General features: G+C 41.7%; 1 pseudogene; it reads right to left on the bottom strand.

The window, feature by feature from the left end:
- Positions 1–13,794: 13,794 nt before the first annotated feature.
- LOC142826484 (uncharacterized) lies at positions 13,795–69,949 on the bottom strand (annotated as a pseudogene).
- Positions 69,950–72,089: the final 2,140 nt, after the last annotated feature.

Genomic DNA, 72,089 nt, shown 5'->3' with positions numbered 1-72,089 from the left:
AAGATAATGTTACTGGAAACCAAATTGACTATATCCCTTTTCAGTTAGTACATAGCAAATGATAAAAGTTTATAGGGATGAAGAAAAAAATATACTTGATGTAATTCTTATTCTAAATGCATAAAATTAACTTCACCAAAATAACACTGTATTTTTGAAAAATACAATTGTTTCAATAAAGTATGTACATTTTCCTTTTATTTTAAAAAATATTTAATTTCATTGAACCAGGAATCCAAGCAATACCGTGTTAAATATAAAACAGGAGTCACCAGATGATTATAGATAGAAAGATAGAGGTGCACCCATTACAATAGGTGCTTGTGGCAGCACAACAGTGGCCTAACCAATGTAAAGTATTTTGTGGGCATCATGGCAAAGGAGAGTTTGAATAAGGAGGAAAATAAGGTCGTTTTGAAGGTATTCGTAGGGAGCTTCTCCCAAGTATTAGAACATGGGAGAAAACATGAAGATGGTTGTTTATAAATTTAATAAATGGATGATGAAGGCTGGTAGCAAGGGCTTATTCAATGCAGCATTTGGCAACTTGATAGTAAGTACCTTGAGCATAGGTAGCTTAGGGATAGGGCCTTGAAAATAAAGACAAGTGGCTGATGTGTGACTAGAACTTGACAATTTTAAGTAGATTATTATAGCGGTGGGCAATGAGACCCATCACGATAATCCATTGTGTCAGTTTATTGACATTAAGACCTGCAGGCATAGCCCCTGAAGCTCCCATGGGTTGCAGTTCATCATTCCTGGCCAACAGGAGCTGTGGAAGCAGCAGTCAGCACATCCATGTAGCCTGAACGACTTCCCACTGCTCCCATTGGCTGGGAAGAGTGAACTGAAACCCATGGGAGCTTCAGGGGCTATGCCTCTGGGTGTTCAGTGTCAGCAAGCCGCCATTAGTTTACTTGCTGAAAAATGCATTTTCAGATTGAACAAATCTGTGAATTTGGGTCGAAGTCAGGGAATGCCTTCAGCCAAATATTTAAAAGTTGAAATGGTTCATTTAGACATTTTTTTAAACGAAGTATAGAACACATATTACACATAGAACCCACAGTTCTATGTGTAATGTGTTGGAGAAAGGAGAGCAAGAGGAGGAAGGAAAAAGAGATTAAGGAAAGAAATTAGGAAAATGATCTTTGAACCAGCTTTTTGAATTGATGTGATTGGGGCAAAATTTCATATGTGAAAGCCAAAGAGGATGATCTTAAATAAATCTAGATGAGAAATTATGAGAGCCTTGTCAAAAACAAACAAACAAACAAAACAACAAAATAAAGAAAGCTGTGTTGATGAAGAGAAAAAAGACATGTCTCTGTGATCCTTGGAAATACGAGGATGCAGAGATAAGGCCATGTCAAAGATGACACCCAGATTATGGAGCTGAGTGACAACCAGGATGGTCTCAGAGGGGTAGCCGTGTTAGTCTGTAACTTAAAAAAATGAGTAGTTCTGTAGCACCAGAGGTCATGTCCACACTAGCAAATTATTTTTAAATAACTTATCATATATATAGTATCCCAATATCTGTGACTCTGTAATGCTGAAATGCTGGCTATTCCCTCTGGGCGGCACTGTTGCCTCCCTGGCTGTTCCCTCTGGGTGGTGCTGTTGCCCGAGTCATGTCCTTCGCCTCCCGCCATGGCACTCGGCTGACTTCTGCGCCGCTCAGTGGGGCCGCCATGGGGGAACAAGTGGCACAAACAGCCGTTTGAGCGCCGCGGTCCCCATGTAGCATGAGGGTGCTGCATAGGGAGCGAGGGGCCCAAACGGCTGTTTGTGCTGCTTGCTCCCCCGTGGCGGCCGGGCTGAGCAGCGCAGAAGTCAGCCGAGTGCCATGGCAGAAGGTGAAGGGGGGTGGGGCGGTGACGTACATGGCCAGGGGGTGCGGCCCAGCCATGTACCTCACCGCCCCTCCCCCCTTCACCTCCCACCATGGCACTCAGCTGACTTCTGCACCACTCAGCCAGGCTACCACAGGGTAGCCCAAATGGCCGCTTGCTCCACTTGCTCCCCCGCGGAAACCCAGCTGAGCAGCGCAGAATTCAGCTGAGCCCCATGGTGGGAGGCAAAGAGGGGCGGGGTGGTGATGTGTGGCATGACAGTGGCTCCAGGCACCACCTCCTGGCCCTTTGCCTCCCGCTGTGGCACTCGGCTGACTTCTGCACCGCTCAGCCGGGCCGCCGTGGGGGAGCAAGTGGCGCAAGCAACCATATGGGATCTGTGTTCCCTATGCAGCATGGGAAGTATGGAGCCCAAACAGCCCCCTGAGTGAGAGGCAGGAGGGGGAGGAGAGCTGAGAGAGCGGTGGGGGGGGGGGGGTGAGGCAGTAGGAGGAGGAGAGAGAGAAAGACAAGGAGCAAGAGACCAGAGGTTCAGGAGAGGAGACCAACATGGAGGAGAGACCTGAAAATCCTGTCTTATGACGGGCTAATGGCTAGTTTCAAAATAATAACTCCCGAAATAATTATCTCAAAATAAGCTTATTCCCCAGTAAAGCAGAAGTACAGATTTTGAAATAACCAGCCTGTTATTTCAAGATGTTCCACTTATTTCAAAATAAGGGGGGTTATTTCAAAATAGCTCCCTAGTGTAAACCAGAGGTTAGAGACTATATATATATATATATATATACTATCATGGGCACAACCTTTGTCTTTAAAGAATTGAGTTATTTCAAAATAATGCTGCTGTGTAAACATGCCCTTAGAGACTAACTGACGAACTATATATAGTTATTTTTGAAATTACACAGTGCGTGTCCACACAGGAAGACCATTATTTTGAAATAACAGGCTTCTTACTCTGACTTCTGTAACTCTCATTTCACGAGTAGTAAGGGAAGTCGAAGGAAGAGTGTTCTTCCTTCGACTTCCTGCAGTGTAGACAGTGTCAAAAGCCGAGTTTAAGTACTTCAATTTCCGCTACACAATTAATGTAGCTGAAGTTTTGTATTTAACTCGACTTTAACCTCAATGTAGATGTACCCTAAGGTGCTATAGGACCACTCTTTTTTTTTAAGCCAGGATGGTAGTCTGGTTCACTGTGATAACAAAACTACAGACTAGTGAGAGCTTGTAAGGAAATATTAGAAATTCTGTTTTAGCCATTTGAGCTTAAGCTGATGGCCAGACATCCATGATGAGATGTCAGAAAGATAGGCTGAGACTTCAGTTTAGACAGAATGGGAAAGGTTTGGAGCAAAGAGATATAACTATGGGTCTGTGGACAACACCACCATCCCTTCCTGTCAGTCAGCACTGTATCCTGTGTGTCATCTTCTGAGCAGATGTCATTAAATATGTCATTTAATTGCTGGTTAAATTATACTGCCGGTTTAGTGAGTGACCAATTTACAGAAGCAGGACAGAAAATAGAGTTAAATGAAAGTTCATGCCCAAGCTTTGGCACTCTCTTTAAATATATTGTTACAAAGTTGTTTATTATATGTTGTGTAAACACTTTTGTGCTCTCAGATCAGTTTGTTAACTCAGTTGTTTACGTGAACAAATTGCTGTTCCAAGTTGTTCACCTGATCAGGTTGCTGGTTATGCTTTTTACCAGACAACCAGGCATTTTTTCACTCTCTCAACACCTAAAAGGTATCTTCTACATAATGCTTGTCACAGGACATCCCTGTAAACATCTGGAAAGTTAAATAATTATTCTTCAGATAACTCCTTTAAGTTCTCTTTTGCAATGATAGCTACAAAGAGGATCTATCATGGGCTATGTCTACATTAAACTGTAGTTCGAAATAAGATGCACAATTAGAGCTACACAAATTGCATATCATTTCAATCTTATTTTTAAATAGTTTATTTCGTAATTTGGTGCTGTCTACTCAGCACCAAATTTCAAAATAACCCACTATTCCAAAATATCCCTTACTCCTCGTGGAATGAGGTTTACAGTAATGTCAGAATAGTGAGCCTGGAACAACGAACTTGCTGTTAAGATACAGGATAGCTATTTTGGGATTCTGTGGTATCCTGCAATAGCATTACAGTGTAGACATAGCCATACTGACCAGTTGTGTCTCATTGTTTCCATGTATTCTCCCATCTGCCTGTGTTCATCAGTTATCTTGTCCTCTTAAATTGAAAAATCTTTGGAGCATGGTCAGTCTATTTGTTCTGTGTTTGTACAGTGCATAACAGAATGGGCTCCTAGTCCATAGTAGTTGCTATGATGATGATGATGATGATGATTGATGATGATAATAACAATAATAATAGTATCTGAGTATTTTACAAACATTAATGAATTTATCTTCAAATTCAAATTTATCTTCAATGTATCTTCAACTTACCCTTTGAGAGTAAGTAATACTATTAACTTTATTTTTTAGATGGGGAATAGAAGCACAGAGAAATTAAAACCCACATTTTCAAGTATCAACTAAGTTTTGTTGTCCAGCTTGTGAAACTTGGGGATCGATTTGTAAGAGTATTCACATTTTTTATAGCAAATAGTCTGTACAAAGCATAGCTCCAGTTAACTTTATTTCGAGTTGAGTGCTCAGCAAATGTGACTTCAGGTATTTCAAAGTGCACACCTAGGAATAAACACACAATTAGTGGGTACCTATGAAAAATTTAGTTTAGAAGATATGCCCTACATCCTATAGAAATTCTATGGCCAAAGTAGAATCCCATACCGTTGGGTGGCATTCTTATGAAGAGACTATCCTTTCTCTTCCTTCAATCTCTTGCCTCATTCACTGCACTGTTATTTAACTTTGGCTACAAATGATAGAGGCATTCTGCAGACAACAACCTTATTCACTATAAAATCCTGATTCATCCCCCAAATATCATCCATCCTGTGCACTGAATTAGGCCTGTGTCCTGTGGGAGCAATAGTATATAAGTTTATAATTAAAGATTTGCTGCAAAGATGTATTATGATACAATCTTTTAAGTTAGAACTGTTTTAAAATACCACTCTTGATCCCAGATTTGGTATCCTTTCAAATTCTCAACCCACACCTATAGTACGCCAAGGCATGAATAGCATAGCGTGATGTATAATAAAAAGCTATGCAATTATTGTAGTCATCTGATTTTTAAGTGTACTTTTCTTATCTGTAATTGGTGTCAGGAGACTAGTAACTAGTTGTATGGTAATTTTTTTTCAATGGCAAGTTTATGGTAACTTGTGAGAGGCTGATTCAGGTTATTTCTATTGCTTTACCTTAGGAATTAAGTCTCTCATCAGAAGCAAATAAAAGTCAAAAACTTAAAGCTTATTATGCAAGTTATTTCCTAACATGACTGAATTGAACTAAGGATGGTAAAATGCAGTTAATTGACTAGTCAACTAGTCGATAGATACTACTGCATACAGTCCCACTGACTCCAGGCTGCACGTGACATGCCTGCTTTGAAATGCACAAAAGTCCCCAGTGGGGGCTCTTTAGCATTTCAAAACCATGGAGCCTGGAGTCAGTAGGGGACTCATATTCCCCTTCTGACCTTGGGCTCCATGCTATGCTGCATGCCACTAGGAGTCCGGGGTCAGCTGGAGAGTCCCCAGCTGACCCCGGGCTTCGCAGCTGCCTCTTTCAATCATGCGGAGATGGCATTTTGAAGGGGCAGCCTGCCGCACAGCTGACCCATGGATCAGCTGTGCAGCAGCTGCCTTGGAGTTTCAAAGTGGTAGCGCCACCGTGCAGTGCTGCCACTTTGAAGTACCCTCTTCCCCCACACCCTTTGCTGCCTCCATGTCATAGAAGCAGCAAGGAGGGTTATATTGACTAGTCAACTAGTCAAAAGACTATCAGATAAGCAAATGATTATCGGATAGTTGACTAGTCGACTAGTCTTTAACATCCTTAAATTGAACATTTGGGGGTAGGGAAAGTTCAGGAATTCCTCAGGATTATCCACTTTTCATAAACATCCATCCATACCATATTCCTCAGACAGCATAGTCCTTAGCTGCAAGGGCTGGATTATGCCAAAAATTATGCTGGCATTTATTGTTTCCAGATAGTTCACAGCACTTCTCTCCTTGCCATTTTGCTCTTTCTTTGCTTTTAAATAAGTAAGTGATAGCTGAGGATGTATAGAACTCAGATATTTTTGGATCATTTTATGTGTGTTAACAGTAGGATGGGGAACTTTACATTTGTTCCCTGACCTAAGTACAGTACAAGAGTCCTTGTCATGATCATGTTGAATTCATTCCTGTGTGGTCTTAAAAGAAACTGTCTGAAATATATCCTGAATTGGAATCAAAGATGGACAAAATAAGATGATAATCCTTTTCATCCTTCTTGCCAAATTCTGTAGTAAGTAAGGGTACGTCCAGACTACAGGCTTCTGTCGACAGAAGTTTTGTCGACAGATACTGTCGACAAAACTTCTGTCGACAAAGAGCGTCTAGACTACATTGAGTTCTGTCGACAAAGCAAGCTGCTTTGTCGACATGGTAGTGTAGACGCAAAGGACAGTTTACATGCAATAACACCTTCTGTCGACAGAAACTCTGTCGACAGAAGGCGTTATGCCTCGTAAAATGAGGTTTACCAGCGTCGACAAAACTGCTGAGTTCTGTCGACGTTATGTCGACAGAACTCAGCGGTAATGTGGACGCAGGTATAGTTTTGTCGACAAAAGTGGACTTTTGTCGACAAAACCCTGTAGTCTAGACACACCCTAATAGTCTGCTCTTGTGTCACAAAAGGCCATAATCTGGCCACAAATGTGCAGCAAAAAAATCAGCTAGTACCAGTGGAAACTCTTTGATGGAGGGATCTGTGTTGCTGCTGAGTTTGTGTCTCTGTCTCCACTATTCCCAACGTAGAGGACATGTCAGTGATGGGAGAAGTTCAGCAAAATTTTGGGGAGCAGTGCATGGCGGAGGTCTTCTATGTCACACCATTGTTCCTGAGACATAAGGTCCATTAAGGACCATGTGTCTGTGGCACTACTTAGACCTTCCTAACAGCAGTTCTAAACGGTTTCAGGACCAGGACCAGCTCAGAGATTCAGGTAACCATAACCAGACTACAAAAGCTTCCTTCTCTTTGGCTTGAGCACTACTTTGGTATAAGAGAGAATCTTGCCCTTACTTTCCAGTTTTCTGCTATGCAGTTATGCTAATCTTTTTATACCAAATATACGCTCTATTTAACAGTTCACTGAATATATTGTATTAATCCCAATCAAGTGCAAAGAAACTTCAGCAGGTCAATCAAGTAGAAAAATAACCATGGTAACCTTTCAGACCACATATTATAGTGATTTGTATGGTAGAAAAACAAATATTTTCAGTAAGAGAAGAAAAGTTATAACCTATACTGTTTTCAGTAACAATGTATCTGAAAAAGCACTTAGTTTTCAGCATAATTTAATCCCATTGACTTCCATCTGGTAATTGCTGAAGACAGCAAAAACTCAAACTGATTGTTTCTTCCTGAATGCTGTATTTTAAGCCCATGCACAGGGGTCTGTGTTCTAGAAAGTCTGAATAAGGGGAGGAAAAATGCATTTTAAATAAATATTGTATTTCTGAAAAGGTCTTTGACTTTTTTCATAACTAACATACTTGTTCATTATGTGTTATTTTGGAAGTACATATGAAAAAAGAGTAATAGCTCAGTAGGGAGCATTAGTTTATTAGTGTATTGAAATATTTCTAATAAGCAAAATATTTTAAGTTTGCCTTCTAAAGTAGAAAATCTGCATTGCTTACTAGTCTTTGTTTACATGAAAATCAATTTAAGTTAAGTTTTGGTTAAGTATTTCTTTAATCACTCTGGTCTATTTAAATGTTAACAAATCTTTGGAAGAGGTTAATCAAGCATAAACTACTTGAATGAAACAGATAACTGAAAAAGCCCTGAAGGATCAACTCTTAAAGAACGTTTTTAAAATAAGTGCAATGAAACTTTGTCACAATAATAGTGACAGTCATACTTGCTTAAGCCATTTTGCTGCAATGAATTTTGGTATCTTTGTTTTTCCAGTTATAATTAGGGAGTATTTTTATGATAGGTAAAAGTCACAAATTGCTCATGGACAGTGTTGTTCCCATATAATGGCAGGCAGGAAATTCTTCTGTCAATTACAATTAGAAGAGTTAATATAGTGAGGAAAGGTCACAAATACTTTAGTGGAATGGAATGAGCTGCAGAGACTCTGTTATAACATTAGGTAACATTTAAGTAAAGGCAAAATTAATCTCTGGGGTAATTCCATAGATACCACTGAAGTTATGCTGAGGATAATTTTGGCTCAAACTGTTTAAATGGGATGGATGCTTATTTGGAATGAACTGCAGCTCATTAAGTTGTCATTAGTAAGCAATTTCAGTATTGTATTAGTGCATATTCTCGAAGTTCCTTTTAAAATCTATTTTTCTTATAAGCAAGATCATTTTAGTTCCTTTAATATTTTCATGTTTGATAGTATTCCTTAAATTTTCAGAAATACTTTTGATGATCATAATTAACTATTTCTCTTAAATATAATTTAAGGATGTTCCAATCCCAAGGTTGAATTTTCCTGAATGATTAAAATGAACACTGCTAAAAGTTTAGCAGCACCTTAAAGACTAACAAAACATGTAGATGGTATTATGAGCTTTCGTGGGCACAGTCATCTGAAGAAGTGGGTTGTGCCAATGAAAGCTCATGATACCATCTCCATTTCTGTTAGTCTCTAAGGTGCTGCAAGATTATTCAATGTTTTTTAAAGTTTTTCCAGTTACAGACTAATACAGCTACCCCTTTGAAACTGCTAAAAGTGGTAGGCCAATAACTTAGACCATCTTTCTCTGTCTTAGATGTGTAGGGCAGGTTCGTTATCACATATGACAATGTGTATCTTATTGCAGAATGCTCCTGGATTCATGCCACTGCTACCCTATAACCTAGAATACTCTTTACAATGTTTTGCTGCTAAAGCCTCCAACTTCAGCTATATTAAAACAACCCCATCTGTACTTACTGCACCAGAATGGAGTAAAGGATCAGGGGTGAGGAGTGGTCCAAGGAAGGGGGCATAGGGTCTGGGCAGGATAGAGAGTTTGGAGGTGAGGAGGGCTCAGGGTAGAGGCTTGCTGATGGGGACTGCAGTAAGGTTTCAGGGGTGAAGAGAGTGGGAATGTCTACACTACAAAGTTAATTCAAACTAATGGACGTTAGTTCGAATTAACTTTCATAGGCGCTACACTAGTGCTCCGCTAGTTAGAACTTAATTCGAACTAGCGGAGTGCTTAGTTCAAACTAGAAAAACCTCATTTTAGGAGGATTAAGCCTAGTTCGAACTAGCTAGTTCAAATTAAGGGGTGTGTAGCCCCTTAATTCGAACTAGTGGGAGGCTAGCCCTACCCAAGTTTCCCTGGTGGCCAATCTGGCCAACACCAGGGAAACTCGTCTGCCCCCCACCCGGCCCCGGACCCCTTAAAGGGGCACGAGCTGGCTACGGTGCCAGTGCCAGGTGCAAGCCTGCCAGCACCCAGCAAGCAGACCCTGCACCTGGCACGGCTCAAGCCAGCCACCCGATGCCCCCCAGCCCTCCCCCTCTTCCCGGGACCAGGCTGGCGGCTCCTGGGAGCTTGCCCGGGACCGCAAGAGGCGGGCACCCGCCTAGGCTAGTGCAGACATCGTGGACCTTGTCCACGATCGCCACACTAGGCACAGGAAAGTGGCCGGCTAGGGCAGGAGAGCTGCCAGCCTGGCCACCCAGGAGCTGGTGTGCAAGAGAATCAAGGGGGTCCACTGAGACCCCCGATCCTGAGCCCTGAGCTTACAATGGCCGTACTGGGTCAGACCAAAGGTCCATCTAGCCCAGTAGCCTGTCTGCCGACAGCGGCCAACCCTAGGGACCCTGGAGGGGATGGACCGAAGACAGTGACCAAGCCATTTGTCTCGTGCCATCCCTCTCCAGCCTTCCACAAACCTTGGCCAGGGACACCACTCCTACCCCCTGGCTAATAGCACTCCATGGACCCAACCTCCATGACTTGATCTCACTTCCCTTTAAACTCTGTTCTAGTTGTAGCCTTCACAGCCTCCTGCAGCAAGGAGTTCCACAGGTTGGCTCTTTGCTTTGTGAAGAACAACTTTCTGTTACTAGTTTGAAGCCTGCTACCCATTCCTTTCCTTTGGTGTCCTCTAGTCCTTCTTTATGGGAACTAATGAAGAACTTTTCTGTATGCACCCTCTCCACCCAACTCCTGCTTTTAGAGACCTCTATCCTGTCCCCCCTCCGTCTCCTCTTTTCTAAAGACAGATTCCAGTAAAGACAGATTCCATTTTGGAAGACACGTTGTCTTTATTTTGTACATCAAGAAGAGGGGCCAGGGAAGGGTAAGTGGAAGGAGGTGAGGAAGGAATGGGGTATGAGCCCCCGATGGGGAGGACTGGGCTGGCTCTGCGGGCTTCTGGGGGTGGAAGCTCTCCTGCAGCCCCCCAATTGTCCCCTCTCCCCAGATGGCAGCCTGCGGCAAGTGCAGCCGGGCTGATGGCCGAGTGCTGTGATGTGCCCAGTGTGGGTACTCCGGGCACTCCAAGCCAGGACTGCTTTGCAAGCAGGGCACCCCTGTGAACTGTCTGTCCAGGGTGCAGGTTGGGGCCCTTTAAGCACAGCCCTCGGTTGGCTCAGACAGCATCTCCACGCTCTAAGTCCTCCTCTGATGCCCTGCCGGCACTGCTTCCGGCCATCCTTAAGCCCGGCTCAGGGTCCACCACTTAATGTGGATATGCTAGTTCAAATTATCAAAACGCTAATTCGAAATAGTTTTTTAGTCTGGATCCGTTAGTACGAATTAGCTTAGTTCGAATTAACTAATTCGAACTAAGTTAGTTCGAATTAACGTTGTAGTGTAGACATACCCAGACTGAGGGCATAGGGTGCATGACTGAGGTCATTGGGTAAGGATGTATGATGGGCTCAGGTCAAACACGTGGGGGCTCAGGACTGGGGGTTGGGGGTTTAAGAAAGGAGGTGAGAGTGAAGGAGTCAGGGCAGGGGATTCAGGACACAGGGCTGGGAGTTAGAGGGCTGGGGCCTTACCGGGGTCACCAGTCGTGGTGAGGATGGCACTGCTCTGGTGGAGGTTCTTCCCAGGGGGATGGGGCTGCACTACATAGCCACCAACTCCTCCTCGGAGGCTGGGGTCCTGCTCCCCCACCAGAGACTCCTCTTGCAGGTCCAGGGCTTCACTCAATGAATGGTGGCTCCTCCCAGAAGGGGGTGGAGGAACAGAGCTCCATGGGCTAGCACCAGCCTTCAGCTTGTCCAGTGCATGGGTGGGTGGGGCTCTGCTGGCCACCCCCAGACTGCAGCTGTCCCCCTGCCTTCCAGCTTGTCTGGGGTACGAGGTTCTATAGGCTGGCACCAATATCCAAATGTCCCAGCTGTCTTCAAGCTGGGCAAAAGGGGTGGACTCTAGGGGACATCTATTCTTGGGTTGGGGTTGTAACAGTTCTCAACCTCTCTTCAAGGGGAGTGTCTTGGGGGGGGAGGGGGAGGCTGCATGGCCTGACCCAAGGAGTGGTCTTGGGGAGTGCATGACAGGAGGGATTGATGGGTGGGGAGGTTCTCCCCTCTCCCATACAGCACTGTTTGGTTTAAGGGGGCCACTTTCCCAGCAGTGTATGACTGCTGCCCTCACTATGAGCCCAAAATGGCACCCTTGTTGGCATGTGCAAGAGATAATGGTTTGCTGCTCTTCAGCCTTCACCTTTAATTTAATATTTTTTTTCTTGCCTTTATTGTTTCATTCACACTAATAACTTGTGTGTGTGTCTACACAAACCAGTGCACAAGTATTTCTCAGTCTAAATGGAAGGATAACACCTAGTAACTCATATTCTACTGAATGGTAAATGTTGATAAGTAGCATTTCACGGGGGAGGCCATCAAACTGATTATAAATAGTAATGCAATTTCTAAATCTAGGTTCCTTAACATGTAATGGAGGAAAACTAATTAAGAATTGCCTGATTTTGCGAAGTGCTGAGCATTTCACAATGATTCCACTGGGAATTGTATCTACCCAGTACTTCTGAAGATAAGATAGCTTATACTTTGATGCCTAAATATGCAATAGAAGTTTTCCTTTCAGCATACAGATAACTTTCTAACAGATGTTTTTACCTGATCTTGATTTCTGCTATATTTGGGTGAAAAGAAAAAGTCTCACTTATTTAGGGTCTTTTTGTAAAAACTGATAGTTGTGTGACAGATGATCAGAAGTCTGTCAGGCTAGCAATAGTCCCAGCTGAGACAAATTAGTAGTCAGAATGCAGGTGGAAATGTCAATGGTATCAAACAAAGGCAATTTATTCTATGGTTACAGTAATAAAGAGGTTAATTCTTTTCTAATCCTGCCTATGCAGTATAAACATATTTTATAGTCCACTAGGTAATTTGGGGGGGGGGGTTCCCCTTCAAAAGATGGTAACAACCATGTATTTAAAACAGAGAAAAAGCATCAAAGCAATATTTTGTATCTTTGTGAAATGTAACCCTTTCTTTAATCCACTCACATTGCTGCCATTGCAAGCTGACAAGTACAAAAATAAACAAACAAGGATTACTCAAGATGTGTGTTTCACTTGAAGATTTTGGTTGAGATAAAAATGCATCTTTCAAAAATTTTTCAGAATATTTCTCTAAAACTAGTCCTGGTGGATTTATTCTCGCTCTCATTTAATTAAATTGAAAACAACCTTATTGAAACATTTAGTGTTTGAGTCATACCTAAAATATAATAGCAACTTATATTTTATTATTAATTAATAATCCTTATTAAATTAATAGAAACATTTAGGACTACATGTAGTGACTTATTGCATGAGTTGTTCTGCCGATTTTGATGGAGTTACATCAAAGCAATGAGCTACTTAATATGAACAAGGAGCTCAGAAATCTGGTCCACAAATGGTAAATGGATATTTTTCCATGACTTCATTAGGGCTATGATTTTACCTCTAGTCTCCATCTGAACAGAAAAGCTAACTCCCTTACACAATCAAAATATTTCACAAGGCAGAGAAGAGTAATCATAGGACACATTGAGACTGAACAGATCCTTTCATTTACATTAATATATTATAAAAATTATTTACTCAGTATATTCTTTCCTTAATTAACCCAATCTAGAGTTTGGATTCTTATAATATATTCTAGCCCAGTTAACTCTCTTCCTGGCATAGGTATCTCTTACAGTATGTCAGAGGTCACCGAGCATCTGTACCTTTATTTATAAACCAACTATTGGAACCAAGGAGGCAGATATGGATCTTTTGAAATGCCATCTTTCACATAATTGCAAAGCTGCTTGATTTGTACCAGGGCTATGCTAACGCTAATTGAGCAGGGAGATATTTTCAATATTTCAGCCTAGAGGCAGGCTAAAATAGGAAACATATACAATGTGTTTCCAAAATCTACACTTCTTACAATATTTATGCTTTTTATTACCCATTCTTCTGACCAGCCATGGAATTGACATCTTAGTATTTTATACTGATATTTCCATTTTGTAGACAAATTTGTAACATCCCTTTCTTGTAACTGATTTACTTGAGAGCCACCTTGTGGCTAATCTGATTACATGTTAACCTTAAGGAGTAAATGGCTGCTTTCGTTAAGCTATGTGGCTATGTTTTTGCAGTTACATTACAGAAGATCATTTGCATTCATTATCTGGTTATTAAATAACTTTAATCAGCACTGTACAGTTGGAGCCATTCCTGAAGTTTACATCAATCTTCTTGGCTCCTTCCCAGCCCAAAGGATATCATATTAGTTATTAACATCAATTTGAAATATGCTCTTTGTAATATTTGAAGAATTCCTCTTTTTCCATCAGCAAAGTAAAGAATTCTGCATGGACAGACAGACAGACAGACAGACAGACTGGAAGATCTATGCCATTTTCATCTATAACTTCTGCTGGCACATTCTGTCAATATTCCATAATAGATTAAATCATCCTATTTTGGTTATATTAATATTATCTTTAATTCAGAAGACTGTAGCAATGAGTCCTGGAAAGGATGATGTCACACAGAGCTCTGCCAGTTCAGCTCTGAATTAGATAAGAAAATAGATACTAAAAGAAAGTATGCCAATTTGATCCACATCTACTGTGCTGCAGTGCAGTCCTCTGAGATGTGTATAGTGCTGTGCTTCCACATATTACTGAACACTGAATTAAGAAAAAAGGTATAGTGAGCTATAAATAGCTGAAAAATCACTATGAAAAACTAAAGGAAAGCTTCTTTATGTTATGAAGACATTTCACAATATCACTTCCACTGTAGGAATAGGAAGGAAGTCAACACTAATGGAAAAGAGAATAATCATCTATGAAGGGAGAGATAAATGTGTGACAAACTAAATAAAGAGCAGGAAATAAAAATCAGGGTAATAAATATTGAGAAACCAACTCTTACATGTAGGCCTTTAATCAAATGTGTATTTGTGTTGTTATATAATGCATTTGCTTGCTTTACCCAGGGTATAGGAATAAATATTTATACTTCACATCCAAATGTACGATTTGGATATCTGATTAAGATCCCCATGTTTGAAATCTGGGGACCTGATCTTCCATCTATTAAAGTCACTGATAAAACTCCCTTTAATTTTCAGGATCAAGACCTGCATTTATATAGGCCAAGAAGACAATGAAAAGAAGACTGAAGTGAAAAAACATATGAAAGAAGTGACAAAAAAGTCAAACAAACTTTAAGTAAATCACTATGAGATTATTGAAAAAAGAAGTGGAGAGGGGGAAGACAGAATCCAAACAGAAGTAAATGCTAAATATTATAAACAAAACAAAAGGAATTGAAATGCAGTGAAAGAAAGATCATGATATAGAATGAGCGAGTACTGGAATAAGAAAAAGAACTATTAAATGAACCATAACATTATAGAAGCAACAAACACAAAGATAAATATTATATAAGTCCCAGAGAATTATAAAGTTAAAAAATAATTTCTATAAACAATATCAGTTAATTAACATATCTGATACGTATGAGTTTTTATTTATTGATATGATATGTGATATCTGTCAGAGGTTTAAATTTGTTGGTAACCAATCATCAGAACCACCAACTCTAGGTAGACTTCAAATAAATAATAGTAGGGCATTTTCTAATTTTATACATACACATATTTTAATGAAGCAAGTAATTAAGTTAACATTGTTAGGGGGAAATGGAAATCATGTTATGTGACATGGTGGGAAAATAACAATTAAATAACCTCCTGTCTTGTACAAAACATAGTAGCCTTTCTATTATTCAGTAACATGAAGTAACAGCAACATGCTTTAAAGAAATCCTTGTTTATTTGTTTTTTAGTTAGTGGCCAATTCCAACTGACTCTGTGTGATAGTACATGGATTTTTACAAGAAAGGCTATCCCTAGACTTCCTGTCTGGAAAGCTAATGCACTTAATAGTGCATTTTTCATTGCCAAAGTCTTATGCGCTTGCTCCCTCTTACTGTTCCTTCATGCCTAATAACCCTTATCCTATTAATTCTGTGTACCAGGCTTGTCTGAATTAGGAAAGGGACTTTGCTTTCTATTTGTTTTGTCAGTGCATTCCATGTGGTAGTTACTCTATTTTATCATCATTTATTATAACGTCATAAACCAGAAGGCTAAGCCTGCTAATTGGTGATGAATTACAAATGATTTGGAATTTGGGTTTGGTTTAGTCAAACATCTAAAGTCAAACAGCTTCTGACTTCTCCAAATGATTATGTTTATCTATTATCACCTACCTTCTCTGCTCTGTTCTTGAAGTTTGGGGAAGCTTGCTACGTTCCTTTTTCATCAGGGTCTTAGCTTCATGTATGAAAGGTTACTTGGTAACCCTTAAACATGTGGAATTAACTCAGGGCCCTCATGAAGTTAAAGGGATAATTCCCATTCATTTCACTGGGGACAGGATTTCCTTTTTGGTGTTTTCACAGGTGGCCTGGTAGGACACATCTTGTATGCTTTTTATCATTGAGGATGGTTTATCATTGAGGATGGTTTATCAGTGCCTTCCATACCGCCTAGATCTCATCTTCTGTATGGGACTAAAAAGCCCTCACAGCTGATTCGAAAGGAACGCATCAGACTCCTTTGTATCTTTCTGAACTTTTTTAATTGCAAAACATGCTCTGGATGTTAAATCTCCAATTGCATCATGGTCCTGCATTCCAAGATTGTCCCCTATCTCCTTCAATATCTACAAAACTCCAAATCTATTTCAAGTTTAGCTAAAATTTTGAAGTATGTTGAAAGGCTAGTTATGAATACAAAAAATTTGTGTTATAGTAGCACTTACAGATCCCAACTGAAGTCAGGCCCTCATTGTTTGAAATACCCTCAAGAGTTTGAAACACTTAGCCAAGACAAGACAAAGGAGAAGAAGGGAGACAAAGACAAAGATTAGGACAATGACTGCCCAAGGTCATACAGCTGATCAGCAACTTAGCTGGTTATGGAACCTTGGTCTCCTAGGATTTAGTCCAGCAGCCTCTCCACCAAACAATATTGCCAATCCTTTGAGACACTTACCATCCAAACTCATCTTAAAGAGTTAATAGTCCGTTGCAACAGAGCCCTTCTTTGTTATTTTCTTGATTTAGATTGTTTACCAAGTACTTCTTGGATCATCACAAAAATCAAACGAGTAAGGATTAAAGACTGCTATGCTCACTTCATTTTACCGAGTGTATCCCTTTATTTGTACTCTTATATCTTTCTCTCAACATGTTAACTGTAAGTAGCTGGAAAAGAAAAGCTTCATCCAATCCACAGAACAGACACAAGGTTGTGGGTTTCCGGATATAGAAGCAGTTAGGGAGCAATCTTGGATTTCAAAGTCCCTTGGTGCAGATGGAATTATAAAGTCCAGAGCATATTGTGCAATTAAAAAGAAAAGAACTGCTATGAGAACTCTGCTGGAAGTAAAGCTTACCACTTCAAAGGCATTTAGACACCCAACTTCCATTGAAATGGAGTTAGGTGCTAAAATACCTGAGAATCTGAGCTTAACTTTTTTTGTCTCTACTGTGACAAGGCACAAGAGCATGGAGGTAGGATATTTTAATGTACATGTTTGTTCCATCATTAGTAGCCAATTAAAATGTAAATAATTATGTCAATCAGCTAGTTTTAAAAAGAAACTGTAAAGGAGTGAACAATATTCTCTTCATTACTTTCCAATGGTTCTCTAGATATTCTGAATTTCCAAGGTCATGTGCATGCATTTAGCTTCCTAGTTGCTACAATTATGTAAAAAAAAAAATCTTGATGCTGAAGTGATAAAAAAAATCATTATTTAAAAGGTAAATAAAACAGTTCAAATAGCACAGAATAAATATGTCATAATAAGTCACAATCTATGCCAGACAAATTTAAATGAAAAGCTTGAAGAGATGGTATGCAGATCATGAATCTAAGATGTCAGGCTAATTAATTTTAATATGCTATGTGTATATAAGTATTATGTAAATGTCAGAAATAGTCATACAGTATGGTTTTTAGAAAACTAAAGGGATAAAAGATACAAAAAATATAGTTAGTAACCAAATATAGAAGTAATGTTCTTTTCCTTTACAAGTAATAGAGAGGTAGCTGTGTTAGTCAGATCTTGCAAAAACAAAAGGAAAAACTATGTAGCACTTTAAAGACTAACAAGATGGTTTAATAGGTGAACTTTCAGGTCTGGCCCATGAAAGCTCATCACCTAGTAAACTATCTTGTTAGTCTTTAAAGTACTACATAGTTTTTCGTTTTGCTTTTCCTTTACAATCCTTTTGCCTTTAAAATTTCTATCTGCATATGTATTTATTTCAATTTGTCATTTTTTATGAAAAGTATCTATGAAGTAGGGAATTAAAGTAATAATGGAGACTGAAGTCTCTAAGGGAAAAGCTAAAGAACAACATGAAAAATTCAAATACAGTACTTTCTCAGGACCAGATGGTATTCATCTGAGAGTTCTAATGGCACTAAAATTCAATATTGCAGAGATATTAATGAACATAGGCAATATTTCCTTAACACAGACACACAGACACATCTCCACATTTTCACCTCTCCTTCCGCAGTTTGGAAAGTCACTAACATATTGACTGTTTACAAAAAAAGGAGTGTTGTAAATATTAATAATATTGGAAGGTATTAATATTGATATGGGAAAAAATACCGGACAATAATTTAACCATAAATCCCTTCACTAAGTTTAAAGGCCAAATAGTATTTTATACTATTTTTTATGAACTAAAACCATGGGTGCTTACATCATATTGGTCAACTCTAACTTGATCAGGCAGGTATTACACTATTTATACCCTTTAACAATAAGGTGATGTCATTGCCATACTGACTTCCACTACAAACAAATTTGAGAGAGTTCACCCTTATTTCCAATCTCAATCCAGATAAGGTTTACAATCTCTTTTCTATTGAAGGTCTTTCCTCTCTCCGGGTATGTCTACACTTGCCCCCTAGTTCGAACTAGGGAGGCAAATGTAGCATACCGAGGTCGCTAATGAAGCGCGGGATTTAAATATCCTGCGCTTGATTAGCATATTCACGTCCAGTCGCCATTTTAAAATGCCGGTAGTCCGAATTAACTCACCGCACGTAGACGCGGTAGTCTGATCCGAAATCCTTCCCTCGAATTAACTGTTACTCCTCTTGCAATGAGGAGTAACAGTTAATTGGAGGGAAGGGTTTTGGATCGGACTGCCACTTCTACATGCGGCAAGTTAATTCGAGCTACCGGCAATTTAAAATGGCAACCGGATGCGAATATGCTAATCAAGCGTGGGATATTTAAATCCCACGCTTCATTAGCGACTTTGGTATGCTTCATTTGTCTCCCTAGTTTGAACTAGGGGGCAAGTGTAGACATTCCCTCCCTTCTTGCTGACCAACAGCTTTTCTTCTGCACATGAGTAGGCCCTACATTTTGAAATAATGCTAGAATGTAATTGAAGCAAAATTCAGGACAATGTAGCACTTTAAAGACTAACAAGATGGTTTATTAGATGATGAGCTTTCGTGGGCCAGACCCACTTCCTCAGATCAAATAGTGGAAGAAAGTAGTCACAACCATATATACCAAAGGATACAATTTAAAAAAATGAACAAATATGAAAAGGACAAATCACATTGCAGAACAGAAGGGGGATGCGGGGGGGTGGGAAGGGGGAGGAAGGAAGGTAAGTGTCTGTGAATTGCTGATATTAAAGGTAGGGAGAGTGGGATGTTTGTGAGTTAATGGTATTACAGGTGATAATTGGGGAAACTGTCTTGGTAATGGGTGAGAAAGTTCAAAGATTTGTTAAGTCCTTGTTGGTAAGTGTCGAATTTTAACATGAATGACAGTTCAGAGGATTCCCTTTCAAGTGCAGATGTAAAAGGTCTTTGTAGCAGAATGCAGGTGGCTAAGTCATTTAGAGAGTGTCCTTTCTGGTTAAAGTGGCAAGAAACTGTTTTCTCTTTGTGATCTTGTCTGATATCTGTTTTGTAGATCTTGTCTGATATCTGTTTTGTAGCTAGAATGTAATGGCATAAAAGGCCACACTGGCTCATTTTACAAACAAACTTTTTATCTTATTTTAAAACATCTCTAGCCATCCCTATTAGTCAGAGGCTTTCTTCTCAGAAACTTCCTCTTATCTCATTAGTTATTCTTTTAACTAGGTATCATACCTACTTCATGCCTTCTGGCCCTTTAACTCACTATTTTCAATATCTTCTTTCTATTTGCAAATAACAGCCTTTCTTTACAACACATAGATATTTCCCTGTTTGGATGTAGGAGGGATGGTTATTTGAAATATAGGCTTTTTTTTTTCAGTTTTCTGTACTTTTGGTCACCTCTCTAATGGGTATGCTTCTTTTAATCAACTCTTGAAAACCACTCAGACTGAAACAGTCTTCTTATTTGGCATAGCCACAAAGAACATCATGCTTTTATGCTCATGTCTATGTTCAGGCTCTATTCAATTGGCTGATATTGATCTATAAAGCCCTAAATAGTTTGGGCACTATCTGTGAAGCCATCCTTTCTGTCTCTGCTCTACCAAGGCGATTAATTCAGCTGTGATACTTGAGTTAGGAATCTCCCTTTTAAAATATCTAGGGAGCCAAAAGTCAATCTTTTTTAGTGGAGAGCCCTGGACTTTAGAACTTAACTTGTGCCATTGGGCCAAGAAATCCTGACTCTGATTATTTCAATAGCATGAGGACAATTTTTTTCCAAAAGTATTTGCCTGGAAGATGCTCTTGTCTTAAGTGCAGGTTTAGTGTTCTAGTTATATGCACAGTAATCAACCTCATTTTGATCCTGTTGTTTTTTAATTTCTTTTTCAAGTGAGACCAAAAACATTACAAAGGGCAAATCTTTGTAAACAAATTCAAATGTGAGCACCTCACAAAGTACTCACGTTCTCAGTTTAGATGAGCAGGGCCCTTACATATTGTGAAAAGACTTTTCTTGGAGAGAGAGACAGCCTTCCATCTCTCTGTTATCTGGAAGAAAACCACCCTGACAAAGGAGGGAAAAGTTAAAAATTCCATTGTCCCAGTTTGAAATCGCTTTCTGCATTGTTATTAGCTGATCAAATATCTGGCTAGGTACAGGGGACATAGTTAACCCCTTAGTCCCCAAGTGCTGGCTAGCCCTCATGGTTATGACAACATTGTTAAAGGGTTTCCACCCATGCAACTCTGTTGTCATGAAATGTTTAGCAGGGGAAGCAGGATAAAGGCCTAGCAGGATAATATGCTAGGTCTAGGTCTGGTTAGTGATGTAGGCTGTACTAGCTGCTCCTTTCCCTTAACCTCTCCTCCTCAGCACAGACATTTGAATTATGAGTAGCTCTTGGAAGACAGATAGCTCCTAGTGCACTATCCTCTAGCCAGGCCCATTCACAATTTGCCTCTAAACTCAACATGATTTTCAAAAGTACGGAGTAGCCAACATCTCATAAGAACTTATTTAGATGCCTCTCTCTGGAATTTAGAATTCTAAAAATACTGACAGCTATGAGTGTAATTAAAAATAATAATAAATCCAAAGCCACGTATAACACTTAACAAATCTAACCTAATAGTGTAAGGCCGGCATAGTTTCTGAAAGGGATCAATTTTGTCTCTCTAACCTGTTTCAATTCTTTGTAAAAGTTGAGATCAGACACCCAGTGGACCTAATTTATTTGGATTTTTAAAGTGATTTAGATAAAATTCCTCATAAGATTATCAAAGCCAGATAAGTGAGGGACTTATAGAGACTACTAAATCACTCGTTCACTGTCACAACATTAGCCTGTTAATTTTGGGTTCACAGGAATGTGCAGAGGGACTTGGCCTATTTTTTTAAAACTAGCTTTTAGACAAAAAAAAAAGGAATACTTTAAAATGTATTAGCTCACAAAGGGGGGAAGAAGCAGTTAAAATAGATTGAAAAATCAAAAAGTTTAAATGAACATTCATTTTGAACGGTTCACTTTTCTTTCCTATGCATTTGCATAAAGTGTCCAAATCAGAGATTTCAATTAAAATCCCCTGATAACTAGATGTCATTTTTGGGGGGAGGGGAGGAAGATGAAGAGCCAAAGAAACAAAAAAGAGAATAGAGGAGAATAGAGACTTGGGTGAAATGCAGTGCTACAGTAGGAAATAGATAACAAGCATTAACTCTTACATCTTAGAGATTACTTACAATACAGAAGCCTTTATGGGGAAGACCAGACAGCTTCCCTGGTTCCTATCAAACTTCTGTGGTCCCTCCATCTGAGACCTGCTAGTGATTTCACAAATGAATCAGCTGATCAGAGGAAACATACCGTATATTGGGTTGAGTCATGAAACTATCATCAGATGACTGCTCTAATATCAGTCATCTTAGGTTGAATCCAGAAACATCATGAGATAGGAGGTTTAAAACAAAAATAATTTTTTCTTCCTGCAGCTCTGAGTCAACCTGTGGAACTCCTTGGCAGAGGATGTTGTGAAGACCTGGAATTTAACAGAGTTGAAAAAAGAACTAGATAAAGTCGTGGAGGTTAGGCCCATCAATGGATATTAGCCAGGATTGTAGGAATTGTGTCCCTAGGCTCTCTTTGTCAGAGGCTGGAAATGGATGTCAGGGGACAGATTACATGAGGATTACCTGTTGTATTCCCTCCCTCTGGGACATCTGGCATTGGCCACTGTTTGAAGAAAGGATACTGGGCTAGATGGACCTTTGGCTGACCCAGTACAGCCGTTCTTATGTTTTTATGAGTTTGGCTTTAAAAATGAGATTTTTAAAATTGAGAGCATGGGAGAATCTGAAGCATGGATGACTTCTGCCAAATTTGGTACTCTTATCATGTCATGTTCCTCAAATCTATGGGTCAAATGTTTCAGCTGTAGGTGGCCTTGTCTTTTGGTAAAAGGAGTAATCAATGATCACTCCCCCTTTCAAATGTTCAGCCAAGGATGGCTTTCAATACCCTCAAGGTTGGACACTTCCTTTCTTTCTAAAAAATATCTATTCCATTCCCGTAGCAAAGATTGAGGTCCAGAGAGGTTTCCAATATGATTGGTTTCCTAAACAGTAAGGTTTTGTCTAGACTGGCAAGTTTTTCCAGTGCTTTTGCGGAAAAGCGTCCGTGCCAATCTACACGCTCTTTTCCGCAAATGCTTTTAACGGAAAACTTTTCTGTTAAAAGCATTTGCGGAAAATCATGCCAGTCTAGACGTAGCCTAAGACTACTGCAAAGACCAGGAAATGGTTTAGGAGAAGCTCTACTGAGATAGAAAACAAATCACAATCCATTCCTTTTAGTCTGTTTCAAAACACAAGAGTAAAGCATTTAAAAAGAACTAAAGTACCTATTTTAATATAGTGTATAGCAAAGAGGAATGTATGGTCATCAAGGGCAACTTTTGTCAATGGACTGAAACTATAACAGGATCCTTATTAATATTTGCAGTTGTGCCAGTTAAGATAATGATATGGATAGATAAATAATTTGAGACCTTTGCCTTTCTAAGTGGCCTACTCTGCTAGCTGCAGACTGCTAGAATTCTGTTGCTGTTATTCTGCAAAGTAGAACTTTCTGGTGGCAATGTGGGGAAGTGGCAACAGGACTTCTCAGTGGATTGTTCTTATCTTTATTTGCTCCTGTTGAAGACCTCCCATAGCCAAAGTATGGCAACCTTAAACACAAGATGAAAGCCTTTATTTGGGATGGAAGCTAATGTTGAGTGTTAGGAGTCATATGCCTGGGACTGGCCATTTGTAATGATGTATTTATAAGGGCTTAAGTATACATTATTTTGAATTATCTATAAATTAACATATAACCAAGTAATTACTGATTAAACCTTGTGGTTTGGAACATAAAATGGTCTCCTGAAAGATTTGGGGAGAAATCTCCTATCTTAATATACAACCTGGAACATGTCAACAGGCATTTTGTGTTTTCCATTCATATATTTATTCATCTTTGTTTTCTAAGGGCACATCTAAACTACATTCCTCTTTCAAAATGTAAATGAGGCTGATGGAAAATTCAAATGAAGTGCAGATTTACAAATCTTGCTCTTCATTTGCATAATCACGTGAGAGCGCTTTTTCAAAAAATGGTTTTTCAAAAAAGAAACAATAGTCTAGAAGGGATTCTTTCAAAAAAATTCGAAATAACCCATACACCTTAGTTTTTCAGGAACTCGAAACCCTGTTTCGAAAAAGAGCTCTCACAATTATACAAATGAAGTGCGAGATTTTTAAATCTGCACTTCATTTGAATTTTCCATCAGCCTCATTTACATTCCTCTTTCAAAAGAAGAATGTAGTTTAGACATAGCCTAAGAGAAAAGCCAGATTGTCAGAGAGCTCAGCAGCACCCACATCTAGAATAGTGAGAGATGGGAGTGCTGTGCTTGATAATCTGCCCTCTTAATTTAAGTGCCAAAATGAGCAGTAAATTCTTTTAAATATCTGACCCTCCATTCAGAACACTTTCTGGCTATATCTATCGACAATGGGGTATTTTTAGATACTGGAAGTATCCTGAAATAGCAACACCGCATCTTTAAACCTGCCTGTTATTTTGAAATATATTTTGAAATAATGGGTGCACTATTCTGGCGTCCCTGTAACTCTTGTTCCATGAGGGCTAAGGGGCTTGTTGGAATAGTGCTTTATTTCAAAATTTGGTGCTGTGTAGAGAGCTCCAAATTTCAAAATAAGCTATTTTGAAATTACCTCAAAATATGCTATGTAATTTGCACAACAGAAATTGCATTGCTTATTTTGAGGTAGAGTGCTGTGTAGATGCCCCCTCAGAATTGCAAAGATGATCAGTTTTCCATTTCTTTGCACTAGTGATCTTGAAAGGGTTATACATATACATTTATAAAGCTAGCTATTGTGGCATCTATAAAGTTAGCTATGCCATACAGCCTATCTCTGGAATACTGTGCACTGATGAGTCTAGTTTAAGCTAATGGCATCATTTGGATTCCTTCCAGATAAAGCTATAAAGATTTTCAAAGCTGGAAATTGCTAACCAACTCTATTTTAATGGTTGGCCGCTGCTGAGCTATTACGACGGTGGGAGGAAATGTCTTTTTTGAAATTCTAACTATTTCACATATTAAAATCTCTCCTTCTGCACTTTATGAGTATTCAAACAGTAGGGAAACCCCTCAAGGTAAGTGATGAAGTAAGCCTGGTGAGCTCAAATGAAAGGGCTGAGTTCCTGACCATATTGGGCACCACCTATGCCACCTAATTTCCCTCATATCCCTGACTTTAATTAACTCATAAACATATTGAATTAAAGCAACTACACAGCAGCAGGATGAGGTTTGCATCAGAGATGGTGTGAAAAGTGTTTGTTCTTGTAAGACCTGCTACTCAGGAAGCTTTTTGTTTGTTTCAGATTAATGACATGAACAATATCTTTTAAGCATGTGCTCATGATAACAAAGAATAGATAAAGCCACAAAATTGGGCCTCGCATCTATCATCATCTAATCATGTATGACCCTCTGAATTTGGAGGGGACTACTGTCCCCATCTCTATGTGTACAGTTACAAATTTAATATTACACTAATTTTAAAAGGTTATGATTCACTCAGAACACAGCCACAAATAGATCTATTGGAGTAAACTTGTGGTGTGAAAATGAATTGTAATAAACATAATGTTCTTTTACTATCAAATGTCAATATTCTTTACCAGGGCTTACACCTGCATCTGAAGCTATGGTGAAAAACAAATGAACATTAAACAGAACTACTCGCTAGGAATTATGGTTATAGTGTAAGAGTCTCAAAGGGACTGAATTTCAGTGTGATTTGTGCTCTGGCCTTAAATTACTATGACACTGAGAATGCCATGTTTGGCTGCTGACCATCCCTTGTCTCTGAGCTGCAGTATTCTTAGGGCAAGCCCAGTGGCAGCAATGTTGGAAGGAGGAATTGCATCAGGAATGTGGGAACTAGCAAGCAACCACAATTCAGCTGTAGAAGGACTTCAGATCCAGGCCACTGATTAGATTATATGTGTGTGACAAGAACTCTCATGCTTATTTCCCACTTTGTGCCTCTCTGAGGAGGCTGCTGGAAATGGCTCCATATCTGATAAGAAGATAACCTTAGGCACTCTTAAAATCCTCCTCACTAGTTGCTACAGCAACTATACTTTGTTGCTAAAGCATAATGTGTAAATACACTCATCAAACATCCAGTAAAGCACAGTAGTAGCCTTTTACACTTTTTAATAGTAGCCATGCTTTCCTCCTTGTATTCACATGAATACATCATATATTAGGTATAGCAAGTACCCACTCTCTTTCTTTAAGTAATATTTTTTCTTAATGGAAAAAAATCCTATACAGTATATGTGATGGGGCACATCCCTTGCACACACGTGTCTACATGTGCATGCACACACACACACACATTGTGAAGGTTAACAGGTGTCTGAGAGATCAGTTAATGCACCTGCTGATGCCTAGAGGGGTGTTAAATAGGTCAATTAGTATGTCCACTTGGAAAGATGTCCTTAAAAAAATTGAAAGAGCTCACTTAGGGCACATCTACACTACATGGAAGATCACCGCTGCAGCAGCTAATCTTCCAGGGTTCGATTTAGCAGGTATTATATACACCAGCTAGATCGAACTCAAAGAGCACCCCCACTGACACTGGATTCCTGCTCCTCACAAGGACTATGGGAAGCTGATGGGAGCATTTACTCCTGTTAACCTCCCCCTGTGTGGACAGCACAGAAATGCAATGTAAGATACATCAACTCCAGCTACATATGTCACATAGCTGAAATTGCATAGCTTACTTCAACCTTCCCATTTAGTGTAGACCAGACCTAAGTCTAGAATAAGTGATGAAGCTGGAGGATGTTCCTGTGTCTTATAAGAGTGTGACAGAACTTAGGACAGAAGAGAACTGGGAAAAGCTACAGGAGAGCAGTTAGTTCTTGTATGTCTGAAAATGTGGGCCAGACTTGAGGACTGCCTGTCTCAAGCACTGAGAAGTAGAATATTAGGGAATGCTAAACCTCAAGCTTGAAAGGTAGTATGACATAAATTTATCTTTTTGGCTTGGGATCTGTTGGAAACCTCCCAGTCAGAATCCTGTGAACCCCAGGCCTAAAGAAAACCTGAGACTTCAGCCCGAGTGGTAGGAATCAAGGTGTACAATGGAACCACCATGGAAAGGGGTTGTGGAAAAAGGTTTGGAGAGACAAGATGGGAACAAACCCAATGAGCAAATAGGGGACGTGAAACCCAGAAAATGGGTAGGACTGTATTGCAGCCAGAAAAAAAATTGATACTAGGGGTGGAAAGACTAATGATTTGGGATTCAATCTGAAGCCACAGGACTCTTATTTGACTATTGATTATGTAGCCTATCAAGTTACTTGCCTATCATGCTAATAATATGGCTCTGTTGATTTAGATTAATTCATTAATATATTAATGAGTAGATTCAGTATAAAGAGCTGTAATGCAAGAAATCTGCTAAAGGCTGTAACAGGTCATTTGCAAGATTAGCAGAAACTAAGGTTAGCAGATACAGGTCATAGCTTATTTATTGTTTCCTGGGACTGAAAAGAGGAATTTATGTTTGAGAACTGTCACCCACAAAGAATGGTAAGAAAAATACCATCAGAGGTAGCTTGTACATCATTATATAAATGTCCCAAAATAATTGAAAAAAAAAAACCCAAATGATCTGGTAGCACTTTATAGACTAACAAAACATGCGGATGATATCATGAGCTTTCCTGAGAATAGCACACTTCTTCAGATGATCGGAGTTTTGAGTTCAGGATGTGCAGACCCAAAATAAATAAGGAAGTCGGGGCGGGGGGGGGGGGGGGAAGGAAAAAAAAGAGGGGGAGTGGGAAACAAGGAGCAAAGGATATGGAAATATCAAAGGGAAAAACAGGAAGGCAGAACTGGGAATCAGTGAGCACCTGAAGATTGAGTAGTTAAAACGAAGCAGATAAGAATCAAAGTCAATAGATAGTACCCTTCTTAATAACCAAATAACTGGTTCAGGCAGTTGAGTAATCAGGATACAGGATGTGATAGATGACCACAAAGGCCCATGGTAACAAATTGATGTACATGATAATAAGTTGAGAGCAATGATACATTGACCTATAGGAAAAGGACAATTCAACATTAGAAACATCCCCTATTGAATATGAATTGAACATGTCAGTGTCAGCATCACATAGTACAAAAGTGGGACCCCAGCCTAGGGGCGATAGGGAGAAGAAGATGTAGTCTTTGGAAGGTCAAGAATGATGGCCCCTGGTGATGGGGAAGGTGAAGATAATGAGAAAGATGATAGACTAACACCTAAGATTGTTCTAGAAGTAATGATGTAAGAATATGGTATGGAAATATGGATATATCCCCTGTTTTATGAAATTGGGGTTTTTGTGACTGTGCTAACTGTATTAATAAACTGTATATATTGTAAATATACAAGAGTATCTATAGTGTGAGTGTTGCAACTGTGCACATTAGAGTTCCCAATCATAGAATAATTGAATACTGGGCCTGATCTTGGGACACAGAACCTGTCAACTCTAAAGGTGGGTAATTAGAAACTTATATGTAATCTTAGATCAGGCAACAGTTATCATAGCAGGACAGAGATTTGCAAATTATATAGCTGGAAGATAATTACCCAAGAAATGGCAAGCTTTTCAGGACTAATGTTACCCACAGTGCCAATGGGCTTAAATGTATTTAACACTCCTAAAATTCAGGCTAAAATTCAGATATTTAGAGATCAAAAATAGATATGCATGCTTAACTTTAGCCACCCAGGTTTGAAATATTTGGCTGTACACCTTTACAGATGAAATGTTCAACAGAGATAGATTCTCTGCTATATTACATTTTCCACAGCTGGGCAAAATACATACAAATTAGCTGTAAAGTGCTATTGCTCTGATCTGATAACTTTTTGTGTTCTCTTTTCTCTGACCTCATACAAATGACTGAAGAAGGCCAGAGACTACAAACTGTGCTGTAGATAGTAAGACTGTGAATGTTTTGTGCTCAGCTGCCTCTAGTCACACAAACCAACTAGCACAGATTGTCTTCTAGAATTGTGCTGATACCAAAATAGATGAAAATGTCTCTAAAGACCTATGTTTCACAGGAGAAAAAGTAAACAATCATTTTCCTAATGGAAAAAGGCAAAATCACAAAAAAATGTTATTTTAAGACTGTAGCATTAAAAAAGCTGTATACTGTACTAATAAAGAAACTGTTTCAACTCTTTCCCCCTCCATTTAAAAGGTACAGACTCCCTCACTATGCAATAGTAGCATGAGTTGATTTTCAGTATGTTAGGCAAAGGTCTCTTTGTTGACCATATTGGGCTTCCTCTGAAAATGTTGTGTCACCTTGATCATAATAATTCCCAAATGCAATTCTGATAGGATTTAGTATTTTTCTTTCACATATTTGGTGGTCATTATTGGCACTTAAAACAAAATAAAGCTAGATACATTACTGTGTTACCAGAAGCATGTAATATACCAGCTGGAAAATATCATCCCATAAAAAGATAAATAAAAACAAAGATATTCCTAGAGCGATAGGGGACAATTAATTTTGCCTTTCAGAAGTGGTAGTAAATACTCTTTGAAAAGCAGAAGAAAGTATGTGTGTGTACATGTTTGCATGTGCACATGCACTTTAAGACTTGTGACCAAAGCTTGGACAAATACATAGGCAGCTTTAAAGTCTAAGGCTATGTCTATACAGCAGCTTTCTTTTGGAATAACTGATGTTATTCTGAAAAAAACAAAAAGTGAGTCTACACTGCAAGCAATTATTTCAAAGTAATAGTGAGCTGGAATACTTCTAACTCCAACTCCTGTAACCCTAATTTTATGAGGAGTAAGGGAAGTTGAAGGAAGAGTGTTTTTCCTTTGACTTCTGCTGTGTAGACAGAGCCAAAAGCCAAATTAAACTATTTTGACTTCAGCTACACAATTGGCATAGCTCATATTGCTTATCTTAATTCAACTTTTGCCCTGCTGTATAGACATGCCCTCAGAGAAATTCTCTTTCTTCTATTATTTTGAAGAAAGCCTCCTTGGCGCCACAGGTCACTGGATAAAAAAATACAGATATGTTTTTAAGGGTTTTTTAATTTAACAAATTATAGCAACAAATGTTCCCTATAAAATTTCTCCATTTTTAAAAAAAATTTAAATTATATTTTTAAAAAAGCTATAACAAATTAAAGGTTAGTTTAAAATCTAAACTTTGCCCTTTTCTTATGTTCTTAACTAAAATGATTTTATCTTTTGTTATTGAAAATAAAAATAATGATTAATACATTAATAATTCAGACTGATCAAAATGAAACATTTTAAATGTCAACCAAAATTGGTATTTAATTTTGAAAAGTGAAATTGAAATATTTTAAAATATTTTCAGAATTTTTGTTTAAAAATGTTCAGCTGATTTTCTTAGAAATTCATTTCAACATTTTTAAAATTTTGTTTTCAGTTTTTAGGCTGCAACTATTTACTGAGTTTGATCTGAATTCTTCAATAGTGTATGTTCCCAAACCAATTTTTTAGCCAAACGTATTATCCATTTCCCCCCAAATCTAAGCATAAATTATAATAATACCGTATTCGACTATCATCCCTGAACCACTAAGACGAACTTGAATCAAAGAGATACTGACAACAAGGAAAGTTAGATACATGTTCAAACATCTGTCTAAGAAGGTAGTATAGTCATAGAAAAGACACTCCACCAAGAGTTAGTCAAGTGACATAAATGTGTATATTATCACATATCATGTGTATATTACAATTGTATATCATGACATTTTAAAATAGAATCCTCTTTGAAAAATAAAAATTTTAAACTTTTATAGTTCATCATTTTTAAAGCAAGATGCCTAAAATTAAGTTCCTAAATCTATATTTAGATGAACAGGTGACAATGGCATGACAATATTGCTGAACTGTTTTCAGTTCCCACTAATATCAATGTCCCTCTGAAAAGCAAGTCATGCTTTTGTATGTGCTTATATATGGCTGGAAATGCTTAAGTTTAGTTCCAGGTTAGTAAATTGTGGCATAGACTTCTAAAATTAAATAGCACCTGACCTTTATTAATGCATCAATGTTATGAAGGGATGACAGTTCCTTACAATATCACCAAGACATCTTTTCTCTTCCCCTGCAAATGCTGCTGGGCTTTCACAAGGCGCAGCATTTGAAATGTCTGAGTTTATAACATTCATTACCTACTTGTTAGGAAGAATCCTGGATCCAGCAAACCTCAGTCCATGGATAAATCTGCAAGATTCCCTCACTATTCTTGATTTCAGGAAATGTGCAGATTAATGTGATTTAATGTTTAATTAATTAATAAAATAAAATAAAATTTTGAAATGAAGAATTTATAATCTGTATAAATACTTGTCATTAAAAAGAAATATCTCATTGAAAACATGGACTAGGAGCAATATATTAAAATGTTGGGAATATATTTAAGGATTTTCTACGGTAATATAAAATTACTTCACTCATGCTTTGTCTTGAAAAGTCATTAAATATGCACATTAATGTAATAGTTATTAAAGTTATAAATCTTCCAAAAATATAGATGCTTTTATAAATTACAATAATGCCACTGTTTGGTATTGCTAGTGTCAGCATAAATGTATATCACTTTCAAAAATTGTAATGCGTATTGATATACATTTTCAAACTTTTGCTGTTTGTAGAAATGACTGCAAAATATACATATTAAAATTCTGTTCTCCAGACCAAAACAGAAAATACAATACATAGTTTACAAAATTGGAATAAAATGTTTTTATTTAAAATAAAATTGGATCCATTGTAACTGCTTAATCACAGAACAAAGTGAAATCATTCAGCTAAGTACTAAAAGCCAGATTTTTTAAGTATTTAGGGGCCTTGTGGGATTTTAAAAAATATCTATTTTACTAACTCCTAATACACTCCTTTGGTATTTTCAAAAATCCCACCTAATGCTAATCTGAATCGTTAGATGCCCAACTACTTTTAAAAAATTCCCATCCCCCATTGCCTGATTTAAAGCTCACTTACAATATGGCAATGTTATCTTGCTAGAGCTATGTCTATCCTGCCGGCTTTACTGGCAGAGAGTATGCTAATGAAGTGCTCATTATTAGCATTTGTCACGCTGTCATTAGCACATTCTCTGCCTGAGTCTTTTTGCGCAAGAGGTTTTTGCACAAAAACAAGCAGTGTAGATAGATCCATTTTGCGCAAAAACTCCCTTTTGTGCAAAATCTGCATACCTCCTTTTTTGAGGCACAAGGATCTTGAACAAAAGGGAGTTTTTGTGCAAAATGGATCTGTCTACACAGTTTGTTTTTTGCACTAAAACCTCTTGCGCAAAAAGCCTTGGGCAGAGAATTTGCTAACGACAGTGTGGCAAATGCTAATGAGTGCTTGATTAGCATACTCTTTGCCGGCAAAAGCACAAAGGCTAGCAGTATAAAGAATCCCATAATGAGTGTAAATATTATTTCCTCCCACTTCAGAGGTTCAATAAAGTGGCTGTAATATAAACAAGTTAGTCCAATGAAAAAACTTTCCATTGATTGCAAAGGGCTTTGGGCTATGACCCAAGCCTTATGGACTATTATCTTTAGTGGCAGTTTTTCATGAGAGAGGATTTCATCATTTGCTTAAATGCTGCCAGCAACTATTTCAGAGTAAATTATAGATTCACATATAAAGGCTTTGTTTCTATATTATGCACGCTTAATCCCCCTTTGAGAAAAAGGGAGACAGACACTCTAGCTGGTGTAACTTCAATACTGCCAAGTATTCAACAACTATGTTAGTCATGTTTTTAGTGTCTGCTAAAATGGGCCCGGGGTTTGTAGCTACTGTCATAAGAAAAATATTAACAAAAAGAGAAGGAAAGAGAGAGAGAGAGAGAGAGAGAGAGAGAGAGAGAGAGAGAGAGAGAGAGAATGCCTGATAGCCTACCCTCTTCTGCTTGAGTAGCTATTTATTTCTATGCCAAGCAAGCACAAAAGGGATATAAAAAGATACCATTCTGATCTGTAAACCCCTTGGGACAGGTCCAAAAGTTAGTAAGGAACACTATACATGAAATAATCACAATTAATCATGCTTGATGTTTACTATCATTTTAACATTCTGCCAATTCAACACAGAATACAAAGTGTTCAGTGATTCTAATTATTTTTATTATAAATGTTTGCAATGCAAAAGTAACCTTAATTGACTTCATCTAAGTACTGTAGAGCAACCCTTTTATCATGAAAGTTGAACTTAGAAATTTAGAATAAGGAAAAGAAAATAACTGCAGTTAACAATGAAAATATGTAATCCTTTAATGCCTATAAGTATATTAAGTCCTACATCTTGTTCAGCCGATCACCGGGCATGTCTACTCTAAGAAATTATTTCAAAATAACTAAATTTTATGTAATAACTCCTGATTTTACAAAATAGAAATAGTTTGTCCCCCGTACAGGGAAGAGTCAAACTTAGTCTGAGGCAAGCTCTGTTGATGTAGAAGTGCCACCTCAACTTAGAGCCCAAGGAACACTGGTGAGTAATCAGATTGAATGATTTTGGGGAGTAGTTCGAAATAGCGGTTATTCAAAATTACTGTTATTCCCTAAGGAAATAGGGGTACAGATTTTGAAATAAATGGCACGTTATTTCAAAATATCAGGTTTGGTGGTGTGGATGCTCCACTTATAAATTCAATGTTGGGGAATGTGGAGTTCCATCTGATTGAAATATCTTGTACAAGAGGTTCTTGTTACTGTCCATTTGCAGCTTATTACATTTCCAGCATTGCACTATAAGCTGGACTGTGTTTGACATTATTTCTAAATAATGCCTGAGTGTAGACCAGGGCATTCAGGTTATGTCTAGACTACAGGCTTTTTTCGGAAGCCATGTAGACATACCCTCAGACAAAGAAGGTTGTTTATATTTGTGGGAGATAATGTTGTCCACTTCTTGATTACAATTTCACCTGAAAGTGAAAAAAAAGGGAATTCACATGCCCCTATTGTAGGTGTCACAAGATAGTTACATGTCAAATGTACCAAATATTTTTATATGCCTCTTTGCTGTGACCAGTCTTCCAAAGGATGCTGATGTCAGTTGCTGCTTAATGTCAATCCAAAGCAATATGGACCGACAGTTCATTTTCCTCATCTGAGTTTGATGCTGTGATGGATAGGAGGAGTGCTGATCACTAAAGGGTACTTAGGTAGCTAGCAAGGGTGTTGGCAGGGGCCAGAAGAAGCAATGGGGAACAGTGCTGAAATGTGAATTGTATGTAGATACCTTGCTTGCTCTTTTTGTGTCAAAAATTCTAACTTAAGGCCTGGAGGGAGCAAATGCAGTAATCAGAATTGCCATACCTATACAAAATATTGGACATGGGAGTGAACTGGGCCTTGAAATACAGATCAGTACGGATCATGAATAGAGGGAAAATGTATATTTAGTCATGATTGGGTTATTTTTTCTTTATTTTGCTGTTTGGTAAAATTTCTCTGTGTAAAATCCATTGCTCTTTCCTCCCCCCCAGCATTCACTATTTAAGCTGTGCCCAGAGATATCATTTTTTGCTCTGTGTTTTAATCTGCTCTTTTCTTAGATGCTCTGTAACAACTAGTAACCAAGTATGCTTTATCAAGTATCTTTTTGTTTTGTTATTAAAATCACCTTTTTTAAGTCAATTATTTGATTCTTGTGTCCTGGAAGGAAACAGGAGGTCTGTGCCTGTGTATGCCTGCCTAAGACTGAGATGTCAGCTACCATAGATTGCAGTTTATTTTCTCTTTTTTCCAAGCTCTCTTGTGGTAAAAGATCTTGGGAATACCCCTCTGGAAGAAGTCCAAGTGCTTCCTTCCTGGGTTCAAGAAGAAAGGGGTCTGGACGCGATGCCCCGACAAAGAAGCCTTTCTTCATCGACACAGGTAAGCCTCGTGAAACCAGGTTTACCTTTGTCGATGAAGAAAGGCTTCTTTGTCGGGGCATCGCGTCCAGACTCCCCCGATCTGCCGACAAACAGCTGATCGGCAGATCGGGGCAGCCATTTAAATTTAAATGAAGCCGCGATTATTTTAATCGCGGCTTCATTTCCCTCTTCCGATGTGGCTAATCTACATGCCTCCGTCGAAGGAGGCATGTAGTCTAGACACACCCTTGGTGACGGCAGCTACCTCCCAAAACCAGGGAATCTGTGGTCTTAGGAAGCTTTTAAATAGAAGCCTATGGAGACAGGGGTTATTTTAGGGTCTCTTGTGAGCCCCCACCTTCTGCATTTGGAGTGCCAAAGTGGGGAACAACCATGACAGATGCCATGAGCAGAAGATTGATTTTCTTTTTTGGTGGTTTGGGATCTGTAGTTTCTGCATCAAAGTGTAGCTCTTTAAAGACATTTGACAGCATGTTCCACATCTCCTCCCTCTCACATTCTAAACCATGTTCTAGTGCTGTATCTATTTTTAGAAATCTCAGATAGGTGCCAACTTTGCATTTTGTGAAATCTGTCATGAAAATGGTCTTAAATCATACAACACGTGCTGGATCAATATCAGAGACTGCCATAACATGAAATATATGGCACAATGCTGGAAAAAACCAAGGAGCAGGAGACATACATTTCCCCCTGAAGGAGTTCAGTCACAAACCTGCAGGACTCAAGTATTATTTCTAGCTTTTGCAGTTTTTCAAAATCCTTATCTGTCGGCACTGACAGATGGTGCTTTTGAAGAGCTAATGTGGATGTGACAGCGGCTTTATTGCAAAGGAGGCACTGAATAATAGCCAATGTGGAGTTCCATCTGGTTGAAATATCTTATACAAGAGGTTCTTGTTACTGTGCATTTTCAGTTTATTGCATTCCCAGCATTGTACTGTAAGCTGGACTGTGTTTGACATGGTCCACAAGTTCTCTACATTTTTCCAGCACATATTCAAAACCAACATCCCTGAGCACTACTTTGATGGATCTCTGTAGACTGTGGCTACTACCATGTTATGTTTACTATCAGTGCTAACTATTGTTACTTTTTCTTGAGTATATTCTTCTGCAATATTCATGAAATGCCCTATATATGTTTCAACATAATGTCTCTCTTCAGTATGAGTTTCACAGCAAATGACTGCCGCATCCATGCAGTCCCAATAATGTGTGCCACGACACCACGATAGCTATGATTGCTCAAGGAAACCCAGTGGTTACTAGTCAAAGCAACAGCCAGTGAATTTTTGAGAAGTTCCAACTGATTAGTTCTCTTGATGTCCTATAGGTCATTTATTTGTGAGGTTGTGTTTCCTTGGGAAGGCACAATGTATGACTGATTAGAATATGTAATTTGGATATCTATTTTAGCTTTCTGTCATTTACAGAACTGAATAGCTTGCAGCCCATAGTTATCTACTTAAAAATGTCATTGGTAAAGGTGTTGCACTTTGTTTGATCCATGGGCTTTTAATGATCCTGACATTCTGTAATTGTTCTCTGTCATGGCTGGCTGGATTCATTTGCTGATAGTGGGATATTTGAAGTACAAGATATGGAGGCAAAAGCAGGCTTAGCATGTAGGTGGTACATGAAGTGCTTCTATGGTATTGGAACTCAGCCCTGAAATAGCTACAGATAACTATCTTTGTAGCCAGAACACCATCTGGAAGTATTTTAAACATAAACTTCTCATTTAAAAGATATGAACTGTGGCTGCTTTGCTCCACTAATTTTTTCTCATATTTAATCACTGTAGATCATGAAAACACAGGTAGAACTGTATCAATGTCTGGAATAATTCAATCAATTCTTCTGTATAATCAATATAATTGTATCTTGTTCAAAGGAGTTCTTGCTATGGATATGGAAAGGTTTTATTTCAGCTGAACCAGCTGATTGCAAGGGAGGGTGGTTTTAACCTCAGTGACTCATCTTGGTGCAGAGGAGGAGAGGCTGGTTCAGGGAGGGTGAGTTTGCTATGTTCTCTGTAGGGTATTCCTGGAGTGAGCAGCTGGTTATGGGAAATAGGACACAATACAAGGGAGGGGATTTGTTCCAGTAGTAAAGAGCTGGCTGGAAACAATACAGTACAGAAGCAAAGTGTGGTGTGGAATGAAGGAGTAAAGGGCAGCCAGTAGCTGGTGGAGCCACAGTCTCTGGGCATCTGAGGTGACTAGTGGTGGGGGTAAGGTAGGCTGACACCAGTAGCAGGCGCCAATCTCCCCCTTTACTCACTGGCAGCAGTCGAAGAAGCAGATCAGTGTGGCCCAACTTGCTTTTCTCCCCTAGGGCTTTTCCTGAGGGAGGGTGTGGGACTGTCCTCATCCTCACCGTCAGGGAGTGGAGCAATGTAGCCAGAGGAGCAGAGTGAGGTGTGGCAACAGTGCTCCACTTTCCCTGCCACTGATGGTGAGTGTGAGGGGGGCAGACCCCTGATGCTGGTACCAGATCCCCACCTCCGCTAGTCCCCAAGGCTGTATCGCTGAGGGCAGGTGGATGGGGGAAGAGGCGTGGTGGGGTGGAGGAAGGGTGAGGCAAAGGCAGGAAGAGAACAGAGCAGGAATAAGGGGTGGTGGAAGATGAGCAGTGAGAGGTGGTGCCTGGCATGGAAGGAGGTTGTCCCAATTCTTCTCTGGCAAGGGTGGGCACATGGTGAGTGGCCCCCTGTGTACTTCCTCACCAGTTGCCCCTGAATGAGCATGAGCTGTCTAGGGTGATGATATGTCCAGCTTTAGCCTTGACAGTCCCTCTTTGAGCTCTGTCCCAACTCTCCCTACTTTTTTGAACAAATAGGCCAATTGTCCTGGCTGCAGTGCAGAGCAGAGAGTGGTGGCTGCTGCCCAGGAGTCAGCTCAAGACAGCACTACCTGACAGCAAGAAAGTGGGGAAATTTTCTGCAGGCAGGGAGTGTTGGCTTCATAGCTGTCCTCTGGGCAGTGCAGAGCTTGGGGGTGGGAGAAGGATCAGCTGCAGCCAGGGGAGGCATGCAGCTCAGCGGGAGGATCTGCTCCAGCTGTGGGCAACACAGAACCGGGGGGATGAACCCCAGACATGAGCATTGTAGTGCTGAGGAGGAGATTTCGCCCCTTCTGTGTGCTACATGGGGCTCCGGACATCATGGGGCTTAGGAGTGTGAGGATCAGCCCCCTGATCTAATTAGGGTCAGCCCTAGCCCCACGCAGCACGAGTCTCAGGAATGGATTCCAGGGTGGTTGCAGACAGCATAGGATTGGGGAGGCAGCACCAACCTCAGAAGGCATGGGGAGGGTTTCTTGGCTGAGCGCTGGAAGTGAGGGACAGGATGCGGGGAGGGCTCAAGTGAACCTCTGGACATTCTGTTTTTACAGTAAAAACATGGTCTACCTGTGTTTCAAGATCTCTGCTTTGGAACTGGGATGAGAACCACATCTTTCTCTAGCCTCTTCTTTTCCCATCTCCTGTGGTGGCTAGCATTATTCCAGACAGTTTCTCTGCAGCAGCTGCTTCTGCCCTCCCACCAATAGGGTCTTTGATGAATGCACACTAAAAAAAACCATTAATTATGCTATATAATTAATGGTGATTAATTGACAGCCCTAATATGTGTGTGTCTATGAGACATTTCCTAATTCAGAAGTTTGTGTTCCAAGACCCCCACAATTTTCAGATGAGAGGAATATGCTTATGAAGATACAATAAATATCCAGGCAATAGGAAATTAGAAAATGACATATACCCCAAATAACATAAAATGTTAATGGAAATGATAATGCCAAATTAACATTTCAGACAATTAATGAAATTCATTAGGGGTAATTTGTGGGTGATTTATAGCCATTAGCAGAGTGTGGATCAAAATGGAAACTCTTGACAAGAGTTGATACAGGAAATATTGTGATGTTTTCTATCTGTTTTTGTACTTTATATACTAAGCCAGTGTGCATTCTCTACCTTGCTTACAGGTTTATTATTGAACAGTATCAGTCTTTAAATGTTGACTACTTCAAATATTCTACACTATCTTTTGTTCCAAAATATGAGGCAATTTTAAATTCCAGAGTAATAGAAGTTGTCTAAAAGCATATAAAATACATCTTTAAGGTTTGGTCAGGGCTGATACACACAATGGCTGCAGCTACACTATGGCTGCATCTAGACTGGCAAGTTTTTCAGCAAAAGCAATTGCTTTTGCTGAAAAACTTGCTAGCTGTCTACACTGGCCGCTTGAATTTCCGCAAGAACACTGACGATCTCATGTAAGATTGTCAGTGTTCTTGCGGAAATGCTATGCTGCTCCCGTTCGGGCAAAAGCCCTCTTGCGCAAATGCTTTTGAGCAAGAGGGCCAGTGTAGACAACACAGTATTGTTTTGCGCAAAAAAGCCCCAATCATGAAAATGGCGATTGGGGCTTTCTTGCGCAAAACCGCATCTAGATTGGCATGGATGCTTTTCTGCAAAAAGTGCTTTTGCGGAAAAGCATCAGTGCCAATCTAGACGCTCTTTTCCGCAAATGCTTTTAACAGAAAAACTTTTCCGTTAAAAGCATTTGTGGAAAATCATGCCAGTCTAGACGTAGCCTATGAGTTTTGCTGAAAGAGGCAATGCAAATGAAGTGCGGATTAGCATTTTCTTGTGCTTCCTTTGCATAATCTCTTTCGGTCCATTTTTGTGCAAGGGGTTTTTGCACAAAAACAAGCAGTGTGAATGTTTCCTTTTTGCGCAAAAATCTCTTTTGGCAAAACCCGTAGTGTAGCTGTAGACAATGAATGCTTCCTCTGCCTTTAATATTGCTGCTAAATTCAATAATGCACAGCTATCTAAGGCTAGTAGTAGAACATAAAAAGTCTAGATTTTGTAATTAATTTAATTTAATGGCTAAGGCTACCATATACTCAGGATCAGCATCTTAAGACACTTTCTTTGTTAGGATATCAAGCCTTGTAGATAAGGGAGAATCAGTGGACATGGTATACCTAGACTTTAGTAAGTCATTTGACACAGTCTTGCATAACATTGTAATAAATGTACTAGGGAAATACAACCTAGAGGGGGCTAGTATAAGGTTGGTGCATAATTAGCTGGATAGCAATGCTCAGAGAGTGTGGCTAGACTACAGGGTTTTGTTGACAAAAGTGGCCTTTTGTCAACAAAACTATATCTGCGTCTACACTACCGCCACATTCTGTCGACAGTAAGTTGACAGAACATGGCAGTTTTGTCGACAGCAGTAAACCTCCTTTTACGAGGAAGAATACCTTTGTCGACAGAGATCTGTCGACAAAAGGTGTGTGTGGACACAGGGAGCCAGTTCTGTTGACAAAAAGGCCTCCAAGAAGAAGCCCTGGTGGACAGTCTAGCCTTTACAGGCACAGCACCTCTGTGGTTCCTGGCCACAGCCTCCTAAAGGCACAGGCACCCAAATAGGCCTTGCTGTCCGGCAGCTAGACAAAGCACCCATGCCAGCCGTGTCAGCCATGTCCCAGCCTCAAGGCCCCCCTCGCTCTTCTCAGGACAGAGATGAGGACTGACCCAGGGGCACCAAAAGGCGGTCACCAGCCTGGTCAGGGCCAGAAATCCAAAACCTCCTGGAGCTCTGGTACCAGGAAGAAGCCTTACAGGCCCTGCTGACACGCCACAGGAATGAGGACATCTATGAGCACACAGCCCAGGGACTGGCTACCAAAGAACATCACCCCTGCACCATGGCACAAGTCAGGGCCAAGGTAAAGGAGCTGCGGCAGGGATATGCCATGGCCCGGGACCAGAGCTCCCACTCTGGGGCAGCCCCTGAGACCTGTCCTTACTATGAGGAAGCCCAGACTCTACTGCGTGTGGTGGAGTCCGGGTTACCCCACCACATCATGGACAGACCCCTCCTGAGGGAGGAAGACCAGGCAGGAGAGGCGGGAGAGCTGCACCAGGAGGAGGAGGAGGAAGAGGAGGCAGCAGGGATCCAGACTCCAGAGGCTTCCCAGGCGGGTGTGGAGGGAACATCAGGTGAGATCTTTGAGAGGTCACCACACACAGGCAGGTTGGCAGTGTAGGGGGGCAGCTAGCCCCATTGTTACTGTGGGGCCCCTGTGAGGCTTTTAGGCTGCTGCCCAACTCACACACGGTGTCATGTGTAACACTTCTGACTCTCCTGTCCAAAGGAGAGCCCGTGACAGCCACGGCATGCCCTTGGGGATAGCAGGGGTGTACACAGACAGTGATTGTCTCCTCTTTTCCTCCACAGCCGGACCCTCTACCCAACAGGGGAGCACCACACCCACCCCACCACCATCCCAGACCCGTGGCGCCTGCAGGCACTGGCGTGTGTACACGGACCTGCTGAGGGATCATGTTGTGCCCCTGCAGGACCTCAACAGGAGCCTCCAGCAGAGGATGCAGGCAGAGGCTGAGAGGCGCACCAGGCTGCTGGATGAGCTGGTCCAGCAGCACACTGACATCTGTGCCATGAGGGAAGTCTTTGCCTTGCCTTCCCCTGTCACAGGCACTGCTCCTCCTGCATGCAAGGCCCCTGCTCCCTTGCTCCTCCAGCCCTCCTTTCCCCCGTCCAGCTCCCACTTCCCCCCAAGGCAACAAAATGGCAAATGAAATTTAATGTGGATAAGTGTAAAGTAATGCACACTGGGAAAAATAACCCCAACTATACGTACAGTATGATGGGGGTTAATTTGGCTACGACAAATCAGGAAAGAGATCTTGGAGTTATCGTGGACAGTTCTCTGAAAACTTCCACACAGTGTGCAGCAGCAGTCAAAAAGGCAAATAGGATGCTAGGAATTATTAAGAAAGGGATAGAAAATAAGACACAGAATATCTTACTGCCCCTGTATAAAACTATGGTACGCTCACATCTTCAGTACTGTGTACAGATGTGGTCTCCTCACCTCAAAAAAGATATTTGGGCCTTGGAAAGGGTTCAGAAAAGGCCAACTAAAATGATTAGGGGGTTGGAACAGGTCCCATATGAGGAGAGGTTAAAGAGACTGGGACTTTTTAGTTTAGAAAAGAGGAGACTGAGAGGGGATATGATAGAGGTCTATAAAATCATGAGTGGTGTGGAGAGGGCCAATAAAGAAAAGTTATTTATTAGTTCCCTAAATAGAAGAACTAGAGGACACCAAATGAAATTAATGGGTAGCAGGTTTAAAACTAACAAAAGAAAGTTCTTCTTCACACAAAATACGGGACTATGTAGCACTTTAAAGACTAACAAGGTGGTTTATTAGATTATGAGCTCTCGTGGGCCAGACCCACTTCCTCAGATCAAGAGAAGCTAGATAATTTCATGGAGGTTAGGTCCATAAAAGGCTATTAGCCAGGGGATACAATGGTGTCCTTGGCCTTTGTTTGTTAGAGGCTGGAGAGGGATGGCAGGAGACAAATCACTTGATCATTGTCTTCAGTCCACCCTTTCTGGGGTACCTGGTGCTGGCCACTGTTGGCAGACAGGATACTGGGCTAGATGGACCTTTGGTCTGACCCAGTACGGCCGTTCTTATGTTCTTATGTTAGCCCTCCCAGACCCTCCTGCTCCCGATCCCTCAGAGGCCCAACAGTTGCTCCCCCTCCTGCCCAGGCCAGAACTAGGTCTCGCTCCACCCCTATCCTAAGGTCATGGTGTTGCTAGGACACAGGAAGGTGGCAGGCCCCTGTGATCAGGAAAGCAGTGGCCCACTTGAGCCCCCCTCCCCTGTCCAGGTTTTTCAGTCCCCTACCATGCCAGTTAAAGGTCATTTCAGTTATATAACAAAATCTTTATTTTTGAGTGAAAGATTTACCTTTACACATTTGAACAGTGCACAGATAATTTTTTAAACAGTTAGCACATTTTCTTTCCTGATAGTGTTTCTAATTAAAAACTAATGTCTGTGTACAAAGAAAACGGGGTGTGTATGTATTCTTTTTGGGAAGAGGGTGAAGGTAGTGGATGGACAGGTAGGGATGGGCCAGGCCAATCCCCCCCAGGGGGGAGGCCCTGGGGAGAGTCAGTGGGATCCTTCTGAGAATCTCTTCCTCAGGACTTCTCAGACACAAGCCGGCTGAGTCTGGCGGATGTCAGCCCTCCCGGGCTGCTGAAATGGCCTCTCCTCACCATCAGCACCTGTCCCTGACCCCGGCAGGAAAGCCTCCCCTTTCCTCTCCATTAGGTTATGCGGCCACCGTCTCCGGGATGTTGCATTCGCCCATCTCCAACCATGTGAGGAGGCAATGGAACCACCCTTTCAGCTGGCCGAAGGCGCATTCCACCTGGATGCGAGCCTGGCTAAGATGGATGTTGAAAAGCTCCTTGCTCGCATCCAGGTGTCCGGTGTAGAGCTTCATGAGCCACAGTATTAGGGGGTAGGCTGCATCAGCCACTATGTACACCGGCATCTGCACGTCCCCAAGAGGGAGGTGCTCTAGGGGAAAAATGTTCCTGCCTGCAACCTGCGGTACAGGCAGGAGTTCCGGAATATGCCAGCATCATTTGCCTGCCCCGACCACCCGGTGGTCGACCAGGGCCTGCAGTACCATCAAATAGTAGCCCTTCTGGTTTATAAATTGGGTTCCATGAGGGGTAATGGTAGTTCGAATTAGAAAGCCTAATTCGAACTACCTACTCCATGCCGCGTGTAGCCGCGGGCACGAAGTCCGCACTAACGGGGACTTAAAAATGGCGGCGCCTGGCAAGATGCAACTTCGAATGACTACATTAACCACCCTAGTTCGAACTATGGTGGTAGTGTAGACATACCCTAAATGTATTGTTTCATGATGTTCTATCATTTGTTTATTATCTTGGGAAAACTTTTGTTATGAGAGGGGGGTTCCTTTAACAGCCTGTAATATTTGGAGAGTGTCTGGATATTACTTCATACCAGAGCCATATCCTTATACATAAATTTCTGTCTGAAAGCAGGGAGGAAGAATTATTCTTGTTTATAGAATAAAATTAATGTCACTCTTCCTATAATATTTTGTGGTGCTCACAATTAAGGTAAGGCACTTCACAGGAAACAACAAAACATCTAGAAGCAAACTTCAGCAACAAGCCAGCTGAGCCAGTCAGGACAGGAACTAATGTTGCCAATAAGCCAGATGACATCTCCTTAAGGCAGGGATGGGAAAGATACAGCCTGTGGGCCAGAGCTGGATCACCAAGCCCTTTCATCTGGCCTGTGGCATGCCCTCCTGTGTACCTGCCCCCATGCCAATCGAGACCCGGGGGCAGGGAAGCACACAAAGTGTTCTCCCTCTCCCAGGGATACAGGGCACCAGAAAGAACTGCCAGCTGTTTAAAAAGGCTAGTGGTTCCCTCTGAACATCGTCTGCCCTGGCTGGGTGATGCAGCTGCAGTTGGGTAGAGACCTGGCATACTTCCCCACCCATAGGCCAATCAAAGCCTGGGGGCAGGTGTGCATGAGACGTCTCCTCCTCCCACCAGGGGAAAATAGCATCAGATGGTTCCCACTGGGCACTGGGCACTCCTGGCAGTGGCAAGGGCAGGACCTCCCATGCTCCTCTGCCCCACAGGGGAACACACAAAGTCTCTTCTCCTCAGCACGCGGTGCCTAGAGGGAGCTGCCCTTTCTGGCTGAGGCTCCTCTCCTTCCGGGACTGGCCTGCAACCACTATCAACAGTGGTAGAGTGGCCCCTCTACAAAAATTATTGCCCACTCCTGCCTTAAGGCAATAGAAGATACAATGAGAACGGATCCTGGGCTTATTGTGACTCTTGCCACATGTTATTTGTAGCAGATCTTTCACACACAGAGAGAGAGAGAGAGAGAGAGGGTATGTCTACACTACCCCACTAGTTCAAACTAGCGGGGTAATGTAGGCATACCGCACTTGCAAATGAAGCCCGGGATTTGAATTTCCCGGGCTTCATTTGCATAAGCGGGGAGCCACCATTTTTAAAACCCCGCTGGTTCGAACCCCGTGCAGCGCGGCTACACGGGGCTCGAACTAGTTAGTTCGGACTAGGATTCCTATTCCGAACTACCGGTACACCTCGTGGAACATAAGTGCCTAGTGACTATGGGCACTGGGGGACATGAGTCTGGTAAGGGGGGCAATGGAAGGGGAGGGACCGGGGCGAGCCACTCCTGCTTGCTGCACTGCCTGGCCATCAGGCTGGCTCCTCTTGGCAAGGCTATCCCAACCATGCTCCCCAGTGGGAGCTCAGTGGCCACACTGGAGAGTCTGACAGGATAAATGTGTCCCACAAGCTATGGTTTGTGCCCCTCTCTCCTAAATCTTTACTCAAAATAAACAGTATGCTCAGTAAGAACTTAGGATTTCTAAAATATTGACCCTGGTCATTGGACAAGCAGACTTTAACTCTCTCAGGGAACTGATGGGGAGGATCCCTGGGAGTCCAATATGAGAGAGAAAGAAGTTCAGGAGATCTAGCTATTTTTTTTAAAAGCCTTATTGGGGGTGCAGGAACAAACCATCCTGATGCGTAGAAACAATAGGAAGTATGTCAGGGGACCAGTTTGGTTTAACAGAGAAATCTCTGGTGAGCTTAAACCTAAAAAGTGGAAACTTGGACAGATGACTACCCAAAAATAGTGTCTGAGCATGTATGGGTGTACTTGGGAATTGTTGCAGTTAGCAAAGAATTTAAATGGTAAGAAAAGAGTTTTTACAGGTATATTAGCAACAATGAGAAGGTCAGGTAAAGTGCTTGACTCTTTACTGAGTGGGGAGTGGACATTTCATGACTTCTGATAAGGAAAAGCTGAGATACCCAAGCTTTTTTACCTTGGCCTTGGTCTTCATAGACAAGGTCAGCTACCAGACTACTGCACTGTGCAGCACAGTATAGGGCAAAGAGAAGCAGCCCTACATAGGTTAAGGACTATTTAGAAAAGCTGGGCATGCACAAGTCCATGCAATGAATACAAGGGTGCTGAGGGAGTTGGCTGATGTTACTGCAAAGCCATTGGCCATTATCTTTGAAAACTCATGGGCCACGTCTAGACTGGCATGATTTTTTGGAAATGCTTTTAATGGAAAAGTTTTTCTGTTAAAAGCATTTTCGGAACAGAGCATCTAGATTGACATGGATGCTTTTCCACAAAAGCACTTTTTGCGGAAAAGCGTCCATGCCAATCTAGAAGTGCTTTTCCGCAAAAAAGCCCCAATCGCCATTTTCACAATCGGGGCTTTTTTGCAGAAAACAAATCTGAGCTGTCGACACTGGCCCTTTTGCGCAAAAGTTTTGCGCAAAAGGACTTTTGCCCGAACGGGAGCAGCATAGTATTTCTGCAAGAACACTTACAATCTTACATGAGATTGTCAGTGCTTTTGCGGAAATTCAAGCGGCCAGTGTAGACAGCTGGCAAGTTTTTCTGGAAAAATGGCTGATTTTCCGGAAAATCATGCCAGTCTAGACATAGCCATGGTGATTGGGTGAGGTCCTGGATGATTGAAAAAAGGCATCTTTAAAAAGTAAAGGATCTGGGAAACAACAGACCGATCAGCCTCACCTCAGTCCCTGCAAAAATCACAGAGCAGGTTCTCAAGGAATTTATTATGAACCACTTGCCAGAGAGGAAGATGATATGGAACAGTTAACAAGGATTCACCAAAGGTAAGTTATGCCTGACCAACCTAATTGCTTCCTATGGTGAGATAACTGGCTCTGTGCATATGGGGATGTGAACATGATATATCTTGACTTCAGAAAAGCTTTTGATACAATCTCCCACAGTATTCTTGCCAGCAAGTTAAAGAAGTATGTACTGGATGAATGGACAATAAAAGCAAATTAAATCCCATATGGAAGTGATTCTGACCTTTGTCTCTAATTAAGTATCTCCAAATTGTTGTAATCATTAGCAAAGGATTATGCCAACCTTACTCACATAGGATAGCACTAGACACACTTAGGGCTCGTCTACACTGGCCCCTTTTCCGAAAGGGGCATGTTAATTTGACAGGTCGTAATAGGGAAATCCGCGGGGGATTTAAATATCCCCCGTGGCATTTAAATAAAAATGTCCGCCGCTTTTTTCCGGCTTTTAGAAAAGCCGGAAAAGAGCGTCTACACTGGCCCCGATCCTCCGGAAAAAAAGCCCTTTTCCGGAGGATCTTATTCCTACTTCATATAAGATCCTCCAGAAAAGGGCTTTTTTTTCCGGAGGATCGGGGCCAGTGTAGATGCTCTTTTCCGGCTTTTCTAAAAGCCGGAAAAAAGTGGCGGACATTTTTATTTAAATGCCACGGGGGATATTTAAATCCCCCGCGGATTTCCCTATTACAACCTGTCAAATTAACATGCCCCTTTCGGAAAAGGGGCCAGTGTAGACGTAGCCTTAAAGTTTAACTGACTTCTGTGAGTCTTCGGTCATAGAATGCTACTAGCCAATCAGAGTAAGGGCATCAAAATCTGACCTTTATATTCTAGTCACTATTTGGGGATTAATAACACATTTAAGTAGTTTGCAAGAATGTACTCCATCAGTGACAACAAAACAGTATGTTTTGCATTGCAGTTTTTAAAAATGAACAGAAGTATTATGTCAATTTAATGTCACTCTGAAATGTACATTAGTGCTCATTTTTTACCTCTATCATCACTTCACACACACACACGCACGCACACAAATATTGATTGCCTATAAGAGATACGATGTGAACTGCATTTAGACTAGTTAGGATAAAAATTACAAGAGCTTTCGTGCTTTAAGGCATAATTAGGGTCAAGAGCACATTTCTTGCATTGCACAGTACTGCAATGGTTCACTATGAGGGTTACGATGAGGGTTACGTTCCTTCAGCTATAAGATACAGCTGAGGGCAGGACATGAAACACAATGGTCTCTGATCCTATTTCCATCAGTGGTTAGTCCTGCTGACTTCAGTGGGGGTTCAGGACGGCTACGTCTACACTGGCCCCTTTTCCGGAAGGGGCATGTAAATTTCACTAGTCGTCGTAGGGAAATCCGCGGGGGATATTTAAATATCCCCCGCGGCATTTAAATAAAAATGTCCGCCGCTTTTTTCCGGCTTTTAAAAAAGCCGGAAAAGAGCGTCTACACTGGCCCCGATCCTCCGGAAAAAGTGCCCTTTTCCGGAGGGTCTTATTCCTACTTCGAAGTAGGAATAAGACCCTCCGGAAAAGGGCACTTTTTCCGGAGGATCGGGGCCAGTGTAGACGCTCTTTTCCGGCTTTTCTAAAAGCCGGAAAAAAGCGGCGGACATTTTTATTTAAATGCCGCGGGGGATATTTAAATATCCCCCGCGGATTTCCCTACGACGACTAGTGAAATTTACATGCCCCTTCCGGAAAAGGGGCCAGTGTAGACGTAGCCGACATGTTTAAGTTCTTTGCTGAATTGAAGTGTAATACTGACAGTCCTGGGTGGGATGTTATAATGTCCAATGCTGGCCCTTTGAGTGAATGATCAACAAATGGGATTGAATTTAGGTCCCAGGCACCTTAATATATGAGTGTCAAATATCTAAGCTAAAGATTTCCCCCTTTTTAGCCAATAGTAGGGGAAAGAGCACCACACACAGAGCTTAAAGAGCAGATAAGTATGGTATTCTTGGGCTCAAAGAGTTAAATACAACTCTTGTTAAAACATGCTGTTTGAAAATTAAAAAATTCGTTATAAAAATATTTTGGTTTGCAAAACTCAAAATACAACTAGACTTTCTGATATCTCCCCCCAGTATCTGACAGTCACTCAGTTCTAAAACTTGTCATATACTCAGCCCTCCCCACATGTACACATGTGGCTATGTGTACGGAAATATATATATTAAATACAAATGATAGTATTAGAAAAATTATTAATCATACTAAGTGAGTTCCCTGCCAGTACGTTCCTCAGGCTCCTGGTTCAGACTCTCATCAACTCCCCTCCCCAAGCATCTCCTCGTCCCTGCTGCCTGGGCATAGGTATAGAGGTTATTGAGAGTACAAGTAAGAGAGTCTCCCTGTTCTCATTTTCTGTACTTGTCACTATTAAAGCCCCTAGGAGCCTGCAGGAGCAATTTAGGAAGGGTATGTCTACACTTGCCCCCTAGTTCAAACTAGGGAGACAAATGAAGCATACCGAAGTTGCTAATGAAGTGCAAATATCCCACGCTTGATTAGCATATATGTGGCCAGTTGCCATTTTAAAAAGCCGGTAGCCCGAATTAACTTGCCACGTGTAGACGCGGTAGTCCGATCCAAAACTCTTCCCTCGAATTAACTGTTATTCCTCGTGCAATGTTACTCCTCGTGCACTCCACAATCAGATGGTGTGTTGGGGCTGTGTGGGGCTAGAACATGATAGCTGCCAATTTCTGAGGGTGTGTCTATGTAACCACCACCAGGCGGATTTGAACCTGGGACTTCTGAAGCAGCGTATAGGAGCCTCTACCCTCTGAGCTAAAAGTCAACTAGCTCCCAGCCCATGCTGTAGAGGTCTTTTGGGCTTAACTGTTGCTGTGGTCTAGGTACCACTTGCATTGCTCTGTAACCACACTAGGTTACATCTACACATCAGGGCTTAACTCAAAATAAGCTACGTAAATTGAGCTACACCAATTGTGTAGCTCATTTTGAAATTGTGAGCATTTACACAGCACTTATTTCGAAATAGAGCACTCTTTCTCCACCTTCCCTTACTCCTTCTACAATGAGGTTTACAAAAGTCGGAGTAAGAAGTCCTCCAGCTTGACAGTATTTCAACATTATTTTGAAATAACTGCTTTCTGTGTAGACATGGACTAAAGTTATCTTGAAATAATACTAGTTATTTTGAAATATTGTTGCTCTGTAGACATACCTTTAGTGGCTAAAAAGTATAAGTGAACTTTAATTTTGAGAGGTTTACAGTTTGGATAAATTTGGACAGGATTTTATTGGAACAACACATCTTAGGACCAAAGCACCCTCTCCCATTATTACATGTTAAATCCTTGCTCCAAAATAGGGAAGCACTAGAACTTTTCAGTGAAATGTTTGTATGGATTTTTGTACGTGGTCAAAGCAAAATGTTTTATTCTCTAATTTTGTCCTTGAAAATGACTGAACCATTTTTGCTGCTACTTTCCAAAAAAGTTCATTCTAAGGCAAACACTAAACGTGAAAACTTTCAGCCTAATCTGTTACAATTTGGGGAAAAATATAAGCAGGAGAAAACAGGAGCTGGTAACGTACTGTGTTAAGTAGCACTGTGTAGGTGACTCTGCCATGTGTCTTTGATGTTGAAGAAGTCCCAGTCCAGCTTCCACTTACATTAACAGAGCCATACTGTTTCCAGAAGTCATTGACATAGTCCTTAAGTTCTTAATTTTTCCTCTCAAGGCAATTCTCCTACTCCGTTAATCACTTTGGATACTCATCTCTGAACTCCCTCCACTATCAATGTCTGTGTAGATAGAGGTAATCAAAGCAGAATTTAGTATTCTAGGTGCAGTCTCACATGACAGTTTTACTTAGTAGTATATAGGGTTACTCTGCCATTTCTTTCTCTCTCTCTCTCTCTCTCTCTTTGTATGTGTGGGTGTATATATACATACATACATATAGATAGATATTACATGTACTGTCTCAGTGATTTCCACTCCAGTTCATCTATCAAGTGGATCTTAACCATGAAAGCTTATGCCCTACTAAATCTGTTGGGGTACATCTGCACAGCAACATTATTTCGAAATAACTAGCGTTATTTCAAAATAACTTAATCTGCGTCTACACAGCAGGCAGTTATTCCAAAATAATGTTAAAAACCCATCAAGCTGCAGGACTTCTTACTTTGAATCTTGTAACACTCATTGTCTGAGGAGTAAGGTAAGGCGGTGTTCTATTTCAAAATAAGTGTTGTGTAGACGCTACCAATTTCTAAATAAGTTACTCTGAAATAAGCTACACAATTGGCGAAGCTCAATTGGCATAGCTTATTCTGAGTTAAGCCCTGCTGTGTAGATGCACCCTCAGTTGCTTCCACATGACTCCTAGAAAATATTGACACCCTGCCTCAAAATGCATTCAAATAAGCCAAGATCAATGTAAAACTAACTTGCTTCTGCGATGTAGATTGGTCAATGCAAGTCCACCTTGTCTCTTGCCAGTAAACATTCTATTTCCAAAATAGATCCTGTCATTACCAGTATTGAGCATTTATTCCCTTTTGTGTTTTTTAATCAATAATATCATTCTCAGTCTCTTACAAATATTGGGAAACAATGTGTACATAGGTTTCTATACTTGAATAAATACTTTACTTGCCTTGTTGGCATATTAGGCTAGATTAATCCTGAAAGGTCTATGGAGGTCAGTATGTCCACTTTTCCCTAACTTTAATGATGGATAGATAATCAAATAACAAGGAGGTAATCTTTCTGCAAGCAAGGAGGTATATATAGATTATATAATAGCATACTGATTAGTCTTTAAGAGGTGAAACATTTCTTTTTCTATAAACTGAAAAAGTATGTCTGTCCTCTATCACATCATGTTGTTATGGAGGGCATGTCACACTGTAGTAGTAGACTACACATCTAGACAGAGCATGTCATGGGACCATACCAGGATGGGGAGATGCTGTTCCTCAGAACCTGAAGGGTATTTTCCAGATGAAGGGAACATTTGAAAGGCTATTGTCTTCTTGGAGAAAGTGGCTGCAACAAGAGTGAAGGCTGATGCCGAATGCTTTGGGGAACACAGCCCATGGCACAGATAAGGTCACGCTGAAAGCAGCAATCTCTTTTTCCCCTCCCTTTGCTTTTCTAGCTGGGGGAAGCTAAAGGAGGTCCCAAAGAACCCCCTCTTCAGCCCAGGGGAAAGTGACCAAAGGAAGAGTATGAGTTGGAGTGGACTGATGAGTGGCCTGGATGCTGTACACACTTTTAGGTCCCTAAGTCAGAGCCCAGTGGAATGGGAGTGCCCAAGTACCTCTAACTGCTGTCATAACAGAATCTTATGGGGGAGAAGAGGAGACACATAGGTTGAGCTATGGCAAGGCCCTCAGGGACAGAAAAATTGAAAAAAGCTGTGATATCAGGACTTGATCATTAGTCTAGCTGGCTTCAGGACTGGCCTGCTACACAATGCCAAACCCAGGTGAACAGGCCAGTATACAGTACTTATAATTGAACAAAGCAGCAACAGAAGGGCCAAGATCTGGTATACTACAATTATGATGTTGGAGGCTGACTAACGCTTAATAGAGAGTCCCTAAAGAGATCTTGATGGGCCGGGGCACCTGCTATTTATTTGTTTGTTTATTTAATTATAGCACAAATACAGTAAAGGTATCTATCATTCCATGAACAAAAAAGTCCCCACCAAAATCAGTAGCTAACCACCCACCAAAATAACTCCACCCTCCAACAAGAATTACACTTTCAGAAAATTGAATACCATTCTTTCTCCAAAGATTTTAAAAAATCTTACAGTGCACCCTGAGCATCAAGAAATCTGTGCTTTTGAGGCATGGGGCTACAAAGACGTTCCAAAGCTCAAAGGACCCCCTTATAAAATGTTCTACCACCGGTCACTTTTCTTAAAATCAATGTATTTCCACATCAGATAATTGTACTTATGGCAAGATGATGTTAAGATGTTGTGAACCAAGTTTGCAGTCCTGGAGTGTTAGAAGATCAGCCATTTTAGTCTGGTTAAAAGCCTGTGATCTTTTTTTTCTATTGTAGGAACTTGCCACAGTCACTGATGCCTTTGATTCAACTGATGTAATATAATATACATGCATATAGACAGTAGCACTAGTCAGAAGCATAGGCAAGTGTGGAATGTGGCATATAACAAATGTCTCACAGAGGGAAATGCTAAGAATCATAGAATCATAGAATCATAGAATAATAGGACTGGAAGGGACCTCAAGAGGTCATCGAGTCCAGCCCCCCGCCCTCAAGGCAGGACCAAGCTCCACCTACACCATCCCTGACAGATGTCTATCTAACCTGTTCTTAAATATCTCCAGAGAGGGAGATTCCACCACCTCCCTTAGCAATTTATTCCAATATTTGACCACCCTGACAGTTAGGAATTTTTTCCTAATGTCCAATCTAAACCTCCCTTGCTGCACTTTAAGCCCATTACTCCTTGTCCTGTCCTCAGAAACCAAGAGGAACAAATTTTCGCCTTCCTCCTTGTGACACCCTTTTAGATATTTGAAAACCGCTATCATGTCCCCCCTTAATCTTCTTTTTTCCAAACTAAACAAGCCCAGTTCATGAAGCCTGGCTTCATAGGTCATGTTCTCTAGACCTTTAATCATTCTTGTCGCTCTTCTCTGTACCCTTTCCAATTTCTCCACATCTTTCTTGAAATGTGGCGCCCAGAACTGGACACAGTACTCCAGCTGAGGCCTAACTAGTGCAGAGTAGAGCGGCAGAATGACTTCACGAGTTTTGCTTACAACACACCTGTTGATACAACCTAGAATCATATTTGCTTTTTTGGCAACAGCATCACACTGTTGACTCATATTCAACTTGTGGTCCACTATGACCCCTAGATCCCTTTCTGCCATGCTCCTTCCTAGACAGTCGCTTCCCATCTTGTATGTATGGAACTGATTGTTCCTTCCTAAGTGGAGCACTTTGCATTTCTCTTTATTAAACCTCATCCTGTTTACCTCTGACCATTTCTCTAACTTGCAAAGGTCATTTTGAATTATGTCCCTATCCTCCAAAGAAGTTGCAACCCCACCCAGTTTGGTATCATCCGCAAACTTAATAAGCGTACTTTCTATCCCAATATCTACATCATTGATGAAGATATTGAACAGTACGGGTCCCAAAACAGACCCTTGGGGAACTCCACTTGTTATCCCTTTCCAGCAGGATTTAGAACCGTTAACAACAACTCTCTGACTACGGTTATCCAGCCAATTATGCACCCACCTTATCGTGGCCCTATCTAAGTTATATTTGCCTAGTTTATCAATAAGAATATCATGCGAGACCGTATCAAATGCCTTACTAAAGTCTAGGTATATGACATCCACCGCTTCTCCCTTATCCACAAGGCTCGTTATCTTATCAAAGAAAGCTATCAGATTAGTTTGGCATGACTTGTTCTTCACAAACCCATGCTGGCTATTCCCTATCACTTTATTACCTTCCAAGTGTTTGCATAGGATTTCCTTAATTACCTGCTCCATTATCTTCCCTGGGACAGACGTTAACCTGACCGGTCTGTAGTTTCCTGGGTTGTTCTTATTCCCCTTTTTATAGATGGGCACAATATTTGCCCTTTTCCAGTCTTCTGGAATCTCCCCTGTCTGCCATGATTTTTCAAAGATCATAGCTAAAGGCTCAGATACCTCCTCTATCAGCTCCTTGAGTATCCTGGGATGCATTTCATCAGGACCTGGTGACTTGCTGACATCTAACTTTCCTAAGTGATTTTTAACTTGTTCTTTGTGTATCCTATCTTCTAAACCTACCCTCTCTCTGCTTGTATTCACTACGTTAGGCACACCTCCAGACTTCTCGGTGAAGACCGAAACAAAGAAGTCATTGAGCATCTCCGCCATTTCCAAGTTTCCTGTTACTGCTTCTCCCTCCTCACTAAGCAGTGGGCCTACCCTGTCCTTGGTCTTCCTCTTGCTTTTAATGTATTTATAAAAAGTCTTCTTGTTTCCCTTTATGCCTGTAGCTAGTTTGATCTCATTTTGTGCCTTTGCCTTTCTAATCTTGCCCCTGCATTCCCGTGTTGCTTGCCTATATTCATCCTTTGTTAGTTGTCCTAGTTTCCATTTTTTATATGACTCCTTTTTTATTTTGAGATCGTGCAAGATCTCCTTGTTAAGCCAAGCTGGTCTTTTGCCATATTTTCTATATTTCCTACACAGCGGAATTGTTTGCTTTTGGGCCCTTAACAACGTCCCTTTGAAATACTTCCAACTCTCCTCAGTTGTTTTTCCCTTCAGTCTTGCTTCCCATGGGACCTTACCTACAAGTTCTCTGAGCTTATCAAAATCTGCCTTCCTGAAATCCATTACCTCAATTGTGCTGGTCTCCCTTCTACCTTTCCTTAAGATCATGAACTCTATTATTTCGTGATCACTGTCCCCTATACTGTCTTCCACTTTCAAGTTCTCAACTAGTTCCTCCCTATTTGTTAAAACCAAATCCAGAACAGCTTCTCCTCTGGTAGCTTTTTCAACCTTCTGAAACAGAAAGTTGTCTCCAATGCAGTCCAGAAACTTATTGGATAGCCTGTGCCTCGCTGTGTTAGTTTCCCAACATATGTCTGGATAGTTGAAGTCCCCCATCACCACCAAATCTTGGGCTTTGGATAGTTTTGTTAATTGTTTAAAAAAGGCCTCATCCACCTCTTCCACCTGGCTAGGTGGCCTGTAGTAGACTCCTAGCATGATATCACCCTCGTTTTTTACCCCTTTTAGCTTAACCCAGAGACTCTCTACACAGCTATCTCCTACGTTCATCTCCACTTCAGTCCAAGTGTGTACATTTTTAATATACAAGGCAACCCCTCCTCCCTTTTTTCCCTGTCTGTCCTTCCTGAGCAAGCCGTACCCTTCCATACCAACATTCCAATCGTGCGTCCCATCCCACCAGGTTTCTGTAATACCAATGATATCATAGTTGTATTTATTGGTTAGCAATTCCAGTTCTTCCTGCTTATTACCCATACTTCTCGCATTTGTATATAGGCATCTAAGATACTGATTTGATCTTGCCTCCCTGTTGTGCCCTGACCCTCCTTTCTCCTTGCCATTATAGGCCGTAGTCCCCCCCATTTCCAACCCATCTCCCAGTCCCACACATGCAGCACTTACCTGTGGGCTTTGCTCACCTGCCCCCAACAAACCTAGTTTAAAGCCCTCCTCACAAGGTTAGCCAGTCTGTGTCCAAACAAGGCCTTCCCGCTCCTAGAAAGGTGAACTCCATCTCCGCCAAGCAGTCCTTCCTGGAAGAGCACCCCGTGATCAAGGAAGGCGAATCCCTCCTGGCGACACCATCGTCGCAGCCAGGCATTCACCTCCAGGATGCACCTCTCTCTGCCCGGGCCCCTACCTTTGACAGGAAGGATAGAAGAGAATACCACCTGCGCTCCAAACTCCTTCACCCGTACTCCCAAAGCCCTGTAGTCACACTTGATCCGCTCAGTGTCACACCTGGCAGTATCATTTGTGCCCACGTGGATGAGTAGCATGGGGTAGTAGTCAGAGGGCCGGATAATCCTCGACAATGCCTCTGTAACATCTCGGATATGGGCCCCTGGCAGACAGCATACCTCTCGAGATGAGCTGTCAGGACGACAGATGGGTGCCTCCGTTACCCTCAGAAGAGAGTCTCCAACCACCACTACCCTACGTTTCCTCCTCGCAGTGGTGGCAGGAGACTGCTCAACCTTGGTGGTGCAAGGCCTGGTCTCCTCCACTGTGGGGAGTGACTCCTTGTCTCCTGCTGAAAGTAAAGTGTAACGGTTATGTAACACAGTGGGAGGGTTAGGAGCAGGGGTGGAACACTGTCTGCTGCCGGAAGTAACCAGCTGCCAGTTCTCACCCTGCACCACTGCCTCCTCCATAAGTGGCTGGTCAACAGTCCCACATCCTAGGACAGTGACCTCCGTGGACTCCACAGGAATACTGTCCAGGAATTCCTCATGGCTTCAAATGCTCCTCAGCCTGGCCACCTCCTCCTGTAGCTCTCCCACCTGCTGCCTGAGAGATTCCACCAGCAGGCACCTTTCACAATGGTTGTCTCCCCCAGCCTGATTCCCAAATCACTCAGTGGGAATTGCAAGTCACAAATACAGCAAGACCACACCAGGACCTGGGTAGAGGCATCCATGCTCAGGTTCTCTGTCTGGATACAGGCACAGGTGGAGGAGACAGGAGAAGTACTGGCACAAGCGCTACGGGTCTTCATCACCATCAGTCACTCCCTCTTCAACTCCCCTGTCTGCAGTCCCCTGTCCGCTTCGCTCCCCTGGTCGCACTGCTCTGGCTTTTTAAAGCCTGCTTGCCTAGGTCAGGCCTGCCCCCTTCTGAGTCACACAGGGGAAGGCTGAGCCTGAGGCTAATCAGAGGCAATCAAGGGAACAATGGCAGGCTCTCAGTCCCAACTGCCACAGAAGCTGAAACTGAAACTGCTAGCACTCACCTGGAATCAGACTCTCAATTCACACCACTTCAAACTGTAAAATTCAAACAGTCAGGCACAGGCACACACTCACACCACAGCTTGTACTCTCACCGGGTAGCCTCTTCGGCGGTGGGGTCGCTTTGCTCTCCCTCTTCAACTCTCCTGTCTGCAGTCCCCTGTCCGCTTCGCTCCCCTGGTCGCACTGCTCTGGCTTTTTAAAGCCTGCTTGCCTAGATCAGGCCTGCCCCCTTCTGAGTCACACAGGGGAAGGCTGAGCCTGAGGCTAATCAGAGGCAATCAAGGGAACAATGGCAGGCTCTCAGTCCCAACTGCCACAGAAGCTGAAACTGAAACTGCTAGCACTCACCTGGAATCAGACTCTCAATTCACACCACTTCAAACTGTAAAATTCAAACAGTCAGGCACAGGCACACACTCACACCACAGCTTGTACTCTCACTGGGTAGCCTCTTCGGTGGTGGGGTAGCTTTGCTCTCCCTCTTCAACTCTCCTGTCTGCAGTCCCCTGTCCGCTTCGCTCCCCTGGTCGCACTGCTCTGGCTTTTTAAAGCCTGCTTGCCTAGGTCAGGCCTGCCCCCTTCTGAGTCACACAGGGGAAGGCTGAGCCTGAGGCTAATCAGAGGCAATCAAGGGAACAATGGCAGGCTCTCAGTCCCAACTGCCACAGAAGCTGAAACTGAAACTGCTAGCACTCACCTGGAATCAGACTCTCAATTCACACCACTTCAAACTGTAAAATTCAAACAGTCAGGCACAGGCACACACTCACACCACAGCTTGTACTCTCACCGGGTAGCCTCTTCGGCGGTGGGGTCGCTTTGCTCTCCCTCTTCAACTCCCCTGTCTGCAGTCCCCTGTCCGCTTCGCTCCCCTGGTCGCACTGCTCTGGCTTTTTAAAGCCTGCTTGCCTAGGTCAGGCCTGCCCCCTTCTGAGTCACACAGGGGAAGGCTGAGCCTGAGGCTAATCAGAGGCAATCAAGGGAACAATGGCAGGCTCTCAGTCCCAACTGCCACAGAAGCTGAAACTGAAACTGCTAGCACTCACCTGGAATCAGACTCTCAATTCACACCACTTCAAACTGTAAAATTCAAACAGTCAGGCACAGGCACACACTCACACCACAGCTTGTACTCTCACCGGGTAGCCTCTTCGGCGGTGGGGTCGCTTTGCTCTCCCTCTTCAACTCCCCTGTCTGCAGTCCCCTGTCCGCTTCCTCAATACTCTAAGATCTAAAGTGTCTTTCAATTAATTTTTTGGTGAGTTTCATTATGCTATTCTGAACCTACCAAGACTTACGGCATTTGTGATGTGTCTCTCAAGGGGTTCCTTTTCTACCATCTCTTACTGAGATCAGCAGAGTTTTTAAGTTGTGTCTTTCTCAATATAAATGAATAAGTATGTGGACAAATATGACCCAGTGAATACAGTACCTTGACTTTCAAAGACTCTTAAGCAAATAGGCTGCCATGGGATAAGAGGGAAGGTCCTGTCATGGATCAGAAACTGTTTAAAAGATAGGAAACAAAGAGCAGGAATAAATGGTCATTTATCAGAATGGGAAGAGGTAAATAGCAATGCCCCCCAGGGATCTGGGCTGAGATGAGTGCTGTTCAATATATTAATAAACTAGAAGACTTTCCCAATGTTGCCTTGGTCTGGCCTGAGGAAGGTGTGGGGTTGCACACCCTAGTTGCTACCTTCTCCCTGGTTTAGCCTGTATTGGGGGGGGGGGGTGTACCCCAGCCATTGGATTTGCCCTAGGACCAGCCAGGAGGGATGGCAGGGGTGACCACACCTGTCGGCTTCTGACAGGGGTGCTTGCCTGCCCCCTTGTGGTCATTCCACAGTATAACTGTTTCTTCTGCCAGACACCTCCTTTTCCATGTTAGGAGAAACAATTACATTTGAGTCGCATCCCATTATTCTGGTACAACCAATCCTGACCGTACTTTAATTTAGGATAATAGGAAGCTGCATACCACATTTGGTGGTCCTAGTTCTTACTGTTTAGGAGGAATTATTGAACAAACAGACTCACAGATGGACATACATACAGACAGACACATATTTCTGAAATATATGGATAGATAATTCCGGAGTTCACCCCCCCATTTGGAGGCACCAGAATCTCAAATTTGCCTGACTTCTGTATATGCTGAAAACCCTATCTTTCCTTGCAAGTTTTTAGTAATGATGTGGATTGATAGGTGGAGGTACTGAAAGTAGAACAGAAAAGGATGCTTCAATGTAGTCTCTTATGTTTTTCAAATTGTGATCATAATAGCTTCAGATCACCTTACAGTGATTAATTAAACATCTGGCTACTATCTGACATAGCAGGTTTTTTTCCCCTCATTCTCTCCCCAGGGATAGAAAATAGAATATAGCACTAGAAGGAACCTTTTGGGTTATCAAACCCGGTCCCCTGCTATCATAGGCAATGGTGTCATACCCTCCCATTCATAACTCCATCAACATACAGCACAATTGAGAACAATTTACATTGTACTAATGTATCATGACATTCTTTTATATTGGACCCCAGTCCCTTGAAGAAGTCAATAGCAGTTTCAGTAGAGCTATTGTAACCTACACACATCCCACACCTTCCTCGAGAAACATTCATCTTATCCTTTCTGATCCCTAACTTCTTCTATGTGTCTTATGTTCAATACGTGTGTGCTCTGACTTTAAATTACACAGCTATGAAGCCATTTCTGAAGACACTTGCATCCCTGGTAGCAGCAGCAACACTGTGCATTTGAGGGCCTTGTTTGGCAGGGTTTTCTTTTTGTGTTACATAAGACAAGGACAAAGAAATGGGCCTAGAATTTGGAGCTAAAGTCACAAAAAGGTAAGGGTGCTGAGCATCATCCTTTCAGGTGCATTAAATTGCATTGGGATTCACAAATCCTGAGTTATTGATACAGTAAACATAGGTGCCACAGAATGGGATTTACAGAAGTCAGTATGGTAAGTGACTCATGCACTAATGGAAGATGCCAAAGTGCGGAGTGTCTTTCGAGCCCCAGAACTCTCTTCATAGGCACTGACTTTTATTTTTTTCCCCAGGGTGCTCCACCCCTTCTCTGCCTCAAGGCCCTGCCATCTTCCTGATGCCCTGCCCTTACTGTATCTCTTCCTGCACCGGTCTCCTGTTTGCTGCTCTCTACTTTCCCCCAGATGCAGAACAGCTGTGGCTAGTGAGCGCTGAGCAGCAATTTTTTCCCCCAGGGGTACCTGAGTCCCAGAACACTCACGGAGTTGGCACGTATGTTTCTGAGGAAGTTCAGAATCTAAGTCTGGGTTCCAGTGAGACTTTTCCTTCTGCTTGGGATTCTCAGCTGCAAACCTTCTCTTTGAGTTAGGCACTGACTTCATTTTAGCAAAAAACAAGGAAGAGGGAATGAAAGGACCTCCTCTCTCATAACATTTACCCTACTGGTTTGGGTAGTCCCCGGAAATGTGGGAGAATTGAAAAAGTTCCCTGGCTACCTGAGGGAGTGAAGGGATTGAAACAGGAATCTGTCATCTCTCATGTTATTGCCCTTACTATGGATAGTCTGATGTGGTCTGCCTTTTGTCTCCCCTGTTGAACTGTCTATAAAAAAAGTCACTGGAACAGGAGGACTGGGTGCTACATCTCCCACCTCCTAGGTAGGCATTCTAACTATCAGACAATCACCTGAGAGGTGATGGATTCCTTCTGAGATCCCTTGTTGAGATTTGAACCCCAGGATCTCCCCCATTCCAACTGACTGTCGAAACCCTGGGAGTAAAAAACATGCTGGAGGCAGCCCTCTGCCAGTTTGCAAGCTCACTTATAGGAGTTGATTCTGAAGATGGGATTTGCATATGCTTACCACACCAGGCTTCACAGGCAAGTTAGAAAGAGGAATGCCCACCATACTACAGTTTTTGCATCACTCTGAGTCTTGGGCATTTCAATACCTGGTGTGGGGCTGCTTTGCTAATGCCCAAAGTCAGTAACATAGGGTATGTCTACACTATAGCACTAATTCGAACTACTTAATTCGAACTAGGCGTTAGTCCTCGTAGAATGAGGTTTACCTAGTTCGAATTAAGCGCTCCGCTAGTTCGGATTAAGTTCGAACTAGCGGTTTGTATGTGTAGCGCCTATTAAAGTTAATTCGAACTAACGTCCGTTAGTTCAAATTAACTTTGTAGTGTAGACATACCCATAGACACACAAGAATCTTCTAGGGTCCAAAAAAAAATTAGGGCAGTTGAGTAGGGCTTTTGCAAATCCACTGGAGTGTGGCTCTGGATTTAGGCATTTAAATTAGCAATCACATACTGAAGTCTTTTTTTAATGTGACATTTAAAGCAGAAGATGATAAGGTTGCTATCAGCTCTTCCTTCCTGTGACAGTACATTCCAGTGGTTGATGCTTTTCACTGTGGAGCTATTCTGCGTTGCTGGACTTCAAACCCTTGAGAAAAATAGATTGGATTATCACTCTATCACTTTACATACTCAGCCACCTCACCTTCTAAGTGATTAGTTGGTCTCATGAGATGTCTGAGTAAATTGTCTTTGCATTTTCTTTTATAAAATAATTAGTAACGTTGTATTTGTGTAACAGGAAATGTGAATTAAAATGTCTTGCTTTTTTTTTATGTGTTTAAATTTTAGTAGAGGCCCAGAGCTGTGATTAAAAAGTGGACAAAACAGGAAAAATAAATTTAAATGAATATTAAACAAACAAAAAACTTTCTCCTCAATGAAGTTACTTTTTGGCCAATAGGATTTTTCCTAGTGCAACCCTCAACAGTACAACTGCGGGAAACATAGGTATCCAAGTGACATATGGTCAATGAGTTCAAGTCTGACTTATTATGATCAATGAATCCTGTGCTTCAAGAAGTTGAATTAGCTGGTTATTCAGTGGTGTCATTTGAAAACAGACTGAATAATTCTCTAATCAGTTTAACAGCCAAATCTGTTTTCAAGCATTTCCAAACTTCTTTGGTCCAGATTGTTTGCCAGTATTTGAATTTATGGCAAATAGCTTTTTACAGTGCTAGTGTAAATTGCACAGCTAAGAATTAAAAAGAAGGCAATGTTATTAAAGAAGAAAATTGGGTTTTATGTATTTATATATTATTTTACTAATGGAAAAACTCTTTCAGAAACAATCATCCTATTTCATGGAAGTCCTGTGAGAAATGTGTGAGCAATGGTAAAATACAAATAAACTTCAGCTACCTTTACATAGCTGTTTTTTTTTCCTTTTTTTGAAAAATTAAACCACAAACCCAAGTATTCTGCAAGGCACCTTCAAATCTTATAGCCATACAATGAACACTATATAATGGCACTGGAATTACTTGCATAGTTATACTAGAAATTACTCAGCAATTACCATGCAATGTTAAGCTTTCAGATCTTATTATAATTTTCTAGTTTACATAATAAAAATAATTACACTATGCTTGGCATTCTGTTCTCTCCTATATCTGTGTAAAACACATTAACGCTAATGGTGTTTATGCAAGTCTATGGAGGTGCACACAAATCCATAGTTCTCTTTCCATTCTGTTAGTATTTGTCTTTGTCTTGTTTCCACTATTAGTAGTATTATTTCATCCAAATGTACATTAAGGGAAAATTGCATCTGAAAGTTTAGCACTTAAAAGTTAGGAAATGCCAAAGCTAAGTTTGTGAGTGCATTGTATAAATACATACAAACAAAGTAGCATTGAAGTAGCATATGTTGACTTGGGCAACTCCTGTTGTTTAAGGCCTTGACTTTACAGTCTTAAAATTCTCTTAATATGGCTTTTTTCAAAAGAAAAAAAACATAGAACAATTAAATTGAATTATGTGTATGTATTTATGAGATGGCATGAGTGCACAGATCCTGTGCTAAGACAGTTGTTGTTCCAGGAAGGTATGGGTCTTTCCCCCCAACCCCGGACACGTTAGTGTGCCTCTTTTCCTGTGGGACTCTTTTGGAATAAGGCCTTGTCTACACACACACCAATTGTACCATGTTCACTGTAGAGCTATAGTTTAATTGAGAAAATGTTCCTATAGCATAGATACAATCTTATGAATATAGCAATGTCTTATACCTGTGTAGCAGAGAAGGACAATTAAGTATTCTGCTATAAGGTACCTCTGATGGCATATATAAACCACACATTGGGCCATAATAGGCTAAAGGATGGTCTTGGGACCAGCTTGACTGCCCCTTCAGCTCTGCAGAAAATACTCTAATTGGAGATAGGGTTACAAGGGAGCAACCCAGTTCAGAAGGAGAAGCTGAGGAGCAAGATATGTCTACCCTAAAAACTTCTGACAAAGGGGTTAGAGGAGTGTTATTGAGGGAATAGGACCATATGCTAAATCAGGTTGGGCTGATTGCTGGTTTCTTCTCCATTTCTCTTAGCTGGAACTGGAAGCTAAGTAAGGAAACCAGATGGTACAAAGTGACACGGGGAGGGTATCTCAACCCTGATCTACACTAGGGAGTTATTTCGAAATAACTAGTGGAACGTCCACACTACCAAGCCTGTTATTTCAAAATAAGGGGCTGGTTATTTCAAAATAAAAACTCCTGCTTTCCACAAGGAATAACACTTATTTCAAAATAGTTATTTTAAAATAACAGTGTGGATACTTCACTGATGCAATTTTAAAATAACTACTTCCCAGAGTCATTCAAAATAATTACTCCCCAGTGTTTCCTGAGGCTCTAAGTTGAGAAGCATGTCCACATTAAAGGTGTGTCTAAACTACACCCCTCTGCTGACAGAGGGATGTAGATTAGGCACTTCGAAAGTGCAAATGAGCCCAGGATTTAACTATCCCGGGCTTCATTTGCATACTCACGTTCAGATGCTGTGCCCATCACGTGCCCTTTCAAAAGTGAAAGTGAAGTCTAGCCCTGGCTCTGCCGACAGCAGAGCGCTTTTTTTTGGCAGATCCTGTACTCTTCAAAAAATGAGGGCTCATTTGTACTTTCGAAGTGCTTGATTTGCATCCTTCTGCTGACAGAGGAATGCAGTCTGGAGGTAGCCTAAGGAAGCCTGTCTTGGATTAATTCAAGGCTCCCCTGTAGTATGGACACACTATTTCAAAACTGATATTTCAGGAGTTATTATTTCAAAATAAGTCATTTTGAAATAATTTTCTAGTGTTGACATGTCCTCAGAATTCCCTCTTGAAGGCCGGACATTACTGACGTTCCTACTGTCCTGGGTTGGAGCCTGGTGGAATGAGTGGGCCCATGCTTCCCTACCTTTGTCTTCACTGTTGGGTGGACACTAATCACTTGACCTCCCTTGTGGAGAGGGCCGATAAAGAAAAGTTATTTATTAGTTCCCTAAATAGAAGAACTAGAGGACACCAAATGAAATTAATGGGTAGCAGGTTTAAAATGAATATAAGAAAGTTCTTCTTCACACAGCGCGTAGTCAACCTGTGGAACTCCTTGCCAGAGGAGGCTGTGAAGGCTAGGACTATAATAGAGTTTAAAGAGATGCTAGATAATTTCATGGAGGTTAGGTCCATAAAAGGCTATTAGCCAGGGGATAAAATGGTGTCCTTGGCCTCTGTTTTTCAGAGGCTGGAGAGAGATGGCAGGAGACAAATCGCTCGATCATTGTCTTCGGTCCACCCTCTCTGGGGCACCTGGTGCTGGCCACTGTCGGTAGACAGGATACTGGGCTAGAAGGACCTTTGGTCTGACCCAGTACGGCCGTTCTTATGTTCTTATGTTCCAAGCCCACAACAGATCCTGTTGCAATACCTTTATACTGATATTAATTGCAGCCACATTGAGGATTGTACTATTATATCTATTTTGGTAGAAAAGTCATACCACTAACTGAAATATTAACACTGGTATGTATCTAGACAAGATCTAAGAGTCTGTGAAAGGCTTTTAGCACTATAAGGCCCCCTGCTAACAACCAGATCTAGTTGAGTTATTCTTTACCAGCCATGCTATGTAGGGAATTTTCACATTCTCCAGGGTCTCTCAGGAGGTGTAGATACTGTATTATTTTCAGATTCAGTCCTCGGATTTAATCTGTATGTCTGAGCATTTGCAAACTTTTAAAAATAAAATACAGAGAATACATTTTGCAGTTCTAGATGTAAGCTGTCATAAACCCTGACCCTGTTAACACCTATGCATGTTAATAATCTGTTGAGTTTAATGGGATTAGTTACAAGTATATACATCTGCAGAATTAAAGCCTTACTGCCCTTAATGGAATTATGTGATCACTAGCCTATTGGTCCAATGCCCTGAGTACTTTACAAATCCAATGCAACTATCTCTATAACTTGTGATGTAGAGCGAAACACAAAGAATGACATATAATATGCTAATCAGAAAGTTACAGTTGAATTGAGAAGGGTGTGGAAATAAGTAAGCAAGTATGTAAAATAAATAAATAAATAAATACATAAATAAACGATCAATAATTAAATTAAATTTCACAAGCCAAGTTTTCCATTTTAAAAATGATTGTATTTCATTAAATCTCACGTGCTTTTTCTTTTCTTTTCTTTTCTTTTCTTTTCTTTTCTTTTCTTTTCTTTTCTTTTCTTTTCTTTTCTTTTCTTTTCTTTTCTTTTCTTTTTCAAACACAAGATAATTTCTGAGTTCAAATTAACTAAACACAGAAAAGGTCCTTTTTTCAGGAAAAAAACACTGCTATAGTGAGAAGCACTATTCAACTAAATCATTTAGTATGAAAATTGTGATTAATTGAAAATCCCATACAATTTCATTTTTCTATATTTTTTTAATGTGGAAATGGCCATTTTGTGGAAATTTTATGTAGGGTCAGATTCACAAATGTATTTAGGCACCATGTCTCATGTTTAAGCTTCACTGAATTTCCACTAAACCCTGTAGGAAGCTAAACCCATTTAGTGCCTAAATTTTCAAGGAAAAATAATCTCTGCATCTAAATTACTGCCTCTCAGTATGCACACTGGTGCCTTGCTCTAGGCATGTTCTGTCTAAGTCCCAAAGGGATCCACTAGCCTGAGGAAAACAGCTATTCAGCTTCTTAAGTTGTGTGTGGATCCTAGTTCAGTAAGTGTGCTCAGAGGCACGTCCTCCTACTTTGGCTACTTTGTGTGCAGCAATGTAGGCAGCTAACTCATTCTTAAAAGCAGTTATTTATGTACACAGTGTAGCTGAGCCATGTCAGTCCCAGAATATTAAAAGGATAAGATGGGTGAGCTTTTCCATCAATTTCTGTTGTTGACAGGCACAAGTTTTCAAACCATACACAGATCTTCTTCAAACTTGTTGCTCGCACTAATAGAAAAACCAAAATAAGTTATTAGAGCACCCATCTTGTCTCAGAACATGTCTACACTACAGGGTTAAGTTTACTTATTTTTCACAAGTCCAGCTAGAAGAATAACATAGCTCAAGTTAATGTAGCTTAGGCTGACTTACTGTGGTGTCTACACTCTACTGGGACAACGGGAGAAGCTCTTCCATTAACTTACTTTATTCTTCTTGTTCCATATTCATCAGGAGAGCAATCTGATGTTGATTTAACAGGTCCTCATTAGCAGGGCTCGACAAACCGCTGAATCTACTCGCCCGGGGTGAGTAGATTTCAGCCAGTTGCTCTGTGCCCCATTTGCCAGCACTTCTGGCGCATGCATGGTGTGGGGCTGGTGAGTAGCTCTCTCCAGGGTTTGTCAAGCCCTGCTCATTAGACCTTTCCCTTCCATTTCCTTCTCTTCCCCATCAAGGCTGTACCTCACTCTGGCATGATGAATGCAGGAGTTGAGGACCTGCAAGAGCACTCTAAAATCTTGCCTCTACAAGCTCTGGTACAAAAACTTCCCCCCAGAATCCTAATACCCAGATTTTGGGGTATCCATTGCCACCATCAAGTGCTTTTGAATCCACAATCAGGGGTGGACACTTGAAACTAACCCCAGGGTACTCCAAACTACCCCAAAAGAGCTTGAAAAAGAAATGATGCAGTCTGTGGTAGTTGACTTCTCAGTCAGGCATGGAAATATACACAGACAGACCTTCCAGGTTACAAAAATCAACCAATACCGGCTAATTAGAAAAAAGAAACAATAGTTTATTATCAAAACCAAACTATAGTTGCAAGCATAGTAAATTGGCTAGATAGAAAGAGCCACCATTTCATATAGATACTCAGGGAAAGTCTCTGGGCTGAAGACTTAAAGTAAGTCTAGACTACATGCCTCTGACGACAGAGGCATGTAGATTAGGCTACCCGGCATAGGAAAATGAAGCAGCGATTTAAATAATAGCCACTTCATTTAAATTTAAATGGCTGTCTCGCTGAGCCGATCAGCTGTTTGTCGGCTCAGCGCGGTAGTCTGGACGCTCCGTGGTCGACATCAAAGGTATTTGTCGACCTCCCAGGTAAACCTCATCCCAGGAGGCATACCTGGGAGGTCGACAAATGCCTTTGATGTCGAACGCAGAGCGTCCAGACTACCGCCCTGAGCCGACAAACAGCTGATCGGCTCAGCACGGCAGCCATTTAAATTTAAATGAAGCGGTGATTATTTAAATCACTGCTTCATTTTCCTATGCCGGGTAGCCTAATCTACATGCTTCTGTCACCAGAGGCATGTAGTCTAGACGTACCCTTAGTTACAAAAGGAAAACAAAAAACACTTAACAAGCTCAGACATTATTTCCAAATCCCCAAACAAGGAAAACAATAAACTCTGATGGACTATCTAAACTTTTCCCTACTTACATATTGTAAGAAGTCCGTTCTTCGTGAGAGAAGTGTCTCCCATCTGCCTCAATAATTGGGAGAAACTGCTCTGCCTCTCAAGCAAAGAACAGAGAGAGAAAACCCCTCTCTTCTAGTTTGAAATTCCTACCTGCATTGTTATTGGCTGATAGCCTGATACCTGGCTAGGTACAGGAGACATTAGTTAACCCCATAGTCAATGAGTGTTGGTCAGCACTCCTGGTTATGACACTCCCAACCCCCTATTTATTTTGGAACTGGACCTTTAATAACTCCATTCCTCTGAAGAAGTGGGTTGTGCCCACGAAAGCTCATGATACCATCTACATGTTTTGCTAGTCTTATGGTGCTGCAAGACTGTTCTTTATTTTTTAAGTTTTTTAAGCAGAGATAGTCAGTCCACAACTAGACACTTTTCTCTGCGATGGGTGTGAGGCTTTTCAAACACCTCTTCTCCTCGCACCTCCCATTCATTAGCTTAGATGACTCTATGCCTAGCATTCTGACTTTGGTGGATGGCATTCTAAGTTGCCTGTCTCTCCTCATTCTTCATTACAAACCTAAATCTCTTTGTGGCTCCCTTCCAAAATGTCTATGAATTTGCTTGAATAAAATGAAAAATTTCACTTTTTTAATTTAAGCACTTCTGGCAAGGCTGTGATTGATATGCTGTTGTAATACAAAAAGCAGTTTCCATTTGAAAAGGTTTAAAATTAACTATGATTTGTCAGGTGCTATAAATGGAAGGCGTTTTCTAAAGAAAGCTTTCATTAATGTTCTGCAATACATTTTAGGGGATTTCAAAATTTTATTATGTATTTAATGTACATTGAAAAAGTCAGAATTCTCTTTTATATCCGGGAAAATCACAGGGTAATTACTGGAAACAGGCAATGTGATTTTACTTACTACTCCTAAGCAGAAATGGTTTGTATGCTTGATCTTTTCTGACAGCAGGGAGCTGCAAATGAAAAGCTTAGTACTTCAATCCATATTCAGATGTGTAACCCTTAAAGCCAATGTCATTTCTCACATGAGTAAAGTCTGCAGGAATCCATTTCTGACCAATTTACTGAAAGATGCCGAAGGGAGACTTGGTGTGAAAAGATTAAAAATAAGGTTTTTTTTAAAAAACACTTGTCTCACCATCCTTTAGTTCTTTAAACTTGAAGCAGTGATGGACTATTTCACCAATAGCCATTCTGCCTTGTTCCCATTCACTTCAATTCTGTTCCCATTTGAGCTGTAATCCTCTCCTAAGCCACTCAGATTTTCATCCAGGGCATGTCTACACTAGGAAATTATTTTGAAATTACTAACATTGACTTAATAACTCTCGATTTAACAAAATCGAAATGGCATGCCCCCACTATTCTAAATTAGTTATAATTATTCCAAAATAGCATGTCCACATTGATTGGAGTCTGCCTTAGACTTAGAGCCTCTGGGGAGGGCATGAAGGTGGCAGACACTTCCTGTGGTTGCTTAGACAGGCAAACTGCAACTCGTGCTTTCAGGAGCTCTTCTCTATGGCCATGTCTCACAGGTCACTCCTACACTGCCCCCTCTTGTGGGACACAAAAGAGATGCGGTGGGCATATGGTTTCTTGTGCTCCGGTTGCCCTTACAGATGCCACAGCACTCACACCATGGAGTCAGAGCTGCTGCATATCTGTGCTAGGCTCACGGGCCTTGTGCTGCACCTCATGGAGCAGTACTTTCAGACTGGCCACATGTTGCTTCAGGACCTGTAGGACAAACCCATGTGGACTGTAGGCCTTCCTCACTCAGGTCCTGGTGCTCCTGCTGCTCCACATGCACCTCAATCCCCTGGACACCATGGAATGTCACTTCAGGCAGCAGGAGATGAGTTCGGACTGGTGAAACCACATCAGTGTTCAGGCATGGGACAATCAGCAATGGCTGCAGAACTTCCACATGCAGAAGGCCACCTTCCTGCAGCCCTGTGAGTGGCTCACCCCTGTCCTCAGATGACAAGACAGCCACATGAGACTACCATCCCCATGCATAAGTGCATGGCCATCACCCTCTGGAAGCTTGCCACAGCAGAAAGCTACCACTCAGTTGGGGACTAGTTCAGTGTGGAAAAATTCACAGTCGGGGCTATGCTCCTACAGGTAGCAAAGGTCATCTACCACATGCTGCTATGGAAGGTCATCATTCTGGGGAACGTGACAGCATTATGAATGGCTTTGCTGCCATTGGCTTCCCCAACTGCAGGGGAAGGCCATAGACAGCACATACCTCCCTGTCCTGGTCCCTGACCACCATGTCTTGGACTTCATCAACAGAAAGTGGTATTTAGACTTGATACTGCAGGCCCTCATGGATCATAATGGATGCCTCACTGACATCATCATCGGCTGGCCAGAAAAGGCACACAACACCCGCATCTTCTGAAACACCTGCTTCTTCTGAAAGATTCACATCAACACTTTTTTCTCCAGCCGCACCATCAGAGTTGGGAGTGAACATGACCATTGTGATCCTGGGCAACATAGCCCACCAATTTTTCCCCTGGCTCATGAAGCCCGACACGGGCAGCCTGGACCTCACCAAGGAGCATTTCAATGCTAGGCTGAGCAGGTGCCACATGTGTGTTTGGCCATTTAAAGGGGAGATTCAGAATTCTCCTCACCAATGTGGACCTCAGTGAGCACAATGTCTTCTACGTGGTGGTTACCTGTTATGTGTTACACTACCTTTGTGAAATTAAGGGGGAGACTTTTCTGCCAGGGAGGGAGGACTGATGCTGAAGATCTGGCAAAGGAATGTGAGCAGCTGGACATCAGTGCCATTCAGAGAGCACATCATGGGGCTGTGCTCATCAGAGAGGCCTTGTGGGAGTTTCATGCAAGGCCAGTTGTGAGATTCTCCCCCATGCCTCTCGACAAGGTGCCTTTGCATTCCTGTTATGTGCCTTTCCTTCCCCACCCCTCCCTTCCACTGTTCGCCCTTCCCACCTTCTTCTTGCCCCCACAGAGAAAATAATAAAGATGTTTGTTGCAAAACCAATACTGTTTATTGGGGGGGACATAGAACAGGGGAAAGACTGGTTAAGAACAGAACCTGGAATGGTGGTGGGAGAGGGGAAAGAAGGGCTCAGGGATGGAACTGAGCGCGGTGCCTGCCTCCACGTGATCGGGATGTTTTGGATGCCCAAGAGGTTTCACTACCCTGTGTTCTGGGTCCATGATGGTCCCTAAAGGGGCTAAGAAGGAAAGCCATGGAGGGCTGGTGGCCCACCCTGTGCACAGCCATGCACTCTATCTCTGAGGTGAGGAAGGAGCACATGGCATCATGCTGGTGTGCCAGCTAGTTGCTGGCAGCTTTCCTTTGCTCTTGATAGGCCCAATACTCCTCTTGGTTAGCAGCCCATTCCTGGTGCTCGTCCTCAACTCCCTGTATGAGGGACTGCAGGAAGACCATCTGCTCCCTCTTTAGGTCTTCCTGGGTGAGTTTCCTCCTGCAAATCCTATTGAATTGGGTAGAAAGTGTAGGAGGTAGGGGACACACCACGTTCACAGCTGGCCCAGCTCTGAAGAAAAGTTAAAAGGTCAGTCATTCCAGGAGTCACTGTGTATGAAGCCTAGCCCTAATCTCTGAGCCGACACCGAAGATCTCAGTTCAGATGATGGTGATGTCTCAAAAAAAAAGCCATATGTTGCCTAGACAATGGGCACTTTTCATCAGGGGCACAGACATCTCAGGGGAGCATCACAACACCCGAGGCCTGGATACAAGCAGACACGGGAAGTTTCCAGTCATGCCAGGAGCCTTCAGGCACAATGGTGGGACGGGGCAGCTAGGCTTTCTACTGTGTCCCTCACATGCTGGGTCCAGTGTCTCACAGAGAGAGAACTTTTATCCCTGATCACTGCAGGAGGTGGCAGGTGTTGGGGGAGGTGAGTGGTAGTGGTAGACATTGCTTTCCGGAGAGAGTGTTACTGGGTTCCCTTTTCTTCCTCTCCCCAGCACGTTTCCATGTGTTTGTGATCATACTAGATCAGTCTCCTCCACATCACCGCACTTGATTGGGAGCAGATATTGCCGGAGTTCAGGCATGATCTTGTGCCATGAGCAACACTGCTTTGTGGTTCCATGTCCCCAGACTTAGTGATGACTTGTCATGGGAAGGTGTCCCACCACGGAGGTTGGAGTGAGGCAGGCCTCTCCAAAAACCTTGTGAGAAGGACCAAAGGGTTCCTGTGTGAGACCATCTTAGGGCTGAGTGCTCCTGACTGGTACTCCATGTGCACACACATGAACAGGCTGATGTGCATTCCCCAGGCAAAAAAGGCTGGGAGAGAAACATGCAGCCCCTCACAGCCTGTCTCCTGCCCCTGTGTGTAGATGGGGAAAGTTATAGAACTCACCTGAAGTGCCCTCCCTGGGTTCCTCCAAAGCCTGGGAGATATCCTGGAAGGGGGGTACTGGCTCCAGTGTGAGGAGCAGGTCTGGCTGTTGGGTATGTTTAACTAACTGGCCTCCTCATCCTCCTCATCCTCCTCTTTTCCTCTTCTTCCTGCTATTTCTCATTGTCCTCTGCCACCTCACCCTCCTGGATGCTGATGCCAATTGTGTCCTGTCTGGACTTGATGACGATGGTGGGGATATGACC

The sequence above is a fragment of the Pelodiscus sinensis genome, chromosome 1 (assembly GCF_052426305.1).
Source record: "Pelodiscus sinensis isolate ZL-2025 chromosome 1, ASM5242630v1, whole genome shotgun sequence".
In the NCBI taxonomy this organism is placed as follows: domain Eukaryota; kingdom Metazoa; phylum Chordata; order Testudines; family Trionychidae; genus Pelodiscus; species Pelodiscus sinensis.
Note: the sequence above shows the minus strand (reverse complement) of the source record. Positions and strands in the feature narration are given on the sequence as shown.